Raw genomic sequence first — 72,089 nt, forward strand, 5'->3', positions numbered from 1 at the left:
TCTATCTTCTTAATAATGAATGTGTCTTTCAGCTAGCAGAGCACCCCAGAGCTGACCACATTCTGGCAAGAGATATAGGATTCTTTTACTTACTGGGGGTTCTTTATACCTGGTATTTGAACTGCACTTAAACATGAACAACTCTTGTGTATACTGTATTAATGGATTTGATGGATGAAGTTTAGAAAGTAATATGCAGGAATTGAGCTGCCTTACTCTCAAGAAATATAATTCGATAGTGGTGGCTAAAACGATAAACAGTGTTTGGACAGGGAGTCCATATTGCATGTGAACTTCCTTTACTCCCATTCATCTATTAAGAATAAATAGAATCCCTTCAAAATGTGTTTTGAAGGGCAGTTATTTCTTTCTGCCTCATTTAAGTTACCTGCAAGAAAAAGACAATCTCCTGAATCCTTGTTTAATAGGCTTTTAATATAAAGCAGATAATTGTTTGCAACATTTCCCAAACTTTTCATTATCCAATTGGCTGAGGCTTCTCAGCGATTATCATTTCACAATATCTCCATCTTCAGCTTCTTTCAATGAGTTGGCCTAATAGATGTGCCATTAAAACAGAGCTTCACTCTCAACGTATTTTTAATTTTGTATTCAAACAGTATGAAGTATTCAGCCATAACAGTGAGTGGATTTCTGATACATGCTACATGATGGATGCAACTAATTGAAAGAAGTCAGGCATGAAAGGCTACATATTGCATGGTTCCATTTATATGAAATGTCCAGCAGTGGCACATCCATACACACAGAAAAGATTATACATTAGTGGTTGCCAGGGGTTTGGAAGAGAGGGAAATAGGGAATGACTCCTTAAAATGGGAGTAGGTTTCCTCTTGGTTGGTGAAAATGTTTTGCAGCTAGGGAGTGGTGATAGTTGCACAACATTGTGACAGTAGTAAATTCCACTGAATGGTACAGTGAATTGTAAAATGATTCAAATGGTGGATTTTGTGTTATGTTCATTTTACTACAATAAAAAGGGGAAAGAATTAGAGAAAGACTGAGAGTTTGGGAAACTAAGGTGATCTGGTCAAGAAAAAGATAGGTCTATTGTTCAGTTTTCTCTCAGCTCTCCCAGTGCATTAATCCTCAGCAATATGGAGCCTGAACTTGTAGATGATACTCATTCAACACAGTCCAGGGAAGAGTAAATAATAAAATAAAACCCAACTCTTCTTGTTTAGCACATGTATGAAAGGTTAACTTGCTGCTCAGCCACGTGAACATACATGTAGACGTTTCACTTTAGGTGTCCTCTACTTCAGTACTTTACTCACTTTAGCTCATTCACACATGTAGGCAACAGCATTCCTTAATTCGATGGAGTCTGCAGCACTGGTTGTGATCGGTTTCATGAAAAGAAAAGGAAAGGTGGCACAGAAGCCAAAGGAAGAGATTTTCAAGGCAGAGACGTTGTTTTAGATCTTCTCGGCTTGGCGGTCACAAAGATAAGGATTGAGAAGTAGTCCCCTGGATTTGTCAACGGAGAGATCAGTTTCAAGGGAGTAGTGGGGCAGAAACCAGATCGCAGTGTAGATGGGAGGGGAGAAATGGGGGGCAAGTCAAGAAATTGATGGCAAAGGGAAAGAAGGGAGGGGTGGATAGGAGGACAACAAAATGGAATGGAGGAGAGCATTTCCTTGTGGCTCTTTAACATGGCTGGGAGGGGGCAACAGAGAAGCGGAGCGTGAAGATGTAGGAAGGGGGGTGGCACCCCAAGCCCAAGGAGGATTGGCCCCTGTCTTCAGCTCCCACCAGCTGGATGTTCCCTTCCTCTAGCTTTCCACGTAGGCTGTGGAAGTTGCCCCTTGCCTCCTTGGATCAGCTGCCTTTGATTCGTTCGTCCTTTTCTTATTTCTCAGCACATCTGGGTCATACGTTACGTGAAGATGAACAAGTCACCACTGATGCTTAATTTTATTGAAAAATCCCCCAGGCAGGTACCCTTTTGGAGAACTACATATTGTGCCTCAGAAAGCCAAAGTAGCCCATTTTTCCTCTCACATTGGGAGAGATTGCTGTTTCTAGGAGAACCTGATGAAGAGGGTGACTCGCACTTAGGAATAACGTTGCTTGAAAAGTGCAAAAGGTGAGGTAGTTTGGTTATGAGAGGCCTCTGAGACCTGAGACTTCCTGAGAGATGGCAGACTCACAGCTCCCGTTTCCCTCTGACCCTGGGCTATGCGCTCATCAAATGAGATGGTAAATAAAGTCACTGACATGGTTTAAAGGATAATTTTGTTCTCTCTTTTTCACTCAGAGCAAATTGAATGGAATTTGCATACAATATATGGATGAAATATCTATATGAAGGGGCTTGACCATATCCTCATGGTTCCACTTCCCTTTTCTACATCTGGCCCCTTTAGCTCTGCAGACTTAACGCCACACCATCAGTCCACACAGTCGGTCCGCTGAATGTCTCTTCCTCCTTCGCATCTGGTCGTTGTCGTCACCTTGTTCTCCTCTACCGCCTCTTGCAGTAGCTGTTAGGTCCAGAGCGGTTGATTCACTGTGAGCAAGTAACTGTCAGCTCCATGGACGGGTGGAAGTGACTTGGCAGCCGGGATGTGCACACCCTGACTTCATTATACCAATGAGGGTCAAGGAGAATGGGGATGCAGCTGGTCTGCATAGCCCCAGCAGTTCTGAGACACATGCTCCTGGATCCACACGTTGCTCCATACCTATCCTTGCCTTTCTCTTTGCTCTCTCTTGACTCCATCCAGGTTTCTGCTCTCCTTGTCCCTTTGGGGGGGAGGCCAGTACCAGCCCAGGTGTAGTCCCCCAAAGCTTCCTACTTACAAGCATTACGTACGCCTGTATACCCACATGCTTGGGTTGCCCTGTCATTCGTGCCAACAAGTTGCGTGGTTTATGCCCTAGGCTCTCTTTTCTGGCAAGAATGTGCCTAAAATCTCCACCTCTGGTTTGGTGGCCCCTAAACATTCCCAGTCAGTTTTGCTGAGGGGACACTTGGTGACAGTGTTGTCTTTAGAAATGAGTAGGACCATTACCGACAATGCTTTGCTCCCCGTACATTATTTATAAGGTTTCCCTATTTGTATGTGACAACTATTTGTGTGTATATTGTGAGAAATACATTGTACAGGCCTCTGTTTTATTTCTACCACACATCCTAGAGATGTCCTAGAGGCAGTAAGTGTGTCCAACTTTTTGAGAAATTGGAACAATCAAGACTTACCTGTATGGAATGCTGTTAATGATGTCAATTCCCGCGACAGTACTTTTCATCTGACACACTTAGGGACTGTTAAGAGGTTAAAGTAGTAAAAGACGCAGATAGAGAGAATTTTCATTATCTTGTGCTCTGAAATCTTGGATTTTCTTTGGTTTGAATGGGCCTGAAAATGTATTTTTGTTAGTAGGGACATTGAAGCCTCTAGCGGTATCCTTAATAAAGCAAGGTGAGTTGTAAGCAATCATCTGATGGAGGGTAAATGTACCACACTCCAGTTTAAGAGAAATACAATATAAAAAGTCTTACCATGGAAGAAAATCTTTATAAGATCTTTTGTAAAAAAAAAAAAAAAAGCTTCAAGAAACATAAAGGCATGACACCATATTCAGTTTAAAGTCAGTGACTTGTAAGCAAGGCAAAGCATAGACAGTCTGATTAAGGCCGTTGCATTGTTCTGGCATTTTTTAGGTCTCACCCATTTCTGTGGCCTTTTTAGAACCTAAGCTTCTAGGGCACAGAGAACTTCATCTTGACGTAGGGCTGAGCAAATGCACGGAGCATTTCTCAATAAGTAGGCATTAAATTCTAAGTCCAGAAGGGGCCTTGAAATGCCCTCTCTTTACCCCTTGGTAGAACTGTTTTAACCATCCCCCGAAAACAGATTTTTTTTCTTTAAATCTCAAAATTCAGAGATTCCACAATCAGAACTTACTTATCATATTGCCTTGTGGTCTGCTGTGGGCATCTGTCAAATGGTGTGAACTCTGCGTGGGGAGCCTGGCCTACCCTCCAGGCCCACGGTTTGGGCTGCTGTGGTGCCATGCTGTGCTCAGGGGCCTTCTTTTGTGGAAGTCTGGGCTCCAGTGAGCCTTCGTCATGTTTTTTTATGGAACTTTGGGTGCTAGACCACTCTGACCCTCAGTCTCATTTGCAGGTTCTGGGGAGGATTAAATGAGCTCATGTGATATCCAGGTGACTGAGGCAGAGTCGGCTCGGGATGAATCTTTGCTTTGTTTTCATTAGCTGTGGAGAAGACGATGACAGCTTGGTGCCTCTCCAACTTTAATACAGGTATGCCTCTCTTGTGGATCTTGTTCAATGCAGGCTGGTATTCAGTAGTTCTGGGTGGGGCCTGGATTCTGTGCTTCTAACAAGCTCCTAGGTGACGGTGACACTGAGGGCAAGGGTTTGGCACCTGTGTTTCTCCCTTTCCGGAAGAGCAGGATGTCTGCCCCGCCCCCACCCCAAGAGGAGAAAATATCCGCAACGTGACTACTAGGAACCAGCATCCCTCACAGGCAAGGGACCTGTACCACTGCTCCCAACCATTCTGTCTCAGGCACAGCAAGCCAAGACACTGAAATGCTGAGGTTTGCAGCAAAGAGGAGCTTTATTCACAGGGCAGCCAAGCGAGGACGTGACCTGACAATAGGTCTCAAATCCGCCTCCCCAAAGGCAAGGGGCTTTGGGTATCTGTGGGATAAAGAATAAAGAAGCAGGGCAGTATGAGGCATGGGGAACATGAGGAAAGGTATTTGGGAAAAGGTGTGCTCATCATTGTTCTGAGCTGGCGTAACTAGGCTACAGGGCTCAGCACATTCTCAGGCTGGAGATTTCGGGCCTTTGATGGCAGGAGGTCAAAAGGCACTTGCCCAGGTGGAAGATCGGTGGTCCTCTCCACTCTAAACCAGCTCAGCCTAACGAGGCACAGCTGATTCCAAGTTCCTGGACGATCACGGGACAAACATCCTATTGCTTATGCTACATGCTACATGGAGGACGTGCAGGTGTTCAACCTACCTTGATGAGTGAAGATGGGATTTGACTAATCATGACACATTGTTTCACCTCCAGGCGAGCAGAAGAGAGCTGTAGGCTGAGTCTGGCTCCTGGCACCTGGTATTGGAGGCAGGTGGTTTAAAAACGGACTCTCCCACCCTCTGTGTGATATTAGGTAGATAGACTATTGAACCTTCCTGTGCCTGTTTCTCCACAAGCAGCATGGGGACACCCAGAGTCCCTCTCTTGGGGGCTGTTATGAGGGTTCAGTGAGATATAGATGCACACACAGGCACATGGGAGACACCCACTGTGTGTTCCCTTCGTGCTTATTTTTATTAGGACACCAGTATTGTTAGAAGATTTCTGGTTTGGACAACGAATTACATAGGTGGTCATTGCTATAGTTTATGCAACAGCAATTCACATTGCCATTTGCAAAAAAGTAGTTGGTTGTCCAATGGGGATTATAAACATCCGTTTAACATTAGCTACTGAACAGATAGTTTACACAGTACCTACTTTATTTAAAATCAATTCTCTTTGTTTTCTTAAGCAATTGTCAACCCCCAATTTCATGAGTACTCCCAAGTAAGTCACTTGAAAATCATCTAGAGCAATCTATTTCACTTAGCAAGCCTAAAGCTGTAGTTCAACCATTTTATTTACTGTTCTATGACAAAATTACTCTAAACAGCTATCCCCTGGGTAAGTAATCAGCTAAAGCTAGTTTGACTGACTAAATCGATTTACTGAGTTAAAAAGCGAGTTGATTTAGAAAAGGTCTAATGCATATTTCTCATCCATTCTGCATTAAACTATTTCCCATGCCTCAAATGTCTTTTTTGCCATTCGTACATACCCAGATTCCTACTTCTGTGCTGTACGGCTTGGCTGAACTACACCTGCCTTCAGTGAAACTTTTCTCCCCTGCACAATTGGAGATAATTTTAGTCTGCTAATGACTCCCACGGGGTTATTTCTATTGTGACAATTGACTATTTGGTGGCATATTTTATTTTATTTTATTTTACTTTATTTTATTTGAAAAAGCCTTCCATTCCTCCGTGCACCTTCGTAAACCTGCGCAACAATTTTCTGAACGCTTCTGCTCTGGACAAGATTCATCAGTACAACAGGCAAACATAGTGAAAGAGGAGACAGTACTTGTGTTGTATCCAATTGGGTCTTGATAGCTATGTGTTACTCTTAACCAAGGATTATGCAGTAGTTAAGGACAGAGATTACAGTTGTTTAGGGTGTGTCCTAAAGTGTCAGTGGCAGAATTTAAGTCTCTACTCTGGAAATTGTAGACCTGAGACAGACTACTTCCCTAAACGTCATTTCCTACATCTGAGAAAGATAATAGTATCTACCTTGTAGGAGACTGAATGATACCATTGCCCCCAAATGTCCACATTCTACTCTCCAGAACCTGTGAATGTCACCATAAATTGCAGAAGGCACTTTGCCAGTGGGATGAAAGTAATGGTTCTCAGATGGGAAGATTCTCCTGGACTACCTGGATGGGCCCAAATATAACCACTGGTGTTCTCATAAGAGAGAGGCAGAGGGAATTTTTACTCCAAAGAGAATGTGATGATGAAGTTGGGGTTGCATTGATGTGGCCAGAAGTGAAGGAATGCTGGCGAGGAAACAGATTCTCGCTTAGAGCCTCTAGAATGAGGATGGATGGCCTTGTTGACTCCTGGTTCCAGCCCAGGGAAACTGGTTTTGAACCTCTGTCTTCCAGAACCATAAGAAAATAAGTGTGTTTTGTTAGAAGCAAGCACATTTGTAGTAATTTGTTACAGCAGCCATAGGGAACTAATGCCTACCTCATAGGAAGTATTCCTCCAATTAAAATGTGTGACTGGAAACACACCAAGTGGCCTGTGTGACACACACTAGTTATGCTATCGTAGCTCGTTCTTGGAAACCGAAGCCTTGGTTTTGAGGAATCATCAAAACCAGTACAATGGTTGCCATGTTTCTCCTTGTTCAGCCTGGTGACCAACCCGGTAGAGAGAGCTCCATCCTTTCCCACAGGACACAACCTGTGGGTACATAGAGGGGAGCGGTTATGTCTCACTTAAGGCACCTTTTTCTTTTCCTTTCTTCTTTTGTCTTCGTTAATCTTCATCCAACTGACCTTTCTAAATTTTACAGGAAACAAAACCATTTCTCAATGGATTCAGATACTACCCCAAGTTAATATTCCAACTAAGTTCTTGTTCTTCTGGGTCTCAGCACCAGAAATTTCTGAGCCTAAATCTTCTCTAGTTTCTAGGATCACTCATTTTCTCATTTCTCCCTTCTCCTTTTTGTTCAGAGTCTTGTCAATTTAGTCCCTTCCCTAACCACAACGTATAATAAGGTGACACAGCAAAGTGATGAAAGTCTAGATGGTCTGGTTTTAATCCCGGGTTTTGCCACCTACTAACTGTGTGGCATTAGGCAAGCTGTTCATCGTCTCTGGGCCTCAGTTTCCCCCCAAAGAGTGAACATTATGAATATTCCCTACCACGAGGATTGTCATTATGAGGAATAAGTGAGTTAATATTTGGTAAGCCCTTAGAATAGTACTTGTTCTAGTCTAAGCACTACAGTTGTGTTTGTTAATAATAATAAATGAAATTCCAAGCGTATAACTTACTCAATTTTCTGTCATAACTTTGAAGTGTTGGTCTATCTGTTGGCTCACGTTGCAGGTAAATGAGTCGAGGCATGGGCTGAGGCATTGCTACCACTAGGTAGTGTGTTCCCAGAACTTGGAACAGCAGTGTGAAATCGGTAGTGGTTCTACTTGGAGACAGGGCAGACTGCAAAATGACAGCCTGGGAAGGAGGTGTAGTGTCCATAGCTTTGGTGTTAGAGGTGCTGCCTGCTGAAGCACCAGTGCCAGCCTAAGCGGTAAATGGGGCGCTGGGGTAAAGAGGAGCAGGATGGAAGATGACAGCCTGGGAAGGAGGTGTAGTGTCCATAGGTTCGGGGTCAGACGTGCTGACTGCGGAAGCACCGATGCCCGCCAGGGCCGTAAATGAGGCGCTGGGGAACACAGGAGCAGAATGGAAGATGACAGCGTGTGAAGGAAGTGTGTTGTCCATAGGTTCGGGGTCAGACGTGCTGACTGTGGAAGCACCGATTCCCTCCAGGGCCGTAAATGGGGTGCTGGGGAAAACAGGAGCAGAATGGAAGATGACAGCGTGTGAAGGAGGTGTAGTGTCCATAAGTTCGGGTCAGACGTGCTGACTGTGGAAGCACCGATGCCTGCCACAGCCGTCAATGGGGTGTTGGGGAAAACAGGAGCAGAATGGAAGATGACAGCGTGTGAAGGAAGTGTGGTGTTCATAGGTTCAGGGTCTGAGGTGCTGCCTGCTGAAGCACCGATGCCTGCCAAAGCCATAAATTGGGTGCTGGGGAAAACAGGAGCAGAATGGAAGATGGCAGCGTGAGAAGGAGGTGTTGTTTCCATAGGTTCGGGGTCAGACGTGCTGCCTGCTGAAGCCCCGATACCCGCCAAAGCCGTCAGTGGGGTGCTTGGGAAAACATGAGCAGAATGGAAGAGGACAGCCTGGGAAGGAGGTGTGGTGTCCATAGCTTCCATATTAGAGGTACTGACTGCCTGGTCTGAGAGCAGAGAGTGAAAGTGGGAGAGCTTCTCCCTAGATTCTAACTCCTCTGAATTTATAGCACTGGTTCAGCCTGGCTTTATTACATATCCATTGTACGTGTCACAGAGGAAGGGCGGGCGGGGCAGAGGGTGTGGCAGGGGTCACATGCAAGCCCAGCTGGTGGCTTAACCCCGGTCCAAAGGCAAAGGGCGGGGCCCCCTTCTGGACTTTCTAGTGGCTGGGTCTTCTCGCTGTGGGTGGCAGGTGGTTGGCACCAGATGGGCCACCATGCGGAGATGGTTGGGGACTGTGGAAGCCTCCTCCAGAGCTCACCCTGCCTGGGGACTGGCTCTGCAAGCCCCTCAGCCTTGCATATGTATCGGCCAGGCCTTCCCCACCACGGGGCCAGAGGCCAGAGCCTGCTCAGACCTGAGGGCAGGAGGCAACCAGAGCTTACCAGGGTGTTGGCCACCTCGTCCGGAGACCTCCCCAGCTTCTCTTTGAGACCTGGAGACAGGATCGCCTTCTCCAGGGCTGCTCAGCTGCCAGCATCACCACGAGCCAGGTGGCCAAGGTTTCTGAGCAGGAGATGCATGGCCCTGATCCGACTGGATGCTGCACCCAAACCCATACCCTAAACTTAACCTGTACTCTAACACTAAACCTTACACCAGCCCTAACATGTTGTCGCACCCTAACCTGTATCCTACACCATCCCCGTTCCCTGTCCCTAACCCAAACCTTACCCGAACCTGTTCCCTGATCCTGAATCATACACTAAACCGTACCCTAACACGTACGTAACCGTTGTCATACCCTAACCTCTACCCTAAGCCATACCCGTTCTCTAACCCTAAACTTAACCCTAAGCCTTACCCTTGCCCAAAGCCTTACCCTTACCTGTAACCTAATCCTAACCAGTACAATAACACTAACCCGTACCTTAACACGTAGGCTAAACCTAAACCGTTGTCATACCCTAACCTGTACCCTAAACCGTCCCCATTCCCTAATGCTAAACTTAACCCTAAATCTCACCTGAAGCCTTACACTAACCGGTACCCTAATCCTGACCCATAAGCTAACCCTGACACGTACCCTACCACGTACGCTCACCCTAAACCTTTGTCGTACCCTAACCCGGACCCTAAGCCGTCCGTTAATCCTAACACCTACACTAACGACACTAACCCGTACTGGTTTTCTCAGGCTCCTGATCCTACTTGCCAAATTGCAAAGCAACCATTTCTCACCACTATTCTAATATCCATTTAGGCAGGTAGTAGAAGTAGAGTTTGTTTGTGTGCGTGTGTTTCAATGCATTAAAATTAGACCAAGAAGTCCCTTCGTGGGATTCAGCTTGACTCCATTGAAGTCTGGTGTCCTGCTCTGGCTGAATTCATTGTGTCCAGGAGCCAAGGTCCCATTGTACCCAACGGCTGCTTCAGTGTGTGAGTTCAGGCCTGTGGTTCTTAGAAAAGGGATACTGGGCCTGGAGTCCCTCAGCTGGCTCTAGTATGCTTGAATTCTCCTGTAAGTAAGTTACTAATGTGGACCAATTTATCAAGTCAATGCTTCATTCCTGCAGAGAATTCTGTAGTTCTCTTAGTTGACGACCAGAAAATCAAAAAAAACCCTTTATGTTTCCAACCAGATTGTGTGTTCAAAGTGCTCTGGGATCCAACCTAGGACCTACCTGTACATAGAGATTCACCTCTGCACTTCTGCACAGGTAAGGTGAGCCCTCCGGGCATTAGGATACAGTTTGTACATTTCTTCATTAGCTTCAGTTGAAAGTGCACTCTGGTCAAACACCTTTCACAGAACGTGAGGCCCAAACTGTTATTTCAATGTGCTCTTTGCATGTTCAGCAAAGGGCCGCCCCCCCGCCCAGACCTTACGCTAACCCCTACTCTCATCCTAACCCGTACACTGACACTAGGCCCTACCCTAAACTTATCCTAACCCATACACGAACACTAACCTTACCCTAATCCGTCGTCATTCCCTGACCTGTACCGTAAACCCTACCTGTTCCCGAACCCTTACCCCAGCCCGTAGCCTAACGCATTCCCTAACCCTACACTGTCGTCATACCCTGACCTGTACCCTAAACCCTACCCAATCCCTAACCCGTCCCCTAATCCTCACCCGTATGCTAACACTAACCCGTTGTCGTACCCTAAACCCTACCCTACACCATACCCGTTCCCTCAGCCTAATCCTAACCCTTACCCCAACCCGTACCCGAATCCGTACCCTAACCCTAAACAGTTGTTGTAACCTAACCCGTACCCTAGACCGTACCCTTACCCTAATCCTTACCACAACCTGTACCCTAATACTCATTCGTACACGAACACTAGCATGTACCCTGACAGTACCCTAAACTGAGCCTGATCCCTAACCTGTAACCTAATACTAACCTGTGCACTAACCTTAACCTGTACCCTAACGAGAACGCTTACCCTTACCCGAACCATACCCTAATCCTAACCCGTACACTAACACTAATCTGTACCCTAATGAGTACCCTAAGCCTAACCCGTACCTAACCTGTACCCGATTCCTAACCCTTGCCCGTGCACTCATCCTAATCTGTACACCAAAAGTAACCCGTACACTAACCTGTATCCTAAACTCTGCCCATTCCCTAATCCTAACCTTAACCCTTACCCTTACCCAAACTCTCCCCTAATCCGTACCCTAACACGTACCCTAACCCGTACCCTAATGCCAACCCTTAAAAGAAAAATAACCCTAACCTGTACCCTAAACGATAGCCATTCCCTAACACTAAACCTAACCCTTACCCTAACTTGTATCCTAGTCGTAACCGGTACACTAACCCATACCCTAATCTGTACCTTAAACCGTACCCATTCCCTAACCGTTACCCTAACCCACACACTAACACTAACCCGTAGCCTAACAGTACCCTAATCCTAACACATCCTAACCCGTACCCTAACTCATACCCTAACCGTAATCCGTTTTCGTACCCTAAGCCATACTCGTTCCCTCATCTTATACTTAATCCTAACCCGTACCCTCATCCTGATCCGTACACTGACACGTAAGTTAACACGTAACCTAAGCAGTACTCTAAATAAACCTGACAAGTTCCCTAAGCTGTACAATAACACTAAGCCATACACTAATATGTACCCTAACCCTTACTCGTACCCTACGTCTAACCCATACCCTAACCCGTCCCCTAATCCTAACCGGTACACTAAAATTAACATGTACCTAACACATACGCTCACCCTAAACCGTCGTCGTACCCTAACCGGTACCCTGAACCATCCCCGTTCCCTAACCCTAAGCCTAAGCCTTACCCAAACCCGTCCCCTAATCCGAATCTGTCCGCTAACACTAACCCATACCCTAACACGTCCGCTAACAGTAAACCTTTATGCTACCCTAACCTGTACCCTACACCTTCCCCGTTCCCTAACACGAACCCTAACAGTTACCCGAAGCCTTACCCTAAGCAGTACCCTAATCCTAACCAGTACACTAGCACTAACCCATACCCTAACATGCACGCTAACCCTAAACCATCCCTGTTCCCCGACCCTGACCCAAATCTTACCCTAACCCGTAGCCTGACACCTACGCTAACCGTAAACCATTGTCGTGCCCTACCCTGTAACCTAAATCATCCCCGCTCCCTAAGCCTTAACCGTAACCTGACACGTACGCTAACCCTAACCTGTAGCCTAAACCTTCCCCATTCCCTAACCGGTACCATAATCCTAACACGTACGCTAACACTAACCCGTACCCTAGCCCTAAACCGTCGTCGTACCCTACGCCATCCACATCCCCTGACCCTAACACTTACCCGAAGCCTTACCCTAACCCGTCCCCTAATCCTAACCCGTACTCTAACACTAACCCATACCCTGACACGTACGCTCACCCTAAACTGTTGTCGTACCCTAAACCATCCCCGTCCCCTAACCCTACCCCTTACCCGAAGCCTTACCCTAACCTGTAACCTAATCCTAACATGTACACTAACACTAAACCGTACCCTAACACGTACGCTAACACTAAACCGTTGTCGTACCCTAACCTGTACCCTAAACCATACCCGTTCCCTAACCCTAACCCTTACCCGAAGCCTTACCCTAACCCGTACCCTATTCCGAACCCATACACTAACACTAACTTGTAGCCTAACACGTACGCTAAACCTAAACCGTTGTCGTACTCTAACCTGTACCCTGAAACATCCACGTTCCCTAACCCTAACCCAGACACTAATACTAAACACATACCCTAACACATACGCTCACCCTAAACCATTGTCGTACCCTAACCTGTACCCTAAACCATCCCCATTCCCTAATCCTAAACCTAACCCTAACCCTAAACCTTACCCAAAGCCTTATCCTAACCGGTACCCTAATCCTAACCCGTACACTAACATGTACGCTAACCCTAAACCATTGTCATACCCTAACCTGTACCCTAAACTGTCCCCGTTCCCTGACTCTAACCCTAACCCTTATGCGAAGCCTTAACCTAATGCGTACCCTAATCCTAACCTGTACACTAACACTAACACGTATGCTCACCCTAAACCGTTGTCGTACCCTAACCTGTACCCTAAACCGTCCCCATCCCCTAACGCTAACCCCTACCCAAAGCCTTATCCTAACCCGTACCCTAACACGCATGCTAACCCTAAACCATCCCCGTTCCCTGACCCTAACCCTAACCCAAACCTTACCCGAACCCGTACCCTGATCCTGAATCATTCACTAACACTAACCTGTACCCTAACACCTACGCTAACCGTAAACCATTGTCGTGCCCTAACCTGTAACCTAAATCATCCCCACTCCCTAAGCCTTACCCGAAGACTAACCCTAACCCATACCCTGACACGTACCCTGAACCGTCCCCGTTCCCTAACCCTAAACCTTACCCGAAGCCTTAACCTAACCCGTCCCCTAACTCAAAACCATTGCCGTACCCTAACCTGTACCCTAAACCGTCCCTGTTCCCTAACCCTAACACTAAACCTATCCCTTACCCGAAGCCTTACCCTAACCCATACCCTAATCCTAACCCATACACTAACACATACCACAGCACGTACGCTAACTGTAAACCGTTGTCATACCCTAACCTCTACCCTAAGCCATACCCATTCTCTAACCCTAAGCCTAACCCATGCCCGAAGCCTTACCCTTACCTGTAACCTAATCCTAACCAGTACAATAACACTAACCCGTACCTTAACACGTAGGCTAAACCTAAAGCGTCCCCATTGCCTACACCTAAACCTAAGCCTAAACCTCACCCGAAGCCTTATCCTAACCGGTACCCTAATCCTAACACGTACACTAACACGTACGCTAACCCTAAACCATTGTTGTACCCTAACCTGTTCGCTGAACCGTACCCTGAAAAGTACGCTAGCCCTAAAACGTTGTCGTACACTAAACTGTACCCTATATCATCCCCGTTCCCTAACACTAACCCAGACCTACACTGACACTAACCAATACCCTAACCCTAAAACTTGTTGCACCCTAACCTCTACCCTAACCCATCCCTGTTCCCTAACCCTAACACTTACCCGAAGCCTTATCCTAACCCGTACCCTAAGCGCAATTAACAAGATCCACAAGAGAGGCATACCCGTATTAAAGTTGGAGAGGCACCAAGCTGTCATCGTCTTCTCCACAGCTAATGAAAACGAAGCAAAGATTCATCCCGAGCCGACTCTGCCTCAGTCACCTGGATATCACAGGAGCTCATTTAATCCTCCCCAGAACCTGCAAATGAAACTGAGGGTCAGAGTGGTCTAGCACCCAAAGTTCCATAAAAAAACATGACGAAGGCTCACTGGAGCCCAGACTTCCACAAAAGAAGGCCCCTGAGCACAGCATGGCACCACCACAGCCCAAACCGTGGGCCTGGAGGGTAGGCCAGGCTCCCCACGCAGAGTTCACACGATTAGACAGATGCCCACAGCAGACCGCAAGGCAATATGAGAAGTAAGTTCTGATTGTGGAATCTCTGAATTTTGAGATTTAAAGAAAAAAATCTGTTTTCGGGGGATGGTTAAAACAGTTCTACCAAGGAGTAAAGAGAGGGCATCTCAAGGCCCCTTCTGGACTTAGAATTTAATGCCTACTTATTGAGAAATGCTCCATGCATTTGCTCAGCCCTACGTCAAGATGAAGTTCTCTGTGCCCTAGAAGCTTAGGTTCTAAAAAGGCCACAGAAATGGGGGAGACCTAAAAAATGCCAGAACAATGCAACGGCCTTAATCAGACTGTCTATGCTTTGCCTTGCTTACAAGTCACTGACTTTAAACTGAATATGGTGTCATGTCTTTATGTTTCTTGAAGATTTTTTTTTTTTACAAAAGATCATATAAAGATTTTCTTCCATGGTAAGACTTTTTATATTGTATTTCTCTTAAACTGGAGTGTGGTACATTTACCCTCCATCAGATGATTGCTTACAACTCACCTTGCTTTATTAAGAATACCGCTAGAGGCTTCTTTGTCCCTACTAAAAAAAATACATTTTCAGGCCCATTCAAACCAATGAAAATCCAACATTTCAGAGCACAAGATAATGAAAATTCTCTCTATCCGTGTCTTTTACTACGTTTAACCTGTTAACAGTCCCTAAGTGTGTCAGATGAAAAGTACTGTCGCGGGAATTGACATCATTAACAGCATTCCATACAGGTAAGTCTTGATTGTTCCAATTTCTCAAAAAGTTGGACACACTTACTGCCTCTAGGACATCTCTAGGATGTGTGGAAGAAATAAAAAAGAGGCCTGTACAATGTATTTCTCACAATATACACACAAATAGTTGTCACATACAAACAGGGAAACCTTATAAATAATGTACGGGGAGCAAAGCATTGTCAGTAACGGTCCTACTCATTTCGAAAGACAACACTGTCACCAAGTGTCCCCTCAGCAAAACTGACTGGGAATGTTTAGGGACCACCAAACCAGAGGTGGAGATTTTAGGCACATTCTTGCCAGAAAAGAGAGCCTAGGGCATAAACCACTCAACTTGTTGGCACGAATGCCAGGGCAACCCAAGAATGTGGGTATACAGGCCTACGTAATGCTTGGAAGTAGGAAGCTTTGGGGGACTACACCTGGGCTGGTACTGGCCTCCCTCCCAAATGGGACAAGGAGAGCAGAAACCTGGATAGAGTCAAGAGAGAGCAAAGAGAAAGGCAAGGCTGGGTATGGAGCAACATATGGATCCAGGAGCATGTGTCTCAGAACTGCCGGGGCTCTGCAGACCAGCTGCATCCCCATTCTCCTTGACCCTCATTGGTATAATGAACTCAGGGTGGGCGCATCCCGGCTGCCAAGTCACTTCCACCCGTCCGTGGAGCTGACAGTTACTTGCTCACAGTGAACCAACCGCTCTGGACCTAACAGCTACTGCAGGAGGCGGTAGAGGAGAACAAAGTGACAACAATGACCAGATGCGAAGGAGGAAGAGACATTCAGCGGACCGACTGGGCGGACTGATGGTGTGGTGTTAAGTCTGCAGAGCTAAAGGGGCCAGATGTAGAAAAGGGAAGTGGAACCATGAGGATATGGTCAAGCCCATTCGTATAGATATTTCATCGATATGCTGTAGGCAAATTCCATTCAATTTGCTCTGAGTGAAAAAGAGAACAAAATTTTCTTCTAAACCATGTCAGTGACTTTATTCACCATCTCATTTGATGAGCGCATAGCCCAGCGTCAGAGGGAAAAGGGAGCTGTGAGTCTGCCATCTCTCAGGAAGTCTCAGGCCTCAGAGGCACCTCACAGCCAAACTACCTCACCTTTTGCACTTTTCAAGCAATGTTATTCCTAAGTGCGAGTCACCCTCTTCCTCAGGTTCTCCAAGAAACAGCAATCTCTCCCAATGAGGGAGGAAAAATGGGCTACTTTGGCTTTCTGAGGCACAATATGTAGTTCTCCAAAAGGGTACCTGCCTGGGGGATTTTTCAAGAAAAGTAAGCATCAGTGCTGACTTGTTTGTCTTCACATAACGTATGACCCAGATGTGCTGAGAAATAAGAAAAGGACGAACGAATCAAGGGCAGCTGATCCAAGGAGGCAAGGGGCAACTTCCACAGCCTACGTGGAAAGCTAGAGGAAGGGAACATCCAGCTGGTCGGAGCTGAAGACAGGGGCCAGTCCTCCTTGGGCACGGGATGCCACCCCCTCTTCCTACATCTTCACGCTCCCCTTCTCTGTTGGCCCCTCCCAGCCATGTTAAAGAGCCACAAGGAAATGCTCTCCTCCATTCCATTTTGTTGTCCTCCTATCCACCCCTCCCTTCTTTCCCTTTGCCATCAATTTCTTGACTTGCCCCCCATTTCTCCCCTCCCATCTACACTGCGATCTGGTTTCTGCCCCACTACTCCCGTGAAACTGATCTCTCCGTTGACAAGTCCAGGGGACTACTTCTCAATCCTTATCTTTGTGACCGCCAAGCCGAGTTAGATCTTAAACAACGTCTCTGCCTTGAAAATCTCTTTCCTTGGATTCTGTGTCACATTTCCTTTTCTTTTCATGAGACCGAGCACAACCAGTGCTGCAGATTCCATTGAATTAAGGAATGCTGTTGCCTACATGTGTGAATGAGCTAAAGTGACTAAAGTACTGAAGTAGAGGACACCTAAAGTGAAACGTCTTCATGTATGTCCACGTGGCTGAGCTGCAAGATAACCTTTCATACATGTGCTAAACAGAAAGAGTTAGGTTTTATTTTATTATTTACGTTTCCCTGGACTGTGTTGAATGAGTATCATCTAAAGTTCAGGCTACATATTGCTGAGGATTAAAGCACTGGGAGAGCTGAGAGGAAACTGAACAATAGAGCTATCGTTTTCTAGACCAGGTCACCTTAGTTTCCCAAACTCTCAGTCTTTCTCTAATTCTTTCCCCTTTTTATTGTAGTAAATTGAACATAACACAAAATCCACCATTTGAATCATTTTACAATTCACTGTACCATTCAGTGGAACTTACTACTGTCACATTGTTGTGCAACTATCACCACTGCCTAGCTGCAAAACATTTTCACCAACCAAGAGGAAACCTACACCCATTTTAAGGAGTCATTCCCTATTTCCCTCTCTTCCAAACCCCTGGCAACCACTAATGTATAATCTTTTCTCTGTGTATGGATGTGCCACTGCTGGACATTTCATATAAATGGAACCATGCAATATGTAGCCTTTCATGCCTGACTTCTTTCACTTAGTTGCATCCATCATGGAGCATGTATCAGAAATCCACTCACTCTTATGGCTGAATCCTTCATACTGTTTGAATACAAAATTAAAAATACGTTGAGAGTGAAGCTCTGTTTTAATGGCACATCTATTAGGCCAACTCATTGAAAGAAGCTGAAGATGGAGATATTGTGAAATGATAATCATTGAGAAGCCTCAGCCAATTGGATAATGAAAAGTTTGGGAAAGGTGGCAAACAATTATCTGCTTTATATTAAAAGCCTATTAAACAAGGATTCAGGAGATTGTCTTTTTCTTGCAGGTAACTTAAATGAGGCAGAAAGAAATAACTGCCCTTCAAAACACATTTTGAAGGGATTCTATTTATTCTTTTTTTTTTTTTTTAATTTTTCTTTTTAATTTTATTTATTTATGGCTGTGTTGGGTCTTCGTTTCTGTGCGAGGGCTTTCTCTAGTTGTGCCAAGTGCAGGCCACTCTTCATCATGGTGCACGGGCCTCTCACTATCGCGGCCTCTCTTGTTGCGGAGCACAGGCTCCAGATGGGCAGGCTCAGTAATTGTGGCTCAAGGGCCTAGTTGCTCTGCAGCATGTGGGATCTTCCCAGACCAGGGCTCGAACCCGTGTCCCCTGCATTGGTAGGCAGATTCTCAACCACTGCGCCACCAGGGAAGCCCATCTATTTATTCTTAATAGATGAATGGGAGTACAGGAAGTTCACATTCAATATGGACTCCCTGTCCAAACACTGTTTATCGTTCTAGCCACCACTATCGAATTATATTTCTTGAGAGTAAGGCAGCTCAATTCCTGCATATTACTTTCTAAAATTCATCCATCAAATCCATTAATACAGTATAAACAAGAGTTGTTCATGTTTAAGTGCAGTTCAAATACCAGGTATAAAGAACCCCCAGGAAGAAAAAGAATCCTATATCTCTTGCCAGAATGTGGTCAGCTCTGGGGTGCTCTGCTAGCTGAAAGACACATTCATTATTAAGAGGATAGAGGCTGTTTAAGAGGGATGAGAGCCAAAAAATTTTAACTACATATATGTGTCAAGAACAGTGCTAGGTTATCTCATGTTCTATATCAGTCAAGCCTCACCATTTTACATACGCGTGAAAAGCAAAGTTAAAAGTGTAGCAGTAGGGCTTCCCTGTTGGCGCAGTGGTTAAGGATCCACCTGCCAGTGCACGGGACACGCGTTTGAGCCCTGGTCCGGGAAGATCCCACATTCCACGGAGAAACTAAGACCATGTGCCACAACTACTGAGCCTGCGTGCTAGAGCCCGTGAACCACAACTACTGAAGCCCACGTACCTAGACGCCATGCTCAGCAACAACGAGAAGCCACCACAATGAGAAGACCGCGTACTGCAACAAAGAGTAGCCCCCGCACACCGCCAACTAGATAAAGCCCGCGCACAGCAACAAAGAGCTTAGGCAGCCAAAGATAAATAAATAAATACGTCTATGTCAAAAAAAAGTGTTTTAGTAACTTACTAAAAGGCACGCAATCCGTAAACGTGAGCAAGGATTCAATCCCAAACCTGTCACACTGAAGTTTAAGCTAATACTCGAGATTAATAAAAACAGCACGAAATTAAAAGTTCAGACGTATTTTTTATTTCATACTTTCACTAATGCTCTTTGGAGATAAATCATTTCATTTATATGGGCCTTAGTTTTCACAACTATAATAGTTGGAAGCTTGACTAGATGATCTGTATGTAGTCTTCCAATTCTAAAATGGTCCACTAATTTGGATTCCTACAATAATTGCCCTTGCAATACATGCATACTGCCACCAAGTAGCAGTAGAGATTAGTATCTCCTATTTTATCCCTAGTGGGGGTGCATTTTGACAGCAGACTTATCCGTCAATAGTACAAACTGTTAGTATAACTATAAGATAACCAAATAATCTGGTATTCTTTCCTGTAAAAGAGAATCTTTACATTGTGTCTGTGAATCGTACCAGAATCACCTGTAGGTTTATAAATATAGAGGAAATCCTGAACCCATTGAAAGAGAATCTTCAGAGACAGGACTTGGGCATCTGGAATTTTGGGCTCCCATCATTTGTATATTTTATTTCATTTTATTTTAGCCTATGTACAATATTTGTCACATCTTTTTGAATCTTTAAAAGTTTCTTTGTTTTAAATTTTAGAATATTCCATAATCTTCACCTACTTTTCGTAAGGTGTTATGTGTTATGTTTATTCGATCTCGTGCTTCTCCTGGTTAAGACTTCTTTCTTTCCTTTTTTTTCTTTTCGGGGCCCTGCCTCATGTCTTGCAGGATCTTAGTTCCCTGACCTGGGATTGGACCCCAGGTCCCCAGCAGTGAAAGCGCCATGTTCTAAACACTGGACCACCAGGGAAGTCCCAAGATTTCAGTTTTAAATGACTTTTTTCCCACTCTACTTCATTTCTGGGATCAGTTTCATGTTTGGACATTAAAGCAACCTTGCACTGCCAGAATAAAGCTACTTTGATTCTGATATATGATTGTTTTACATACCATGGATATAGTTTGTGCTTCTCTTTACACATTTTGCATGCATGTTCAAAGGAGAAACTGGCCTGTGATTCTATTCTTGTAATATTCTTTATAGATTTCCTTTAAGATTCTATACTTTCTTTTTTATTTATTTATATTTGGCTGCATTGTGTCTTCATTGCTGCATGCGAGCTTTCTCTAGTTTCGGCGAGCAGGGGTCTATTCTTTCTTGCGGTGAGTAGGCTTCTCATTGCCGCCTTTTGACCCCATGGGCTTCTAAACCCATTCGTCGGTGCTACTTCAGTTCCTTGCACCCCTTCCCTTCTGACCCTGGGCGGTGAAATCCTCTTTCTGCAGCTGGCCTGCGGCAGAAAGTCAATGAGGCAAGAGTAGGCTTGGAGTATCCAAGGAGCAGAAAGGATGTCACTGTGTGGAAAACAGAGTGAGCAAATTGGAGAGGAGAAGGAAACAGTCAGAGAGGAAACAGAGGCCCAGATTTCTAGGTCTGTGGAGGCACTCTGAAGACTTTGCATTTTCTGTGAAGAAGCCACTGAAGAAATTTGACTGACATGATCTGACTTATGTTTTAACAAGGTCTCTCTGGAGGCCACGTTGATTAGAGACTGTAGGAGAGCAAGGACGAGCCGCAGAAGACCAACACTTGATTCAAAGAAGTGATGACTCAAACATGGTCCCCTTCCTCAGTGAAGACGCAGAGCAGGAAATGGCAAATAATGGCCACAAATCACATCAGGCTCTCAGCCTGGATCTGTGGGACTGTGAGCTAATAATGGTTCTCATGTGCATAAAGCTTGTTGAAGAAGAAAGAGGAGGAGAAGCTACAGAATCTGTATATGGCCCACAAAGCCTAAGATATTTAAAATCCAGAAAATGCTTTGCAACACCTGATGTAAAGCATGTGGCTGGTAGGAGGTCCTCAACAAAATTTGGAAGAGGAATACATGAGTCACTTAGTTCCTGAAAACACTGGAAAGTGATAGGTGTCAAGAAACCTATACCCCTTCACCCTTAACCTTCACAAATGATGCCAGTTCCATTGGGCTATTGAAAAATACATTCTGGCTTTCAAAAAAGTAACCCAGAGGGCATTTTCTCACATAGGCAAGGTCATAAACAACTGTCAAGTGAAGTTGAAGTAGCAACACATCAAATAATAGCAGAAAATATTTTTAAAGATTTTTAAATCTTACAAAGCATTTTCATGCTCATTATCTAATTTAATCCTCAAATCAACGTCATGAGATAGTTATTATTTCCCCATTAGAAAGACCACATATTAAATCCTTAGTGATTGCTCAAGAAAATGTGAAACCTTGAGTATTCCTTCTATTAATGCCATGGTTGGGTGTTTTCCCATGGGAACATTGGATGCTAAAATCTACAGGGATTTTCAGTTCAAGATGGCAGACTAGGAAATATATTTACTTTCTGTTCCTCCTGAAACCATATCTAAATAAAACTGTAGAAATACCAAAATTAATCAACCAATAAAAGCCAAGATATTTTGGAAGACATCAACCACAGAACGATTTCAACACATTTCGAGAAGGCAGACAGTGAAATGGAGGAGCCATGAATAAAAGAATGAAGAAAAAATGCTGACCCTAAGTAAGGTCTGCACAAAGCCACTCAGCTTTTGCTGAGCTCTGGTTACAGTAAAGGGCACAGGAAAGAAGAGGGGCTGAAAAAGAGAAGGCAAACGTCATTTAAGGAAAAACAGTTCATTTAATGAACTCCAGGAAACACTCAGCCTGCTGCCTTAATAACTCATGAAGTACAATGGATAGTTGGTAAGCAAGACAAGAAAACAGGGAAGAAACAAAAGAAACAAAAATCAAGACACTGTTTCTAACTGAACTCTTCTCAAATGAGACCGAGGAATTATGGCTCAATGCCACAGCTGTAAATCATTTCTGCTCTTGGAGAGGTTACAAAGGGCTTATAATATTTCCCTTATTTTCAGACAGAATTTAGGTCTGAGCAAAAGCTTTTGTGTCCTCCAACCCCCAAATTTTTGGGGGATGGAAGCCCAGATTTGCTGGGACATACCATAAAAAGAATCTCATGAGCAGAGGGTCAAACTGATTTTCGAATATAGGAATTATGTCCTGTGTCAGTTCCAATACGTTTTAAAATATATACGTATATATACATATACATATAAATATATATATATATATACATATAAATATAAATATATATATATATATATATATATATATATATATATATATATATATATATATATATATATATATATATATATATATATACATTTCTACTGATCTATATGATTTTGGCTTCTGAAACTTCTACATGTCATATGCGTGATACATAACAGAAAATGTCAGCCCCAGGAGGGAGAACACACTCCAATGAAGCAAGCCAAAGAAACAAGTTTTGAGCAAGGTCAAGTGATGAGTAGACCAGGATTGTTCAATTCCTACCTGTCATGCTGAAGCTTCCAGCCCCTGAATAACAACACATGCTTCCCTTGTCCTAGACAGCCAAGAGTACGTCTCCTCTCTTGGGCATAAGAATCTCTAGGGTTACATATCTGTAGTAAGAGTGGACCCAGGGGGCATACTCACAATGACCAAATTGTGTTGATCGTACTTTATACCAATACATCGCTCCATGCTGAAGTGGCAATAAATGATATATTAGCTTTCTAGACATGAATGAGACGCCTTACTGGTTATACTCCAAGAAGGCCAAAGAAGCTGGCTTCTAATCCATACGGAACAATTCACTGCTGAATTTCTTTCACGATAGCCCATGATTTATCTAGAATATCATCTTTACATATCTGGATCCTTCAAATTAGACAAAGGGAAAATACGGGCTTAGCCTCCATTAGAAATATGGAATGGTGCCATGCTGACAACTGGTGGTCGCTGACCAGTTTCTTCTGAGATTAGAACACAGTGTGGTGGATGACCAATTCATGTGTTGAACAAAAGAAGACCTCCGACAGGACAGTGTAGCTGTTCTTTACAAGTATGGCACTTAGGGCTAAGTACCATAAGGACTACAAGAAAAAAAGAAAAACAAGTAACACATGAAGCATATAAGATAAGGAGGCACCACAGTCCAGAACATGAGCTCTGGAATCACAGAGGCTTGGATCGAATTCTGGCTAAGGCACTACCATCTCTATACCCTGAAGGACAGGCCAAGGTTTAAATGTTGTTTTACCAAATTTCAAAAAAGAAGTGAAGAAAGAACCTCTCTGCCAGGAAGGGACATCGTGGGGTGCAGCATCCAGTCAGAACAGGGCCCTGCATCTCCTGCTCAGAAACCTTGGCCACCTGGCTCGTGGTGATGCTGGCAGCTGAGCAGCCCTGGAGAAGGTGATCCTGTCTCCAGGTCTCGCAGAGAAACTGGGGAGGTCTCCGGATGAGATGGCCCACACCCTGGTAAGCTCTGGCTGCCTCCTGCCCTCAGGTCTGAGCAGGCTCTGGCCTCTGGGCCCCGTGGTGGGGAAGGCCTGGCTGATACATACGCAGGGCTGAGGGTCCTGCAGAGCCAGTCCCCAGGCAGGGTGAGCTCTGGAGGAGGCTTCCACAGTCCCCAACCGTCTCCGCATGGTGGCCCATCTGGTGCCAAACACCTGCTACCCACAGCGAGAAGTCTCAGCCACTAGAAAGTCCAGAAGGGGCCCCGCCCTTTGCCTTTGGGCCGGGGTTAAGCCACCAGCTGGGCTTGCATGTGACCCCTGCCACACCCCCTGCCCTGCCCGCCCTTCCTCTGTGACACGTACAATGGTTATGTCATAAAGCCGGGCTGAGCCAGTGCTATAATTTCAGAGGAGTTACAATCTAGGAAGAAGCTCTCCCACTTTCACTCTCTGCTCTCAGAACAGGCAGGCAGTACCTCTAATATGGAACCTATGGACACCACACCTCCTTCACACGCTGTCCTCTTCCATTCTGCTCCTCTTTTCCCCAGCACCCCATTTACGGCTTTTGCGGGCTTCGGTGCTACAGCAGGAAGCACGTCAGACCCCGAACCTATGGACACCACACCTCCTTCATACGCTGCCACCTTCCATTCTGCTCCTGTTTTCCCCAGCACGCAATTTACGGCTTTGGCGGGCTTCGGTGCTTCAGCAGGAAGCACGTCAGACCCCGAACCTATGGACACCACACCTCCTTCACACGCTGTCATCTTCCATTCTGCTCCTCTTTTCCCCAACTCCAGTCTCAGAATGTCGTGAGGCCTGTAGCCTAGTTACGCCAGCTCAGAACAACGATGAGCACACCTTTTTCCAATCACCTTTCCTCATGCTCCCCATGCCTCATACTGCCCTGCTTCTTTATTCTTTATGCCACAGATATCCAACGCCCCTGGCATTTCGGGAGGCAGATTTGAGACCTATTGTCACGTCACGTCCTCGCTTGGCTGCCCTGTGAATAAAGCTCCTCTTTGTTGCAAACCTCAGCATTTCAGTGTTTTGGCTTGCTGCGCCTCAGACAGAATGGTTGGGAGCAGTGGTACAGGTCCCTTGCCTGTGAGGGAAGCTGGTTCCTAGTAGTCACGTTGCGGATGTGTTCTCCTCTCAGGGTGGGGGTGGGGCAGACATCCTGCTCTTCAGGAAAGGGAGAAACGCAGGTGCCAAACCCTTGCCCTCAGCATCACCGTCACCTAGGAGCTTGTTAGAAGCACAGAATCCAGGCCCCACCCAGAACTACTGAATACCAGCCTGCATTTAACAAGATCCACAAGAGAGGCATACCCATATTAAAGTTGGAGAGGCACCAAGTTGTCATCGTTCTCTGCGCAGCTAATGAAAACGCAGCTAAGATTCATCCTGAGCCGACTCTGCCTCAGTCACCTGGATATCACAGGAGCTCATTTAATCCTCCCCAGAACCTGCAAATGAGACTGAGGGTCAGAGATTTCTAGCACCCAAGGTTCCATAAAAGAACATGACTAAGGCGCACTGGAGCCCAAACTTCCAAAAAAGAAGGCCACTGAGCACAGCATGGCACCACTGTAGCCCAAACCGCAGGCCTGGATGGTAGGCCAGGCACCCCACGCAGAGATCACACTATTTGACAGATGCCCACAGCAGACCGCAAGGCAATATGAGAAGTAAGTTCTGATAGTGGAATCTCTGAATTTTGAGATTTAAAGAAAAAAATCTGTTTTCGGGGGATGGTTAAAACAGTTCTACCAAGGAGTAAAGAGAGGGCATCTCAAGGCCCCTTGTGGACTTACAATTTAATGCCTACTTATTGAGAAATGCTCCGTGCATTTGCTCAGCCCTACGTCAAGATGAAGTTCTCTGTGCCCTAGAAGCTTAGGTTCTAAAAAGGCCACAGAAATGGGTGAGACCTAAAAAATGCCAGAACAATGCAACGGCCTTAATCAGACTGTCTTTGCTTTGCCTTGCTTACAAGTCACTGACTTTAAACTGAATATGGTGTCATGTCTTTATGTTCCTTGAAGCTTTTTTTACAAAAGATCATATAAAGATTTTCTTCCATGGTAAGACTTTTTATACTGTATTTTCCTTAAACTGTAGTGTGGTACATTTACCCTGCATTAGATGATTGCTTATAACTCACCTTGCTTTATTAAGGATACCGCTAGAGGCTTCTATGTCCCTACTAAAAAAAATACATTTTCAAGCCCTTTCAAACCAAAGAAAATCCAAGATTTCAGAGCACAAGATAATGAAAATTCTCTCTATCCGCGTCTTTTACTACTTTTAATCTGGTAACAGTCCCTAAGTGTGTCAGATGAAACGTACTGTCATGGGAATCGACATCGTTAACAGCATTCCATACAGGTAAGTCTTGATTGTTCCAATTTCTCAAAAAGTTGGACACATTGACTGCCTCTATGACATCTCTAGGGTGTGTGGAAGAAATAACAAAGAGGCCTGTACAATGTATTTCTCAAAATATACAAACAAAGAATTTGCACATACAAACAGGGAAACCTTATAAATAATGTATGGGGAGCAAAGCATTGTCGGTAACGGAACTACTCATTTCGAAAGACTACACTGTCACCAAGTGTCCCCTCAGCAAAACTGACTCGGAATTTTCACGGCCCACCAAACCAGAGGTGGAGATTTTTAGGCACATTCTTGGCAGAAAAGAGAGCCTAGGGCATAAACCACTCAACTGGTTGGCACGAATGCCAGGGCAACCCAAGCAAGTGGATATACAAGCCTACATAACGCCTGGAAGTAGGAAGCTTTGGGGGACTACACCTGGGCTGGTACTGGCCTCCCTCCCCAAAGGGAAAAGGAGAGCAGAAACCTGGATGGAGTCAAGAGAGAGAAAAAAGAAAGGCAAGGCTGGGTGTGGAGCAAAGTGTGGATCCAGGAGCATGTGTCTCACAACTGCCGGGGCGCTGCAGACCAGCTGCATCCCCATTCTCCTTGACCCTCATTGGTATAATGAACTCACAGTGGGCGCATCCCGGCTGCCAAGTCACTTCCACCCGTCCCTGGAGTTGACAGGTACTTGCTCACAGTGAACCAACCTCTCTGGACCTAACAGCTACTGCAGGAGGCGGTAGTGTGGATCAAGGTGAAGACAACGACCAGATGCGAAGGAGGAAGAGACATTCAGTGGACCGACTGGGTGGACTGATGGTGTAGGGTTAAGTCTGCAGAGCTAAAGGGGCCAGATGTAGAAAACGGAAGGGGAACCATGAGGATATGGTCAAGCCCCATCGTAAGGATATTTCATCCATATGTTGTACACAAATTCCATTCAGTTTGCTCTGAGTGAAAAAGAGAGAAAAAAATTATCCTTTAAACCATTTCAGTGACTTTATTTACCATCTCATTTGATGAGCTCATAGCGCAGGGTCAGAGGGAAATGGGAGCTGTGAGCCTGCCATCTCTCAGGAAGTCTCAGGCCTCAGAGGCCCCTCAGAGCCAAACTACCTCACCTTTTGCACTTTTCAAGCAACGCTCTTCCTAAGTGCGAGTCACCCTCTTCATCAGGTTCTCCAAGAAACAGCAATCTCTCCCAATGAGAGAGGAAAAAAGGGCTACTTTGGCTTTCTGAGGCACAATATGTAGTTCTCCAAAATGGTACCTGCCTGGGGGATTTTTCAAGAAAAGTAAGCATCAGTGCTGACTTGTTTGTCTTCACATAACGTATGACCCAGATGTGCTGAGAAATAAGAAAAGGACGAACGAATCAAGGGCAGCTGATCCAAGGAGGCAAGGGGCAACTTCCACAGCCTACGTGGAAAGCTAGAGGAAGGGAACATCCAGCTGGTGGGAGCTGAAGACAGGGGCCAGTCCTCCTTGGGCTCGGCATGCCACCCCCTCTTCCGACATCGTCACGCTCCCCTTCTCTGTTGGCCCCTACCAGCCATATTAAAGAGCCACAAGGAAATGCTCTCCTCCACACCATTCTCCTGTCCTCCTATCCGTCCCTCCCTTCTTTCCCTTTCCCATCAATTTCTTGACTTGCCCTCCATTTCTCCCCTCCCTCTACACTGCGATCTGATTTCTGCCCAACTATTCTCGTGAAACTGATCTCGAAGACCCCAGTGATTTCTCCGTTGACAAGTCCAGGGGACTTCTTCTCAATCCTTATCTTTGTGACCACCAAGCCGAGTTAGATCTTAAACAACATCTCTGTTTGAAAATCTCTTCCCTTCCCTTCTGCGCCACCTTTCCTTTTCTTTTCATGAGACCGATCACAACCAGTGCTGCAGATTCCATCGAATTAAGGAATGCTGTTGCCTACATGTGCGAATGAGCTGTGAGTAAAGTACTGAAGTAGAGGACACCTAAAGTGTAACGTCTTCATGAATGTCCACGTGGCTGAGCAGCAAGTTAACCTTTCATACGTGTGCTGAAGAAGAAGAGTTGGGTTTTATTTTATTTACTTTTGCCTGGACTGTGTTGAGTGACTATCATCTACAAGTTCAGGCTACTTTTTGCTGAGGGTTAATGCACTGGGAGAGCTGAGAGAAAACTGAACAATAGAGCTGTCTTTTTCTTGACCAGTTCACCTTAGTTTCCCAAAGTCTAAGCCTTTCCCTAATTCTTTCTCCTTTTTATTGTAGTAAAATGTACATAAAACAAAATTCACCATTTGGATCATTTTACAATTCACTGTACCATTCAGTAGAATTTACTACTGTCACAATGTTGTGCAACTATCACCACTGCCTAGCTGCAAAACATTTTCATCAACCAACAGGAAACCTACACCCATTTAAAGGAGTCATTCCCTATTTCCCTCTCTTCCAAACCCCTGGCAACCCACTAATGTATAAACTTTTCTGTGTGTATGGATTTGCCACTGCTGGACATTTCATATAAATGGAACCATACAATATGTAGCCTTTCATGCCTGACTTCTTTCACTTAGTTGCATCCATCATGTAGCATTTATCAGAAATCCACTCACTGTTATGGCTGAATCCTTCATACTGTTTGAATACAAAATTAAAAATACATTGAGAGTGAAGGTCTGTTTTAATGGTACATCTATTGGGCCAATTCATTGAAAGAAGCTGAAGATGGAGATATTGTGAAATGATAATCGTTGAGAAGCCTCAGCCAATTGGATAATGAAAAGTTTGGGAAAGGTGGCAAGCAATTATCTGCTTTATATTAAAAGCCTATTAAACAAGGATTCAGGAGATTGTCTTTTTCTTGCAGGTAACTTAAATGAGGCAGAAAGAAATAACTGCCCTTCAAAACACATTTTGAAAGGATTGTATTTATTCTTAATAGACGAATGGGAGTACTGGAAGTTCACATGCAATATGGACTCCCTGTCCAAACACTGTTTATCGTTCTAGCCACCACTATCGAATTATATTTCTTGAGAGTACGGCAGCTCAATTCCTGCATATTACTTTCTAAACTTCATCCATCAAATCCATTAATACAGTATAAACAAGAGTTGTTCATGTTTAAGTGCAGTTCAAATATCAGGTATAAAGAACCCCCAGTAAGAAAAAGAATCCTATATCTCTTGCCAGAATGTGGTCAGCTCTGGGGTGCTCTGCTAGCTGAAAGACACATTCATTATTAAGAGGATAGAGGCTGTTTAAGAGGGATGAGAGCCAAAAAAGTTTAACTACATATATGTGTTAAGAACAGTGCTATGTTATCTCATGTTCTATATCAGTCAAGCCTCACCATTTTACATACACGTGAAAAGCAAAGTAAAAAGTGTAGTAGTAGGGCTTCCCTGTTTGTGCAGTGGTTAAGGATCCACCTGCCAGTGCACGGGACACGCGTTTGAGCCCTGGTCCGGGAAGATCCCACATGCCACGGAGCAACTAAGACCATGAGCCACAACTACTCAGCCTGTGTGCTAGAGCCCGTGAACCACAAATACTGAAACTCACACACGTAGACCCTGTGCTCAGCAACAACGAGAAGCCACCACAATGAGAAGCCCGCATACTCAGCAACGTGCTCAGCAACAAAGAGTAACCCCCTCTCACCGCAACTAGAGAAAGCCCGCGCACAGCAACGAAGTGCCTAGGCAGCCAAAGATAAATAAATAAATACGTCTATGTCAAAAAAAAAGTGTTTTAGTAACTTACTAAAAGGCACGCAATCAGTAAACGTGAGCAAGTATTCAATCCCAAACCTGTCACACTGAAGTTTAAGCTAATACTCGAGATTAATAAAAACAGCACTAAATTAAAAGTTCAGAGGTATTTTTTATTTCATACTTTCACTAATGCTCTTTGGAGATAAATCATTTCATTTATATGGGCCTTAGTTTTCACAACTATAATAGTTGGAAGCTTGACTAGATGTTCTGTTTGTAGTCTTCCAATTCTAAAATGTTCCACTAATATGGATTCCTACAATATTTGCCCTTGCAATACATGCATGCTGCCACCAAGTAGCAGTAGAGACTACTAGTTCCTTTTTGATCCCTAGTGGGGGTGCATTTTGACAGCAGACTTATCCGTCAATAGTACAACCTGTTAGTATAACTATAAGATAACAAAATAATCTGGTATTCTTTCCTGTAAAAGAGAAGCTTTACATTGTGTCTGTGAATCGTACCAGAATCACCTGTAGGTTTATAAATATAGAGGAAATCCTGAACACACTGAATGAGAATCTTCAGAGACAGGACTTGGGCATCTGGAATTTTGGGCTCCCATCATTTGTATATCTTATTTCATTTTATTTTTTGCCTATGTACAATATTTGTCACACCCTTTTGAATCTTTAAAAGTTTCTTTGTATTAAATTTTAGAATATTCCATAATCTTCACCTAATTTTCATAAGGTGTTATCTGTTATATTTATTCGATCTTGTGCTTCTCCTGGTTAAGACTTCTTTCTTTCCTTTTTTTTTTTTTTTTTCGGGGCCCTGCCTCATGTCTTGCAGGATCTTAGTTCCCTGATTGGGATTGGACCCCAGGGCCCCAGCAGTGAAAGCACCATGTTCTAAAAACTGGACCACCAGGCAAGTCCCAAGATTTCAGTTTTAAATGACTTTTTCCCACTATAATTCATTCCTGGGATCGGTTTCATGTTTGGACATTAAAGCAACCTTGCATTGCCAGAATAAAGCTACTTTGATTCTGATATATGATTGTTTTACATAAAATGGATATAGTTTGTGCTTCTCTTTAAACATTTTGCATGCATGTTCAAAGGAGAAACTGGCTGTGATTCTATTCTTGTAATATTCTTTATAGATTTGCTTTAAGATTCTATAATTTATTTTTTATTTATTTATTTTTGGCTGCATTGGGTCTTCATTGCTGCATGCGACCTTTCTCTAGTTTCGGCGAGCGGGGGTCTATACTTTCTTGCGGTGAGTAGGCTTCTCATTGCAGCCTTCTGACCCCATGGGCTTCTGACCCCATTCGTCGGTGCTACTTCAGTTCCTTGCACCCCTTCCTTTCTGACCCTGGGCAGTGAAATCCTCTTTCTGCAGCTGGCCTGCGGCAGAAAGTCAATGAGGCAAGAGTAGGCTTGGAGTATCCAAGGAGCAGAAAGGATGTCACCGTGTGGAAAACAGAGCAAGCAAATTGGAGAGGAGAAGGAAACAGTCAGAGAGGAAACAGAGGCCCAGATTTCTAGGTCTGGAAAGGCACTCTGAGGACTTTGCATTTTCTGTGAAGAAGCCACTGAAGAAATTTGACTGACATGATCTGACTTATGTTTTAACAAGATCTCTCTGGATGCCACATTGAGTAGAGACTGTAGGAGAGCAAGGACAAGCCGCAGAAGACCAACAGTTGATTCAAAGAAGTGATGACTCAAACATGGTCCCCCTCCTCAGTGAAGACGCAGAGCAGGAATTGGCAAATAATGGCCACAAATCATATCAGGCTCTCAGCCTGGATTGTGGGACTGTGAGCTAATAATGGTTCTCATGTGCATAAAGCTTGTTGAAGAAGAAAGAGGAGGAGAAGCTACAGAAACTGTATATGGCCCACAAAGCCTAAGATATTTAAAATCCAGAAAATGCTTTGCAACACCTGATGTAAAGCTTGTGGCTGGTAGGAGGTCCTCAACAAAATTTGGAAGAGGAATACATGAGTCAGTTAGTTCCTGAAAACACTGGAAAGTGATAGGTGTCAAGAAACCTTTACCCCTTCACCCTTAACCTTCACAAATGATGCCAGTTCCATTGGGCTATTGAAAAATACATTCTGGCTTTCAAAAAAGTAACCCAGAGGGCATTTTCTCACATAGGCAAGGTCATAAACAACTGTCAAGTGAAGCTGAAATAGCAACAAATCAAATAATAACAGAAAACATTTTTACAGATTTTTAAATCTTACAACACATTTTCATGCTCATTATCTAATTTAATCCTCAAATCAACGTCATGAGATAGTTATTATTTCCCCATTAGAAACGACCACATATTAAATCCTTAGTGATTGCTCAAGAAAAGCTGAAACCTTGAGTATTACATCTATTAATGCCATGGTTGGGTGTTTTCCCATGGGAACATTGGATGCTAAAATCCACAGGGATTTTCAGTTCATGATGGCAGACTAGGAAATATATTTAATTTCTGTTCCTCCTGAAAACATATCTAAATAAAACTGTAGAAATACCAAAATTAATCAACCAATAAAAGCCAAGATATTTTGGAAGACATCAACCAAAGAACGATTTCAACACATTTCGAGAAGGCAAACAATGAAATGGAGGAGCCATGAATAAAAGAATGAAGAATAAAAGGCTGACCCTAAGTAAGGTCTGCACAAAGCCACTCAGCTTTTGCTGAGCTCTGGTTACAGTAAAGGGCACAGGAGAGAAGAGGGCCTGAAAACGAGGAGGCAAACGTCCTTTAAGGAAAAACAGTTCATTTAATGAGCTCCAGGGAACACTCAGCCTGCTGCCATACTAACTCATTAAGTACAATGCATAGTTGGTAAGCAAGACAAGAAAACAGGGAAGAAACAAAAGAAACAAAAATCAAGACACTGTTTCTAACTGAACTCTTCTCAAATGAGACCGAGGAATTATGGCTCAATGCCACAGCTGTAAATCATTTCTACTCTTGGAGAGGTTACAAAGGGCTTATAATATTTCCCTTATTTTCAGACAGAATTTAGGTCTGAGCAAAAGCTTTTGTGTCCTCCAACCCCAAAATTTATTGGGGATGGAAGCCCAGATTTGCTGGGACATACCATAAAAAGAATCTCATGTGCAGAGGGTCAAACTTATTTTGGAATATAGGAGTTACGTCCTGTGTGAGTTCCAATACGTTTTAAAATATATACATATATATACATATAAATATATATATATATATATATATATATATATATATATATATATATATATATATATATACATTGTTACTGAGCTATATGATTTTGGGTTCTGAAACTTCTACATGTCACATGCGTGATACATAACAGACAATATCAGTCCCAGGAGGCAGAACACACTCCAATGAAGCAAGCCAAAGAAACAAGTTTTGAGCAAGGTCAAGTGATGAGTAGACCAGGATTGTTCAATTCCTACCTGTCATGCTGAAGCTTCCAGCTCCTGAATAACAACACATGCTTCCCTTGTCCTAGACAGCCAAGAGTACGTCTCCTCTCTTGGGCATAAGAATCTCTAGGGTTACATATCTGTAGTAAGAGTGGACCCAGCTGGCATACTCACAATGACCAAATTGTGTTGATCGTACTTTATACCAATACATCGCTCCATGCTGAAGTGGCAATAAATGATATATTTGCTTTCTAGACATGAATGAGATGCCTTACTGGTTATACTCCAGGAAGGCCAGAGAAGATGGCTTCTAAACCATACGGAACAATTCACTGCTGAATTTCTTTCACGATAGCCCATGATTTATCCAGAATATCATCTTTACATATCTGGATCCTTCAAACTAGACAAAGGGAAAATACGGGCTTAAGCCTCCATTAGAAATATGGAATGGTGCCATGCTGACAACCGGTGGTCCCTGACCAGTATCTTCTGAGATTAGAACACAGTGTGGTGGATGACCAATTCATGCGTTGAACAAAAGAAGACCTCCGACAGGGCAGTGTAGCTGTTCGTTACAAGTATGGCACTTAGGGCTAAGTACCATAAGGACTACAAGAAAAAAAGAATAACAAGTAACACATGAAGCATATACGATAAGGAGGCACCACAGTCCAGAACACGAGCTCTGGAATCACACAGGCTTGGATCGAATCCCGGCTAAGGCACTACCATCTCTATACCCTGAAGGACAGGCCAAGGTTTAAATGTTGTTTTACCAAATTTCAAAAAAGAAGTGAAGAAAGAACCTCTCTGCCAGGAAGGGACATCGTGGGGTGCAGCATCCAGTCGGATCAGGGCCCTGCATCTCCTGCTCAGAAACCTTGGCCACCTGGCTCGTGGTGATGCTGGCAGCTGAGCAGCCCTGGAGAAGGCGATCCTGTCTCCAGTTCTCACAGAGAAGCTGGGGAGGTCTCGGGACGAGGTGGCCCACACCCTGGTAAGCTCTGGCTGCCTCCTGCCCTCAGGTCTGAGCAGGCTCTGGCCTCTGGACCCCGTGGTGGGGAAGGCCTGGCTGATACATACGCAGGGCTGAGGGGCCTGCAGAGCCAGTCCCCAGGCAGGGTGAGCTCTGGAGGAGGCTTCCACAGTCCCCAACCGTCTCCGCATGGTGGCCCATCTGGTGCCAAACACCTGCCACCCACAGCGAGAAGTCCCAGCCACTAGAAAGTCCAAAAGTGGCCCCACCCTTTGCCTTTGGGCCAGGGTGAAGCCACCAGATGGGCTTGCATGTGACCCCTGCCACATCCCCTGCCCCGTCCGCCCTTCCTCTGTGACACGTACAATGGATATGTCATAAAGCCTGGCGGAGCCAATGCTATAAATCCAGAGGAGTTAGAATCTAGGAAGAAGCTCTCCCACTTTCACTCTCTGCTCTCAGATCAGGCAGTCAGTACGTCTAATATGGAAGCTATGGACACCACACCCCCTTCCCAGGCTGTCCTCTTCCATTCTCCTCATGTTTTCCCAAGCACCCCACTGACGGCTTTGGCGGGTATCGGGGCTTCAGCAGGCAGCACGTCTGACCCCGAACCTATGGATACCACACCTCCTTCACACGCTATCATCTTCCATTCTGCTCCTGTTTTCCCCAGCACCCAATTTATGGCTTTGGCAGGCATTGGTGCTTCAGCAGGCAGCATCTCAGACCCCGAACCTATGGACACCACACCTCCTTCACACGCTATCATCTTCCATTCTGCTCCTGTTTTCCCCAGCACCCAATTGACGGCTTTGGCGGGCATCGGTGCTTCAGCAGGCAGCACCTCAGACCCCGAACCTATGGACACCACACCTCCTTCACACGCTGTCAGCTTCCATTCTGCTCCCGTTTTCCCCAGCACCCCATTTACGGCCCTGGCGGGTATTGGTGTTTCCACAGTCAGCACGTCTGACCATGAAACTATGGACACCACACCTCCTTCACACGCTGTCATCTTCCATCCTGCTCCTGTTTTCCCCAGCACCCCATTTATGGCCTTGGCAGGCATCGGTGCTTCCGCAGTCAGCACGTCTGATCCCAAACCTATGGACACTACACCTCCTTCCCAGGCTGTCATCTTCCATCCTGCTCCTCTTTACCCCAGCACCCCATTTACCACTTAGGCTGGCACTGGTGCCTCATCAGGCAGCACCTCTAACACCAAAGCTATGGACACTACACCTCCTTCCCAGGCTGTCATTTTGCAGTCTGCCCTGTCTCCAAGTAGAACCACTACCCATTTCACACTGCTGTTCCAAGTTCTGGGAACACACCACCTATTGGTAGCAATGCCTCTGCCCATGCCTCGACTCATTTACCTGCAACGTGAGTCAACAGATAGACCAACACTTCAAAGTTATGACAGAAAATTGAGTAAGTTATACGCTTGGAATTTCATTTATTATTATTAACAAGCACAACTGTAGTGCTTAGACTAGAACAAGTACTATTCTAAGGGCTTACCAAATATTTACTCACTTATTCCTCATAATGGCAAACCTAGTGGTAGGGAATATTCATAATGTTCACTCTTTGGGGGGAAACTGAGGCCCAGAGACGTTGAATAGCTTGCCTAATGCCACACAGTTAGTAGGTGGCAAAACCCGGGATTAAAACCAGACCATCTAGACTTTCATCACTTTGCTGTGTCACCTTATTATACATTGTGGTTAGGGAAGGGACTAAAGTGACAAGACTCTGAACTAAAAGGAGAAGGGAGAAATGAGAAAATGAGTGATCCTAGAAACTAGAGAAGATTTAGGCTCAGAAATATCTGGTGCTGAGACCCGGAAGAACAAGAACTTGGTTGGAATATTAACTTGGGGTAGTATCTGAATCCATTGAGAAATGGTTTTGTTTCCTGTAAAATTTAGAAAGGTCAGTTGGATGAAGATTAACGAAGACAAAAGTAGAAAGGAGAAGAAAAAGGTGCCTTAAGTGAGACATAACCGCTCCCCTCTATGTACCCACAGGTTGTGTCCTGTGGGAAAGGATGGAGCTCTCTCTACCGGGTTGGTCACCAGGCTGAACAAGGAGAAACATGGCAACCATTGTACTGGTTTTGATGATCCCTCAAAACCAAGGCTTCGGTTTCCAAGAACGACCTACGGTAGCATAACTAGTGTGTGTCACACAGGCCACTAGGTGTGTTTCCAGTCACACATTTTAATTGGAGGAATACTTCCTATGAGGTAGGCATTAGTTCCCTATGGCTGCTATAACAAATTACTATAAATGTGCTTGCTTCTAACAAAACACACTTATTTTCTTATGGTTCTGGAAGACAGAGGTCCAAAACCAGTTTCCCTGGTCTGGAACCAGGAGTCAACAGGGCCATCCATCCTCCTTATAGAGGCTCTAAGCGAGAATCTGTTTCCTCGCCAGTATTCCTTCACTTCTGGCCACATCAATCCAACCCCAACTTCATCATCACATTCTCTTTGGTGTAAAAATTCCCTCTGCCTCTCTCTTACGAGAACACCAGTGGTTATATTTGGGCCCGTCCAGGTAGTCCAGGAGAATCTTCCCATCTGAGAACCATTACTTTCATCCCACTGGCAAAGTGCCTTCTGCCATCTACGGTGACATTCACAGGTTCTGGAGAGTAAATGTGGACATTTGGGGGCAATGGTATCATTCAGTCTCCTACAAGGTAGATACTATTATCTTTCTCAGATGTAGGAAATGACGTTTAGGGAAGTAGTCTGTCTCAGGTCTACAATTTCCAGAGTAGAGACTTAAATTCTGCCACTGACACTTTAGGACACACCCTAAACAACTGTAATCTGTGTCCTTAACTACTGAATAATCCTTGGTTAAGAGTCACACTTAGGTATCAATACCCAACTGGATACAACACAAGTACTGTCTCCTCTTTCACTAAGTTTGCCTGGTGTACTGATGAATCTTGCCCAGAGCAGAAGAGTTCAGAAAATTGTTACGCAGGTTTACGAAGAGAAAGCATTTACTGTTTGATGTGCACAGAGGAATGGAAGGCTTTTTCAAATAAAATATAAAATAAAATAAAATAAAATAAGCCACCAAATAGTCAATTGTCACAATAGAGGTAACCCCGTGGGAGTCATGAGGAGACTAAAATTATCTCCAATTGTGCAGGGGAGAAAAGTTTCACTGAAGGCAGGTGTAGTTCAGCCAAGCCCTACAGCACAGAAATAGGAATCTGGGTATGTATGAATGGCAAAAAAGACATTTGAGGCATGGGAAATAGTTTAATGCAGAATGGATGAGAAATATGCATTAGACCTTTTCTAAAACAACTCACTTATTAACTCAGTAAATCGATTTAGTCAGTCAAACTAGCTTTAGCTGATTACTTACCCAGGGGATAGCTGTTTAGAGTAATATTTGCCATAGAACAGGAAATAAAATGGTTGAACTATAGCTTTAGGCTTGCTAAGTGAAATAGATTGCTCTAGATGATTTTCAAGTGACTTACTTGGGAGTACTCACGAAATTGGGGGTTAACAATTGCTTAAGAAAACAAAGAGAATTGATTTTAAATAAAGTAGTTACTGTGTAAACTATCTGTTCAGTAGCTCATGATAAACGGATGTTTATAATCCCCATTGGACAACCAACTACTTTTTTGCAAATGGCAATGTGAATTGCTGTTGCATAAACTATAGCAATGACCACCTATGTAATTCGTTGTCCAAACCAGAAATCTTCTAACAATACTGGTGTCCTAATAAAAATAAGCACGAAGGGAACACACAGTGGGTGTCTCCCATGTGCCTGTGTGTGCATCTATATCTCACTGAATCCTCATAACAGCCCCCAAGAGAGGGACTCTGGGTGTCCCCATGCTGCTTGTGGAGAAACAGGCACAGGAAGGTTCAATAGTCTATCTACCTAATATCACACAGAGGGTGGGAGAGCCCGTTTTTTAACCACCTGCCTCCAATACCAGGTGCCAGGAGCCAGACTCAGCCTACAGCTCTCTACTGCTCGCCTGGAGGTGAAACAATGTGTCATGATTAGTCAAATCCCGTCTTCACTCATCAAGGTAGGTTGAACACCTGCACGTCCTCCAAGTAGCATGTAGCATAAGCAATAAGATGTTTGTCCCGTGATCGTCCAGGAACTTGGAATCAGCTGTGCCTGGTTAGGCTGAGCTGGTTTAGAGTGGAGAGGACCACCGATCTTCCACCTGGGCAAGTGCCTTTTGACCTCCTGCCATCAGAGGGCCGAAATCTCCAGCCTGAGAATGTGCTGAGCCCTGTAGCCTAGTTACGCCAGCTCAGAACAATGATGAGCACACCTTTTCCCAATCACCTTTCCTCATGTTCCCCATGCCTCATACTGCCCTGCTTCTTTATTCTTTATCCCACAGATACCGAAAGCCCCTTGCCTTTGGGGAGGCGGATTTGAGACCTATTGTCAGGTCACGTCCTCGCTTGGCTGCCCTGTGAATAAAGCTCCTCTTTGCTGCAAACCTCAGCATTTCAGTGTTTTGGCTTGCTGCGCCTCAGACAGAATGGTTGGGAGCAGTGGTACAGGTCACTTGACTGTGAGGGAAGCTGGTTCCTAGTAGTCACGTTGCGGATGTTTTCTCCTCTCGGGTTGGGGGCGGGGCAGACATCCTGCTCTTCAGGAAAGGGAGAAACACAGGTGCCAAACCCTTGCCCTCAGCGTCACCATCACCTAGGAGCTTGTTAGAAGCACAGAATCCAGGCCCCACCCAGAATAACTGAATACCAGCCTGCATTTAACAAGATCCACAAGAGAGGCATACCCGTATTAAAGTTGGAGAGGCACGAAGCTGTCATCGTCTTCTCCACAGCTAATGAAAACGAAGCAAAGATTCATCCCGAGCTGACTGTGCCTCAGTCACCTGGATATCACAGGAGCTCATTTAATCCTCCCCAGAACCTGCAAATGAGACTGAGGGTCAGAGTGGTCTAGCACCCAAAGTTCCATAAAGAAACATGACGAAGGCTCACAGGAGCCCAGACTTCCACAAAAGAAGGCCCCTGAGCACAGCATGGCACCACTGCAGCCCAAACCGTGGGCCTGGAGGGTAGGCCAGGCTCTCCACGCAGAGTTCACACCATTTGACAGAGGCCCACAGCAGACCGCAAGGCAATATGAGAAGTAAGTTCTGATTGTGGAATCTCTGAATTTTGAGATTTAAAGAAAAAAATCTGTTTTCAGGGGATGTTTAAAACAGTTCTACCAAGGAGTAAAGAGAGGGCATCTCAAGGCCCCTTCTGGACTTAGAATTTAATGCCTACTTATTGAGAAATGCTCCGTGCATTTGCTCAGCCCTACGTCAAGATGAAGTTCTCTGTGCCCTAGAAGCGTAGGTTCTAAAAAGGCCACAGAAATGGGTGAGACCTAAAAAATGCCAGAACAATGCAACGGCCTTAATCAGACTGTCTTTGCTTTGCCTTGCTTACAAGTCACTGACTTTAAACTGAATATGGTGTCATGTCTTTATGTTTCTTGAAGCTTTTTTTTTTTTTTACAAAAGATCATATAAAGATTTTCTTCCATGGTAAGACTTTTTATATTGTATTTCTCTTAAACTGGAGTGTGGTACATTTACCCTCCATCAGATGATTGCTTACAACTCACCTTGCTTTATTAAGGATACCCCTAGAGGCTTCTATGTCCCTACTAACAAAAATACATTTTCAGGCCCATTCAAACCAATGAAAATCCAAGATTTCAGAGCACAAGATAATGAAAATTCTCTCTATCTGCGTCTTTTACTACTTTTACCCTGTTAACAGTCCCTAAGTGTGTCAGATGAAAGGTACTGTCACGGGAATCGACATCGTTAACAGCATTCCATACAGGTAAGTCTTGATTGTTCCAATTTCTCAAAAAGTTGGACACACTTACTGCCTCTAGGACATCTCTAGGGTGTGTGGAAGAAATAAAAAAGAGGCCTGTACAATGTATTTCTCACAATATACACACAAATAGTTGGCACATACAAACAGGGAAACCTTATAAATAATGTATGGGGAGCAAAGCATTGTCGGTAACGGACCTACTCGTTTCGAAAGACAACACTGTCACCAAGTGTCCCCTCAGCAAAACTGACTGGGAATGTTTAGGGACACCAAACCAGAGGTGGAGATTTTTAGGCACATTCTTGCCAAAAAAGAGAGCCTAGGGCATAAACCACTCAACTTGTTGGCACGAATGCCAGGGCAACACAAGCATGTGGGTATACAGGCCTACGTAATGCTTGGAAGTAGGAAGCTTTGGGGGACTACACCTGGGCTGGTACTGGCCTCCCTCCCCAAAGGGACAAGGAGAGCAGAAACCTGGATGGAGTCAAGAGAGCGCAAAGAGAAAGGCAAGGCTGGGTATGGAGCAACGTGTGGATCCAGGAGCATGTGTCTCAGAACTGCCGGGGCTCTGCAGACCAGCTGCATCCCCATTCTCCTTGACCCTCATTGGTATAATGAACCCAGGGTGGGCGCATCCCGGCTGCCAAGTCACTTCCACCCGTCGGTGGAGCTGACAGTTACTTGCTCACAGTGAACCAACCGCCCTGGACCTAACAGCTCCTGCAGGAGGCGGTAGAGGAGAACAAGGTGACGACAACGACCAGATGCGAAGGAGGAAGAGACACTCAGCGGACCGACTGGGTGGACTGATGGTGTGGCGTTAAGTCTGCAGAGCTAAAGGGGCCAGATGTAGAAAAGGGAAGTGGAACCATGAGGATATGGTCAAGCCCTTTCGTATAGATATTTCATCCATATGTTGTATGCAAATTCTATTCAATTTGCTCTGAGTGAAAAAGAGAGAACAAAATTATCCTTTAAACCATGTCACTGACTTTATTTACCATCTCATTTGATGAGCGCATAGCCCAGGGTCAGAGGGAAATGGGAGCTGTGAGTCTGCCATCTCTCAGGAAGTCCCAGGCCTCAGAGGCCCCTCATAGCCAAACTACCTCACCTTTTGCACTTTTCAAGCAACGTTATTCCTAAGTGCGAGTCACCCTCTTCATCAGGTTCTCCAAGAAACAGCAATCTCTCCCAATGAGAGAGGAAAAATGGGCTACTTTGGCTTTCTGAGGCACAATATGTAGTTCTCCAAAAGGGTACCTGCCTGGGGGATTTTTCAAGAAAAGTAAGCATCAGTGCTGACTTGTTTGTCTTCACATAACGTATGACCCAGATGTGCTGAGAAATAAGAAAAGGATGAACGAATCAAGGGCAGCTGATCCAAGGAGGCAAGGGGCAACTTCCACAGCCTACGTGGAAAGCTAGAGGAAGGGAACATCCAGCTGGTGGGAGCTGAAGACAGGGGCCAGTCCTCCTTGGGCTCGGGATGCCTCCCACTCTTCCTACATCTTCACGCTCCCCTTCTCTGTTGGCCCCTCCCAGCCATGTTAAAGAGCCACAAGGAAATGCTCTCCTCCATTCCATTTTGTTGTCCTCCTATCCACCCCTCCCTTCTTTCCCTTTGCCATCAATTTCTTGACTTGCCCCCCATTTCTCCCCTCCCATCTACACTGCGATCTGGTTTCTGCCCCACTACTCCCGTGAAACTGATCTCTCCGTTGACAAGTCCAGGGGACTACTTCTCAATCCTTATCTTTGTGACCGCCAAGCCGAGTTAGATCTTAAACAACGTCTCTGCCTTGAAAATCTCTTCCCTTGGCTTCTGTGCCACCTTTCCTTTTCTTTTCATGAGACCGATCACAACCAGTGCTGCAGATTCCATCGAATTAAGGAATGCTATTGCCTACATGTGTGAATGAGCTAAAGTGACTAAAGTACTGAAGTAGAGGACACCTAAAGTGAAACGTCTTCATGTATGTCCATGTGGCTGAGCAGCAAATTAACTTCTCATACATGTGCTAAACAAGAAGAGTTGGGTTTTATTTTATTATTTACGTTTCCCTGGACTGTGTTGAATGAGTATCATCTAAAGTTCAGGCTCCATATTGCTGAGGATTAATGCACTGGGAGAGCTGAGAGAAAACTGAACAATAGAGCTATCTTTTTCTTGACCAGTTCACCTTAGTTTCCCAAGCTCTCAGTCTTTCTCTAATTCTTTCCCCTTTTTATTGTAGTAAAATGAACATAACACAAAATCCACCATTTGAATCATTTTACAATTCACTGTACCATTCAGTGGAATTTACTACTGTCACAATGTTGTGCAACTATCACCACTGCCTAGCTGCAAAACATTTTCACCAACCAAGAGGAAACCTACTCCCATTTTAAGGAGTCATTCCCTATTTCCCTCTCTTCCAAACCCCTGGCAACCACTAATGTATAATCTTTTCTGTGTGTATGGATGTGCCAACTGCTGGACATTTCATATAAATGGAACCATGCAATATGTAGCCTTTCATGCCTGACTTCTTTCACTTAGTTGCATCCATCATGTAGCATGTATCAGAAATCCACTCACTGTTATGGCTGAATCCTTCATACTGTTTGAATACAAAATTAAAAATACGTTGAGAGTGAAGCTCTGTTTTAATGGCACATCTATTAGGCCAACTCATTGAAAGAAGCTGAAGATGGAGATATTGTGAAATGATAATCGTTGAGAAGCCTCAGCCAATTGGATAATGAAAAGTTTGGGAAAGGTGGCAAACAATTATCTGCTTTATATTAAAAGCCTATTAAACAAGGATTCAGGAGATCGTCTTTTTCTTGCAGGTAACTTAAATGAGGCAGAAAGAAATAACTGCCCTTCAAAACACATTTTGAAGGGATTCTATTTATTCTTAATAGACGAATGGGAGTACTGGAAGTTCACATGCAATATGGACTCCCTGTCCAAACACTGTTTATCGTTCTAGCCACCACTATCGAATTATATTTCTTGAGAGTAAGGCAGCTCAATTCCTGCATATTACTTTCTAAACTTCACCCATCAAATCCATTAATACAGTATAAACAAGAGTTGTTCATGTTTAAGTGCAGTTCAAATATCAGGTATAAAGAACCCCCAGTAAGAAAAAGAATCCTATATCTCTTGCCAGAATGTGGTCAGCTCTGGGGTGCTCTGCTAGCTGAAAGACACATTCATTATTAAGAGGATAGAGGCTGTTTAAGAGGGATGAGAGCCAAAAAATTTTAACTACATATATGTGATAAGAACAGTGCTAGGTTATCTCATGTTCTATATCACTCAAGGCTCACCATTTTACATACGTGTGAAAAGCAAAGTAAAAAGTGTAGTAGTAGGGCTTCCCTGTTGGCCCAGTGGTTAAGGATCCACCTGTCAGTACACGGGACATGCGTTTGAGCCCTGGTCCGGAAGATCCCACATGCCACAGAGCAACTAAGACCATGTGCCACAACTACTGAGCCTGTGTGCTAGAGCCCGTGAACCACAACTACTGAAACTCACACACGTAGACCCTGTGCTCAGCAACAACGCGAAGCCACCACAATGAGAAGCCCGCATACTCATCAACGTGCTCAGCAACAAAGAGTAACCCCCACTCACCGCAACTAGAGAAAGCCCGCGCACAGCAACGAAGTGCCTAGGCAGCCAAAGATAAATAAATAAATACGTCTATGTCAAAAAAAAAAGTGTTTTAGTAACTTACTAAAAGGCACGCAATCAGTAAACGTGAGCAAGGATTCAATCCCAAACCGGTCACACTGAAGTTTAAGCTAATACTCGAGATTAATAAAAACAGCACTAAATTAAAAGTTCAGAGGTATTTTTTATTTCATACTTTCACTAATGCTCTTTGGAGATAAATCATTTCATTTATATGGGCCTTAGTTTTCACAACTATAATAGTTGGAAGCTTGACTAGATGTTCTGTATGTAGTCTTCCAATTCTAATATGTTCCACTAAATTGGATTCCTACAATATTTGCCCTTGCAATACATGCATGCTGCCACCAAGTAGCAGTAGAGACTACTAGTTCCTTTTTGATCACTAGTGGGGGTGCATTTTGACAGCAGACTTATCTGTCAATAGTACAACCTGTTAGTATAACTATAAGATAACAAAAGAATCTGGTATTCTTTCCTGTAAAAGAGAAGGTTTACATTGTGTCTGTGAATCGTACCAGAATCACCTGTAGGTTTATAAATATAGAGGAAATCCTGAACCCACTGAATGAGAATCTTCAGAGACAGGACTTGGGCATCTGGAATTTTGGGCTCCCATCATTTGTATATCTTATTTCATTTTATTTTTGCCTATGTACAATATTTGTCACACCCTTTTGAATCTTCAAAAGTTTCTTTGTTTTAAATTTTAGAATATTCCATAATCTTCACCTACTTTTCATAAGGTGTTATCTGTTATGATTATTCGATCTTGTGCTTCTCCTGGTTAAGACTTCTTTCTTTCCTTTTTTTTTTTCTTTGGGGCCCTGCCTCATGTCTTGCAGGATCTTAGTTCCCTGACCTGGGATTGGACCCCAGGGCCCCAGCAGTGAAAGCACCATGTTCTAAACACTGGACCACCAGGGAAGTCCCAAGTTTTCAGTTTTAAATGACTTTTTTCCCACTCTAATTCATTCCTGGGATCGGTTTCATGTTTGGACATTAAAGCAACCTTGCATTGCCAGAATAAAGCTACTTTGATTCTGATATATGATTGTTTTACATAACATGGATATAGTTTGTGCTTCTCTTTACACATTTTGCATGCATGTTCAAAGAAGAAACTGGCTGTGATTCTATTCTTGTAATATTCTTTATAGATTTGCTTTAAGATTCTATACTTTATTTTTTATTTATTTATTTTTGGCTGCATTGGGTCTTCATTGCTGCATGCGACCTTTCTCTAGTTTCGGCGAGCGGGGGTCTATTCTTTCTTGCGGTGAGTAGGCTTCTCATTGCAGCCTTCTGACCCCATGGGCTTCTGACCCCATTCGTCGGTGCTACTTCAGTTCCTTGCACCCCTTCCTTTCTGACCCTGGGCAGTGAAATCCTCTTTCTGCAGCTGGCCTGCGGCAGGAAGTCAATGAGGCAAGAGTAGGCTTGGAGTATCCAAGGAGCAGAAAGGATATCAGCGTGTGGAAAACAGAGCGAGCAAATTGGAGAGGAGAAGGAAACAGTCAGAGAGGAAACAGAGGCCCAGATTTCTAGGTCTGGGAAGGCACTCTGAGGACTTTGCATTTTCTATGAAGAAGCCACTGAAGAAATTGGACTGACATGATCTGACTTATGTTTTAACAAGATCTCTCTGGATGCCACGTTGAGTAGAGACTGTAGGAGAGCAAGGACAAGCCCAAGAAGACCAACAGTTGATTCAAAGAAGTGATGACTCAAACATGGCCCCCCTCCTCAGTGAAGACGCAGAGCAGGAATTGGCAAATAATGGCCACAAATCATATCAGGCTCTCAGCCTGGATTGTGGGACTGTGAGCTAATAATGGTTCTCATGTGCATAAAGCTTGTTGAAGAAGAAAGAGGAGGAGAAGCTACAGAAACTGTATATGGCCCACAAAGCCTAAGATATTTAAAATCCAGAAAATGCTTTGCAACACCTGATGTAAAGCTTGTGGCTGGTAGGAGGTCCTCAACAAAATTTGGAAGAGGAATACATGAGTCACTTAGTTCCTGAAAACACTGTAAAGTGATAGGTGTCAAGAAACCTTTACCCCTTCACTCTTAACCTTCACAAATGATGCCAGTTCCATTGGGCTATTGAAAAATACATTCTGGCTTTCAAAAAAGTAACCCAGAGGGCATTTTCTCACATAGGCAAGGTCATAAACAACTGTCAAGTGAAGCTGAAATAGCAACAAATCAAATAATAACAGAAAACATTTTTACAGATTTTTAAAGCTTACAAAGCATTTTCATGCTCATTATCTAATTTAATCCTCAAATCAACGTCATGAGATAGTTATTATTTCCCCATTAGAAAAGACCACATATTAAATCCTTAGTGATTGCTCAAGAAAAGCTGAAACCTTGAGTATTACATCTATTAATGCCATGGTTGGGTGTTTTCCCATGGGAACATTGGATGCTAAAATCCACAGGGATTTTCAGTTCATGATGGCAGACTAGGAAATATATTTAATTTCTTTTCCTCCTGAAACCATATCTAAATAAAACTGTAGAAATACCAAAATTAATCAACCAATAAAAGCCAAGATATTTTGGAAGACATCAACCAAAGAACGGTTTCAACACATTTCGAGAAGGCAAACAATGAAATGGAGGAGTCATGAATAAAAGAATGAAGAAATAAAGGCTGACCCTAAGTAAGGTCTGCACAAAGCCACTCAGCTTTTGCTGAGCTCTGGTTACAGTAAAGGGCACAGGAAAGAAGAGGGGCTGAAAACGAGGAGGCAAAAGTCCTTTAAGAAAAAACAGTTCATTTAATGAGCTGCAGGGAACACTCAGTCTGCTGCCATACTAACTCATGAAGCACAATGGATAGTTGGTAAGCAAGACAAGAAAACAGGGAAGAAACAAAAGAAACAAAAATCAAGACACTGTTTCTAACTGAACTCTTCTCAAATGAGACCAAGGAATTATGGCTCAATGCCACAGCTGTAAATCACTTCTGCTCTTGGAGAGGTTACAAAGGGCTTATAATATTTCCCTTATTTTCAGACAGAATTTAGGTCTGAGCAAAAGCTTTTGTGTCCTCCAACCCCAAAATTTATTGGGGATGGAAGCCCAGATTTCCTGGGACATACCATAAAAAGAATCTCATGTGCAGAGGGTCAAACTGATTTTAGAATATAGGAATTACGTCCTGTGTGAGTCCCAATACGTTTTAAAATATATACATATATATACATATAAATATAAATATATATATATATATACATTGTTACTGACCTATATGATTTTGGGTTCTGAAACTTCTACATGTCACATGCGTGATACATAACAGACAATATCAGTCCCAGGAGGCAGAACACACTCCAATGAAGCAAGCCAAAGAAACAAGTTTTGAGCAAGGTCAAGTGATGAGTAGATCAGGATTGTTCAATTCCTACCTGTCATGCTGAAGCTTCCAGCTCCTGAATAACAACACATGCTTCCCTTGTCCTAGACAGCCAAGAGTACGTCTCCTCTCTTGGGCATAAGAATCTCTAGGGTTACATATCTGTAGTAAGAGTGGACCCAGCTGGCATACTCACAATGACCAAATTGTGTTGATCGTACTTTATACCAATACATCGCTCCATGCTGAAGTGGCAATAAATGATATATTTGCTTTCTAGACATGAATGAGACGCCTTACTGGTTATACTCCAGGAAGGACAGAGAAGCTGGCTTCTAATCCATACGGAACTATTCACTGCTGAATTTCTTTCACGATAGCCCATGATTTATCCAGAATATCATCTTTACATATCTGGATCCTTCAAACTAGACAAAGGGAAAATACGGGCTTAAGCCTCCATTAGAAATATGAAATGGTGCCATGCTGACAACCGGTGGTCCCTGACCAGTATCTTCTGAGATTAGAACACAGTGTGGTGGATGACCAATTCATGCGTTGAACAATAGAAGACCACCGACAGGGCAGTGTAGCTGTTCGTTACAAGTATGGCACTTAGGGCTAAGTACCATAAGGACTACAAGAAAAAAAGAAAAACAAGTAACACATGAAGCATATACGATAAGGAGGCACCACAGTCCAGAACACGAGCTCTGGAATCACACAGGTTTGGATCGAATCCCGGCTAAGGCACTACCATCTCTATACCCTGAAGGACAGGCCAAGGTTTAAATGTTGTTTTACCAAATTTCAAAAAAGAAGTGAAGAATGAACCTCTCTGCCAGGAAGGGACATCGTGGGGTGCAGCATCCAGTCAGATCAGGGCCCTGCATCTCCTGCTCAGAAACCTTGGCCACCTGGCTCGTGGTGATGCTGGCAGCTGAGCAGCCCTGGAGAAGGCGATCCTGTCTCCAGTTCTCGCAGAGAAGCTTGGGAGGTATCCGGACGAGGTGGCCCACACCCTGGTAAGCTCTGGCTGCCTCCTGCCCTCAGGTCTGAGCAGGCTCTGGCCTCAGGGCCCCGTGGTGGGGAAGGCCTGGCTGATACATACGCAGGGCTGAGGGTCCTGCAGAGCCAGTCCCCAGGCAGGGTGAGCTCTGGAGGAGGCTTCCACAGTCCCCAACCGTCTCCGCATGGTGGCACATCTGGTGCCAAACACCTGCCACCCACAGCGAGAAGTCCCAGCCACTAGAAAGTCCAGATGGGGCCCCGCCCTTTGCCTTTGGGACGGGGTTAAGCCACCAGCCGGGCTTGCATGTGACCCCTGCCACACCCCATGCCCCACCCGCCCTTCCTCTGTGACACGTACAATGGATATGTCATAAAGCCAGGCTGAGCCAGTGCTATAAATTCAGAGGAGTTACAATCTAGGAAGAAGCTCTCCCACTTTCACTCTCTGCTCTCAGATCAGGCAGGCAGTACCTTTAATATGGAAGCTATGGACACCACACCTCCTTCACACGCTGTCCTCTTCAATTCTGCTCATGTTTTCCCAAGCACCCCACTGACGGCTTTGGCGGGTATCGGGGCTTCAGCAGGCAGCACATCTGACCATGAACCTATGGACACCACACCTCCTTCTCACGCTGCCATCTTCCATTCTGCTCCTGTTTTCCCCAGCACCCAATTTATGGCTTTGGCGGGCATTGGTGCTTCAGCAGGCAGCACCTCAGACCCCGAACCTATGGACACCACACCTCCTTCACACGCTATCATCTTCCATTCTGCTCCTGTTTTCCCCAGCACCCCATTGACGGCTGTGGCGGGCATCGGTGCTTCAGCAGGCAGCACCTCAGACCCCGAACCTATGGACACCACACCTCCTTCACACGCTGTCATCTTCCATTCTGTTCCTGTTTTCCCCAGCACCCCATTTATGGCCCTGGCAGGCATCCGTTCTTTCGCAGTCAGCACGTCTGATCCCGAACCAATGGACACTACACCTGCTTCCCAGGCTGTCATCTTCCATCCTGCTCCTCTTTACCCCAGCGCCCCATTTACCGCTTAGGCTGGCACTGGTGCCTCATCAGGCAGCACCTCTAACACCAAAGCTATGGACACTACACCTCCTTCCCAGGCTGTCGTTTTGCAGTCTGCCCTGTCTCCAAGTAGAACCACTACCCATTTCACACTGCTGTTCCAAGTTCTGGGAACACACCACCTAGAGGTAGCAAAGCCTCAGCCCATGCCTCGACTCATTTACCTGCAACGTTAGCCAACAGATAGACCAACACTTCAAAGTTATGACAGAAAATTGAGTAAGTTATATGCTTGGAATTTCATTTATTATTATTAACAAGCACAACTGTAGTGCTTAGACTAGAACAAGTACTATTCTAAGGGCTTACCAAATATTAACTCACTTATTCCTCATAATGGCAAACCTAGTGGTAGGGATTATTCATAATGTTCACTCTTTGGGGGGAAACTGAGGCCCAGAGACGTTGAATAGCTTGCCTAATGCCACACAGTTAGTAGGTGGCAAAACCCGGGATTAAAACCAGACCATTTAGACTTTCATCACTTTGCTGTGTCACCTTATTATACATTGTGGTTAGGGAAGGGACTAAAGTGACAAGACTCTGAACTAAAAGGAGAAGGGAGAAATGAGAAAATGAGTGATCCTAGAAACTAGAGAAGATTTAGGCTCAGAAATTTCTGGTGCTGAGACCCGGAAGAACAAGAACTTGGTTGGAATATTAACTTGGGGTAGTATCTGAATCCATTGAGAAATGGTTTTGTTTCCTGTAAAATTTAGAAAGGTCAGTTGGATGAAGATTAACGAAGACAAAAGTAGAAAGGAGAAGAAAAAGGTTCCTTAAGTGAGACATAACCGCTCCCCTCTATTTACCCACAGGTTGTGTCCTGTGGGAAAGGATGGAGCTCTCTCTACCGGGTTGGTCACCAGGCTGAACAAGGAGAAACATGGCAACCATTGTACGGGTTTTGATGATCCCTCAAAACCAAGGCTTCGGTTTCCAAGAACGACCTACGGTAGCATAACTAGTGTGTGTCACACAGGCCACTAGGTGTGTTTCCAGTCACACATTTTAATTGGAGGAATACTTCCTATGAGGTAGGCATTAGTTCCCTATGGCTGCTGTAACAAATTACTACAAATGTGCTTGCTTCTAACAAAACACACTTATTTTCTTATGGTTCTGGAAGACAGAGGTCCAAAACGAGTTTCCCTGGGCTGGAACCAGGAGTCAACAGGGCCATCCATCCTCCTTCTAGAGGCTCTAAGCGAGAATCTGTTTCCTCGCCAGTATTCCTTCACTTCTGGCCACATCAATCCAACCCCAACTTCATCATCACATTCTCTTTGGAGTAAAAATTCCCTCTGCCTCTCTCTTACGAGAACACCAGTGGTTATATTTGGGCCCATCCAGGTAGTCCAGGAGAATCTTCCCATCTGAGAACCATTACTTTCATCCCACTGGCAAAGTGCCTTCTGCCATTTACGGTGACATTCACAGGTTCTGGAGAGTAGAATGTGGACATTTGGGGGCAATGGTATCATTCAGTCTCCTACAAAGTAGATACTATTATCTTTCTCAGATGTAGGAAATGACGTTTAGGGAAGTAGTCTGTCTCAGGTCTACAATTTCCAGAGTAGAGACTTAAATTCTGCCACTGATACTTTAGGAGACACCCTAAACAACTGTAATCTGTGTCCTTAACTACTGAATAATCCTTGGTTAAGAGTCACACTTAGGTATCAATACCCAACTGGATACAACACAAGTACTGTCTCCTCTTTCACTAAGTTTGCCTGGTGTACTGATGAATCTTGCCCAGAGCAGAAGAGTTCAGAAAATTGTTATGCAGGTTTACGAAGAGAAAGCATTTACTGTTTGATGTGCACGGAGGAATGGAAGGCTTTTTCAAATAACATATAAAATAAAATAAAATAAAATGAGCCACCAAATAGTCAATTGTCACAATAGAGGTAACCCCGTGGGAGTCATGAGGAGACTAAAATTATCTCCAATTGTGCAGGGGAGAAAAGTTTCACTGAAGGCAGGTGTAGTTCAGCCAAGCCCTACAGCACAGAAATAGGAATCTGGGTATGTATGAATGGCAAAAAAGACATTTGAGGCATGGGAAATAGTTTAATGCAGAATGGATGAGAAATATGCATTAGACCTTTTCTAAAACAACTCACTTATTAACTCAGTAAATCGATTTAGTCAGTCAAACTAGCTTTAGCTGATTACTTACCCAGGGGATAGCTGTTTAGAGTAATTTTTGTCATAGAACAGGAAATAAAATGGTTGAACTATAGCTTTAGGCTTGCTAAGTGAAATAGATTGCTCTAGATGATTTTCAAGTGACTTACTTGGGAGTACTCACGAAATTGGGGGTTAACAATTGCTTAAGAAAACAAAGAGAATTGATTTTAAATAAAGTAGTTACTGTGTAAACTATCTGTTCAGTAGCTCATGATAAACGGATGTTTATAATCCCCATTGGACAACCAACTACTTTTTTGCAAATGGCAATGTGAATTGCTGTGCATAAACTATAGCAATGACCACCTATGTAATTCGTTGTCCAAACCAGAAATCTTTAACAATACTGGTGTTCTAATAAAAATAAGCACGAAGGGAACACACAGTGGGTGTCTCCCATGTGCCTGTGTGTGCATCTATATCTCACTGAATCCTCATAACAGCCCCCAAGAGAGGGACTCTGGGTGTCCCCATGCTGCTTGTGGAGAAACAGACACAGGAAGGTTCAATAGTCTATCTACCTAATATCACACAGAGGGTGGGAGAGTCCGTTTTTTAACCACCTGCCTCCAATACCAGGTGCCAGGAGCCAGACTCAGCCTACAGCTCTCTTCTGCTCGCCTGGAGGTGAAACAATGTGTCATGATTAGTCAAATCCCGTCTTCACTCATCAAGGTAGGTTGAACACCTGCACGTCCTCCAAATAGCATGTAGTATAAGCAATAAGATGTTTGTCCCGTGATCGTCCAGGAACTTGGAATCAGCTGTGCCTGGTTAGGCTGAGCTGGTTTAGAGTGGAGAGGACCACCGATCTTCCACCTGGGCAAGTGCCTTTTGACCTCCTGCCATCAGAGGGCCGAAATCTCCAGCCTGAGAATGTGCTGAGCCCTGTAGCCTAGTTACGCCAGCTCAGAACAATGATGAGCACACCTTTTCCCAATCACCTTTCCTCATGTTCCCCATGCCTCATACTGCCCTGCTTCTTTATTCTTTATCCCACAGATACCCAAAGCCCCTTGCCTTTGGGGAGGCGGATTTGAGACCTATTGTCAGGTCACGTCCTCGCTTGGCTGCCCTGTGAATAAAGCTCCTCTTTGCTGCAAACCTCAGCATTTCAGTGTTTTGGCTTGCTGCGCCTCAGACAGAATGGTTGGGAGCAGTGGTACAGGTCCCTTGCCTGTGAGGGATGCTAGTTCCTAGTAGTCACGTTGCGGACAGCGTCACCGTCACCTAGGAGCTTGTTAGAAGCACAGAATCCAGACCCCACCCAGAACTACTGAATACCAGCCTGCATTGAACAAGATCCACAAGAGAGGCATACCCGTATTAAAGTTGGAGAGGCACCAAGCTGTCATCGTCTTCTCCACAGCTAATGAAAACGAAGCAAAGATTCATCCCGAGCCGACTCTGCCTCCGTCACCTGGATATCACAGGAGCTCATTTAATCCTCCCCAGAACCTGCAAATGAAACTGAGGGTCAGAGTGGTCTAGCACCCAAAGTCCCATAAAAAAACATGACGAAGGCTCACTGGAGCCCAGACTTCCACAAAAGAAGGACCCTGAGCACAGCATGGCACCACCACAGCCCAAACCGTGGGCCTGGAGGGTAGGCCAGGCTCCCCACGCAGAGTTCACACCATTTGACAGATGCCCACAGCAGACCACAAGGCAATATGAGAAGTAAGTTCTGATTGTGGAATCTCTGAATTTTGAGATTTAAAGAAAAAAATCTGTTTTCGGGGGATGGTTAAAACAGTTCTACCAAGGAGTAAAGAGAGGGCATCTCAAGGCCCCTTCTGGACTTAGAATTTAATGCCTAATTATTGAGAAATGATCCGTGCATTTGCTCAGCCCTACGTCAAGATGAAGTTCTCTGTGCCCTAGAAGCGTAGGTTCTAAAAAGGCCACAGAAATGGGTGAGACCTAAAAAATGCCAGAACAATGCAACGGCCATAATCAGACTGTCTTTGCTTTGCCTTGCTTACAAGTCACTGACTTTAAACTGAATATGGTGTCATGTCTTTATGTTTCTTGAAGCTTTTTTTTTTTTTTTTACAAAAGATCATATAAAGATTTTCTTCCATGGTAAGACTTTTTATATTGTATTTCTCTTAAACTGGAGTGTGGTACATTTACCCTCCATCAGATGATTGCTTACAACTCACCTTGCTTTATTAAGGATACCCCTAGAGGCTTCAATGTCCCTACTAACAAAAATACATTTTCAGGCCCATTCAAACCAATGAAAATCCAAGATTTCAGAGCACAAGATAATGAAAATTCTCTCTATCCGCGTCTTTTACTACTTTTAACCTGTTAACAGTCCCTAAGTGTGTCAGATGAAAAGCACTGTCGTGGGAATTGACATCATTAACAGCATTCCATACAGGTAGGTCTTGATTGTTCCAATTTCTCAAAAAGTTGGACACACTTACTGCCTCTAGGACATCTCTAGGGTGTGTGGAAGAAATAAAAAAGAGGCCTGTACAATGTATTTCTCACAATATACACACAAATAGTTGGCACATACAAACAGGGAAACCTTATAAATAATGTATGGGGAGCAAAGCATTGTCGGTAACGGACCTACTCGTTTCGAAAGACAACACTGTCACCAAGTGTCCCCTCAGCAAAACTGACTGGGAATGTTTAGGGGCCACCAAACCAGAGGTGGAGATTTTTAGGCACATACTTGCCAGAAAAGACAGCCTAGGGCATAAACCACTCAACTTGTTGGCACGAATGCCAGGGCAACACAAGCATGTGGGTATACAGGCCTACGTAATGCTTGGAAGTAGGAAGCTTTGGGGGACTACCCCTGGGCTGGTACTGGCCTCCCTCCCCAAAGGGACAAGGAGAGCAGAAACCTGGATGGAGTCAAGAGAGCGCAAAGAGAATGGCAAGGCTGGGTATGGAGCAACGTGTGGATCCAGGAGCATGTGTCTCAGAACTGCCGGGGCTCTGCAAACCAGCTGCATCCCCATTCTCCTTGACCCTCATTGGTATAATGAACTCAGGGTGGGCGCATCCCGGCTGCCAAGTCACTTCCACCCGTCCGTGGAGCTGACAGTTGCTTGCTCACAGTGAACCAACCGCTCTGGACCTAACAGCTACTGCAGGAGGCGGTAGTGGAGAACAAGGTGACGACAACGACCAGATGCGAAGGAGGAAGAGACACTCAGCGGACCGACTGGGTGGACTGATGGTGTGGCGTTAAGTCTGCAGAGCTAAAGGGTCCAGATGTAGAAAAGGGAAGTGGAACCATGAGGATATGGTCAAGCCCCTTCGTATAGATATTTCATCCATATGTTGTATGCAAATTTCATTCAATTTGTTCTGAGTGAAAAATAGAAAACAAAATTATCCTTTAAACCATGTCAGTGACTTTATTTACCATCTCATTTGATGAGCGCATAGCCCAGGGTCAGAGGGAAACGGGAGCTGTGAGTCTGCCATCTCTCAGGAACTCTCAGGCCTCAGAGGCCCCTCATAGCCAAACTACCTCACCTTTTGCACTTTTCAAGCAACGTTATTCCTAAGTGCGAGTCACCCTCTTCTTCAGGTTCTCCAAGAAACAGCAATCTCTCCCAATGAGAGAGGAAAAATGGGCTACTTTGGCTTTCTGAGGCACAATATGTAGTTCTCCAAAAGGGTACCTGCCTGGGGGATTTTCCAAGAAAAGTAAGCATCAGTGCTGACTTGTTTGTCTTCACATAACGTATGACCCAGATGTGCTGAGAAATAAGAAAAGGATGAACGAATCAAGGGCAGCTGATCCAAGGAGGCAAGGGGCAACTTCCACAGCCTACGTGGAAAGCTAGAGGAAGGGAACATCCAGCTGGTGGGAGCTGAAGACAGGGACCAGTCCTCCTTGGGCTCGGGATGCCTCCCACTCTTCCTACATCTTCACGCTCCCCTTCTCTGTTGGCCCCTCCCAGCCATGTTAAAGAGCCACAAGGAAATGCTCTCCTCCATTCCATTTTGTTGTCCTCCTATCCACCCCTCCCTTCTTTCCCTTTGCCATCAATTTCTTAACTTGCCCCCCATTTCTCCCCTCCCATCTACACTGCGATCTGGTTTCTGCCCCACTACTCCCGTGAAACTGATCTCTCCATTGACAAGTCCAGGGGACTACTTCTCAATCCTTATCTTTGTGACCGCCAAGCCGAGTTAGATCTTAAACAACGTCTCTGCCTTGAAAATCTCTTCCCTTGGCTTCTGTGCCACCTTTCCTTTTCTTTTCATGAGACCGATCACAACCAGTGCTGCAGATTCCATCGAATTAAGGAATGCTGTTGCCTACATGTGTGAATGAGCTAAAGTGAGTAAAGTACTGAAGTAGAGGACACCTAAAGTGAAACGTCTTCATGTATGTCCACGTGGCTGAGCAGCAAATTAACCTCTCATACATGTGCTAAACAAGAAGAGTTGGGTTTTATTTTATTATTTACGTTTCCCTGGACTGTGTTGAATGAGTATCATCTAAAGTTCAGGCTCCATATTGCTGAGGATTAATGCACTGGGAGAGCTGAGAGAAAACTGAACAATAGAGCTATCTTTTTCTTGACCAGTTCACCTTAGTTTCCCAAACTCTCAGTCTTTCTCTAATTCTTTCCCCTTTATATTGTAGTAAAATGAACATAACACAAAATCCACCATTTGAATCATTTTACAATTCACTGTACCATTCAGTGGAATTTACTACTGTCACAATGTTGTGCAACTATCACCACTGCCTAGCTGCAAAACATTTTCACCAACCAAGAGGAAACCTACTCCCATTTTAAGGAGTCATTCCCTATTTCCCTCTCTTCCAAACCCTTGACAACCACTAATGTATAATCTTTTCTGTGTGTATGGATGTGCCAACTGCTGGACATTTCATATAAATGGAACCATGCAATATGTAGCCTTTCATGCCTGACTTCTTTCACTTAGTTGCATCCATCATGTAGCATGTATCAGAAATCCACTCACTGTTATGGCTGAATCCTTCATACTGTTTGAATACAAAATTAAAAATACGTTGAGAGTGAAGCTCTGTTTTAATGGCACATCTATTAGGCCAACTCATTGAAAGAAGCTGAAGATGGAGATATTGTGAAATGATAATCGTTGAGAAGCCTCAGCCAATTGGATAATGAAAAGTTTGGGAAAGGTGGCAAACAATTATCTGCTTTATATTAAAAGCCTATTAAACAAGGATTCAGGAGATTGTCTTTTTCTTGCAGGTAACTTAAATGAGGCAGAGAGAAATAACTGCCCTTCAAAACACATTTTGAAGGGATTCTATTTATTCTTAATAGACGAATGGGAGTACTGGAAGTTCACATGCAATATGGACTCCCTGTCCAAACACTGTTTATCGTTCTAGCCACCACTATCGAATTATATTTCTTGAGAGTAAGGCAGCTCAATTCCTGCATATTACTTTCTAAACTTCACCCATCAAATCCATTAATACAGTATAAACAAGAGTTATTCATGTTTAATTGCCGTTCAAATATCAGGTATAAAGAAACCCCAGTAAGAAAAAGAATCCTATATCTCTTGCCAGAATGTGGTCAGCTCTGGTGTGCTCTGCTAGCTGAAAGACACATTCATTATTAAGAGGATAGAGGCTGTTTAAGAGGGATGAGAGCCAAAAAATTTTAACTACATATATGTGTTAAGAACAGTGCTAGGTTATCTCATGTTCTATATCATTAAGGCTGACTATTTTACATACGCGTGAAAAGCAAAGTAAAAAGTATAGTAGTAGGGCTTCACTGTTGGCGCAGTGGTTAAGGATCCACCTGCCAGTACACGGGACATGCGTTTGAGCCCTGGTCCGGGAAGATCCCACATGCCACGGAGCAACTAAGACCATGTGCCACAACTACTGAGCCTGTGTGCTAGAGCCCGTGAACCACAACTACTGAAACTCACACACGTAGACCCTGTGCTCAGCAACAACGCGAAGCCACCACAATGAGAAGCCCGCGTACTCAGCAACGTGCTCAGCAACAAAGAGTAACCCCCACTCACCGCAACTAGAGAAAGCCCGCGCACAGCAACGAAGTGCCTAGGCAGCCAAAGATAAATAAACAAATACGTCTATGTCAAAAAAAAAGTGTTTTAGTAACTTACTAAAAGGCACGCAATCAGTAAACGTGAGCAAGGATTCAATCCCAAACCTGTCACACTGAAGTTTAAGCTAATACTCGAGATTAATAAAAACAGCACTAAATTAAAAGTTCAGAGGTATTTTTTATTTCATACTTTCACTAATGCTCTTTGGAGATAAATCATTTCATTTATATGGGCCTTAGTTTTCACAACTATAATAGTTGGAAGCTTGACTAGATGTTCTGTATGTAGTCTTCCAATTCTAAAATGTTCCACTAAATTGGATTCCTACAATATTTGCCCTTGCAATACATGCATGCTGCCACCAAGTAGCAGTAGAGACTACTAGTTCCTTTTTGATCACTAGTGGGGGTGCATTTTGACAGCAGACTTATCTGTCAATAGTACAACCTGTTAGTATAACTATAAGATAACAAAAGAATCTGGTATTCTTTCCTGTAAAAGAGAAGCTTTACATTGTGTCTGTGAATCGTACCAGAATCACCTGTAGGTTTATAAATATAGAGGAAATCCTGAACCCACTGAATGAGAATCTTCAGAGACAGGACTTGGGCATCTGGAATTTTGGGCTCCCATCATTTGTATATCTTATTTCATTTTATTTTTGCCTATGTACAATATTTGTCACACCCTTTTGAATCTTTAAAAGTTTCTTTGTTTTAAATTTTAGAATATTCCATAATCTTCACCTACTTTTCATAAGGTGTTATCTGTTATGTTTATTCGATCTTGTGCTTCTCCTGGTTAAGACTTCTTTCTTTCCTTTTTTTTTTTTTTTTCGGGGCCCTGCCTCATGTCTTGCAGGATCTTAGTTCCCTGACCTGGGATTGGACCCCAGGGCCCCAGCAGTGAAAGCACCATGTTCTAAACACTGGACCACCCCGGAAGTCTCAGGATTTCAGTTTTAAATGACTTTTTCCCACTCTAATTCATTCCTGGGATCGGTTTCATGTTTGGACATTAAAGCAACCTTGCATTGCCAGAATAAAGCTACTTTGATTCTGATATATGATTGTTTTACATAACATGGATATAGTTTATGCTTCTCTTTACACATTTTGCAAGCATGTTCAAAGAAGAAACTGGCTGTGATTCTATTCTTGTAATATTCTTTATAGATTTGCTTTAAGATTCTATACTTTATTTTTTATTTATTTATTTTTGGCTGCATTGGGTCTTCATTGCTGCATGCGACCTTTCTCTAGTTTCGGCGAGCGGGGGTCTATTCTTTCTTGCGGTGAGTAGGCTTCTCATTGCAGCCTTCTGACCCCATGGGCTTCTGACCCCATTCGTCGGTGCTACTTCAGTTCCTTGCACCCCTTCCTTTCTGACCCTGGGCAGTGAAATCCTCTTTCTGCAGCTGGCCTGTGGCAGAAAGTCAATGAGGCAAGAGTAGGCTTGGAGTATCCAAGGAGCAGAAAGGATGTCAGCGTGTGGAAAACAGAGCGAGCAAATTGGAGAGGAGAAGGAAACAGTCAGAGAGGAAACAGAGGCCCAGATTTCTAGGTCTGGGAAGGCACTCTGAGGATTTGCATTTTCTGTGAAGAAGCCACTGAAGAAATTTGACTGACATGATCTGACTTATGTTTTAACAAGATCTCTCTGGATGCCACGTTGAGTAGAGACTGTAGGAGAGCAAGGACAAGCCCCAGAACACCAACAGTTGATTCAAAGAAGTGATGACTCAAACATGGTCCCCCTCCTCAGTGAAGACGCAGAGCAGGAATTGGCAAATAATGGCCACAAATCATATCAGGCTCTCAGCCTGGATTGTGGGACTGTGAGCTAATAATGGTTCTCATGTGCATAAAGCTTGTTGAAGAAGAAAGAGGAGGAGAAGCTACAGAAACTGTATATGGCCCACAAAGCCTAAGATATTTAAAATCCAGAAAATGCTTTGCAACACCTGATGTAAAGCTTGTGGCTGGTAGGAGGTCCTCAACAAAATTTGGAAGAGGAATACATGAGTCAGTTAGTTCCTGAAAACACTGTAAAGTGATAGGTGTCAAGAAACCTTTACCCCTTCACCCTTAACCTTCACAAATGATGCCAGTTCCATTGGGCTATTGAAAAATACATTCTGGCTTTCAAAAAAGTAACCCAGAGGGCATTTTCTCACATAGGCAAGGTCATAAACAACTGTCAAGTGAAGCTGAAATAGCAACAAATCAAATAATAACAGAAAACATTTTTACAGATGTTTAAATCTTACAAAGCATTTTCATGCTCATTATCTAATTTAATCCTCAAATCAACGTCATGAGATAGTTATTATTTCCCCATTAGAAACGACCACATATTAAATCCTTAGTGATTGCTCAAGAAAAGCTGAAACCTTGAGTATTCCATCTATTAATGCCATGGTTGGGTGTTTTCCCATGGGAACATTGGATGCTAAAATCCACAGGGATTTTCAGTTCATGATGGCAGACTAGGAAATATATTAATTTCTGTTCCTCTTGAAACCATATCTAAATAAAACTGTAGAAATACCAAAATTAATCAACCAATAAAAGCCAAGATATTTTGGAAGACATCAACCAAAGAACGATTTCAACACATTTTGAGAAGGCAAACAATGAAATGGAGGAGCCATGAATAAAAGAATGAAGAAAAAAAGGCTGACCCTAATAAGGTCTGCACAAAGCCACTCAGCTTTTGCTGAGCTCTGGTTACAGTAAAGGGCACAGGAAAGAAGAGGGGCTGAAAACGAGAAGGCAAACGTCATTTAAGGAAAAACAGTTCATTTAATGAGCTCCAGGGAACACTCAGCCTGCTGCCATACTAACTCATGAAATACAACGGATAGTTGGTAAGCAAGACAAGAAAACAGGGAAGAAACAAAAGAAACAAAAATCAAGACACTGTTTCTAACTGAACTCTTCTCAAATGAGACCGAGGAATTATGGCTCAATGCCACAGCTGTAAATCACTTCTGCTCTTGGAGAGGTTACAAAGGGCTTATAATATTTCCCTTATTTTCAGACAGAATTTAGGTCTGAGCAAAAGCTTTTGTGTCCTCCAACCCCAAAATTTATTGGGGATGGAAGCCCAGATTTGCTGGGACATACCATAAAAAGAATCTCATGTGCAGCGGGTCAAACTGATTTTGGAATATAGGAATTACGTCCTGTGTGAGTTCCAATACGTTTTAAAATATATACATATATATACATATAAATATAAATATATATATATATATATAAATATATATATATATATATATATATATATATACATTGTTACTGACCTATATGATTTTGGGTTCTGAAACTTCTACATGTCACATGCGTGATACATAACAGACAATATCAGTCCCAGGAGGCAGAACACACTCCAATGAAGCAAGCCAAAGAAACAAGTTTTGAGCAAGGTCAAGTGATGAGTAGATCAGGATTGTTCAATTCCTACCTGTCATGCTGAAGCTTCCAGCTCCTGAATAACAACACATGCTTCCCTTGTCCTAGACAGCCAAGAGTACGTCTCCTCTCTTGGGCATAAGAATCTCTAGGGTTACATATCTGTAGGAAGAGTGGACCCAGCTGGCATACTCACAATGACCAAATTGTGTTGATCGTACTTTATACCAATACATCGCTCCATGCTGAAGTGGCAATAAATGATATATTTGCTTTCTAGACATGAATGAGACGCCTTACTGGTTATACTCCAGGAAGGCCAGAGAAGCTGGCTTCTAATCCATACCGAACAATTCACTGCTGAATTTCTTTCATGATAGCCCATGATTTATCCAGAATATCATCTTTACATATCTGGATCCTTCAAACTAGACAAAGGGAAAATACGGGCTTAAGCCTCCATTAGAAATATGGAATGGTGCCATGCTGACAACCGGTGGTCCCTAACCAGTATCTTCTGAGATTAGAACACAGTGTGGTGGATGACCAATTCATGCGTTGAACAATAAAAGACCTCCGACAGGGCAGTGTAGCTGTTCGTTACAAGTATGGCACTTAGGGCTTAGTACCATAAGGACTACAAGAAAAAAAGAAAAACAAGTAACACATGAAGCATATACGATAAGTAGGCACCACAGTCCAGAACACGAGCTCTGGAATCACACAGGCTTGGATCGAATCCCGGCTAAGGCACTACCATCTCTATACCCTGAAGGACAGGCCAAGGTTTAAATGTTGTTTTACCAAATTTCAAAAAGAAGTGAAGAAAGAACCTCTCTGCCAGGAAGGGACATCGTGGGGTGCAGCATCCAGTTGGATCAGGGCCCTGCATCTCCTACTCAGAAACCTTGGCCACCTGGCTCGTGGTGATGCTGGCAGCTGAGCAGCCCTGGAGAAGGCGATCCTGTCTCCAGTTCTCGCAGAGAAGCTGGGGAGGTCTCCGGACGAGGTGGCCCACACCCTGGTAAGCTCTGGCTGCCTCCTGCCCTCAGGTCTGAGCAGGCTCTGGCCTCTGGGCCCCGTGGTGGGGAAGGCCTGGCTGATACATACGCAGGGCTGAGGGGTCTGCAGAGCCAGTCCCCAGGCAGGGTGAGCTCTGGAGGAGGCTTCCACAGTCCCCAACCGTCTCCGCATGGTGGCACATCTGGTGCCAAACATCTACCACCCACAGCGAGAATTCCCAGCCACTAGAAAGTCCAGATGGGGCCCCGCCCTTTGCCTTTGGGACAGGGTTAAGCCACCAGCCGGGCTTGCATGTGGCCCCTGCCACACCCCATGCCCCACCCACCCTTCCTCTGTGACACGTACATTGGATATGTCATAAAGCCAGGCTGAGCAAGTGCTATAAATTCAGAGGAGTTACAATCTAGGAAGAAGCTCTCCCACTTTCACTCTCTGCTCTCAGATCAGGCAGGCAGTACCTTTAATATGGAAGCTATGGACACCACACCTCCTTCACACGCTGGCCTCTTCAATTCTGCTCATGTTTTCCCAAGCACCCCACTGACGGCTTTGGCGGGTATCGGGGCTTCAGCTGGCAGCACGTCTGACCCCAAACCTATGGACACCATACCTCCTTCTCATGCTGCCATCTTCCATTCTGCTCCTGTTTTCCCCAGCACCCAATTTATGGCTTTGGCGGGCATTGGTGCTTCAGCAGGCAGCACCTCAGACCCCGAACCTATGGACACCACACCTCCTTCACACGCTATCAACTTCCATTCTGCTCCTGTTTTCCCCAGCACCCCATTGACGGCTGTGGCGGGCATCGGTGCTTCAGCAGGCAGCACCTCAGACCCCGAACCTATGGACACCACACCTCCTTCACACGATATCATCTTCCATTCTGCTCCTGTTTTCCCCAGCACCCCATTGACGGCTGTGGCGGGCATCGGTGCTTCAGCAGGCAGCACCTCAGACCCCGAACCTATGGACACCACACCTCCTTCACACGCTGTCATCTTCCATTCTGGTCCTGTTTTCCCCAGCACCCCATTTATGGCCCTGGCAGGCATCGGTGCTTCCACAGTCAGCACGTCTGATCCCGAACCTATGGACACTACACCTCCTTCCCAGGCTGTCATCTTCCATCCTGCTCCTCTTTACCCCAGCGCCCCATTTACCGCTTAGGCTGGCACTGGTGCCTCATCAGGCAGCACCTCTAACACCAAAGCTATGGACACTACACCTCCTTCCCAGGCTGTCATTTTGCAGTCTGCCCTGTCTCCAAGTAGAACCACTACCCATTTCACACTGCTGTTCCAAGTTCTGGGAACACATCACCTAGTGGTAGCAAAGCCTCAGCCCATGCCTCGACTCATTTACCTGCAACGTGAGCCAACAGATAGACCAACACTTCAAAGTTATGACAGAAAATTGAGTAAGTTATACGCTTGGAATTTCATTTATTATTATTAACAAGCACAACTGTAGTGCTTAGACTAGAACAAGTACTATTCTAAGGGCTTACCAAATATTAACTCACTTATTCCTCATAATGGCAAACCTAGTGGTAGGGAATATTCATAATGTTCACTCTTTGGGGGGAAACTGAGGCCCAGAGACGTTGAATAGCTTGCCTAATGCCACACAGTTAGTAGGTGGCAAAACCCGGGATTAAAACCAGACCATCTAGACTTTCATCACTTTGCTGTGTCACCTTATTATACATTGTGGTTAGGGAAGGGACTAAAGTGACAAGACTCTGAACTAAAAGGAGAAGGGAGAAATGAGAAAATAGTGATCCTAGAAACTAGAGAAGATTTAGGCTCAGAAATTTCTGGTGCTGAGACCCGGAAGAACAAGAACTTGGTTGGAATATTAACTTGGGGTAGTATCTGAATCCATTGAGAAATGGTTTTGTTTCCTGTAAAATTTAGAAAGGTCAGTTGGATGAAGATTAACGAAGACAAAAGTAGAAAGGAGAAGAAAAAGGTGCCTTAAGTGAGACATAACCGCTCCCCTCTATGTACCCACAGGTTGTGTCCTGTGGGAAAGGATGGAGCTCTCTCTACCGGGTTGGTCACCAGGCTGAACAAGGAGAAACATGGCAACCATTGCACTGGTTTGGATGATCCCTCAAAACCAAGGCTTCGGTTTCCAAGAACGACCTACGGTAGCATAACTAGTGTGTGTCACACAGGCCACTTGGTGTGTTTCCAGTCACACATTTTAATTGGAGGAATACTTCCTATGAGGTAGGCATTAGTTCCCTATGGCTGCTGTAACAAATTACTACAAATGTGCTTGCTTCTAACAAAACACACTTATTTTCTTATGGTTCTGGAAGAGAGGTCCAAAACCAGTTTCCCTGGTCTGGAACCAGGAGTCAACAGGGCCATCCATCCTCCTTCTAGAGGCTCTAAGCGAGAATCTGTTTCCTCGCCAGTGTTCCTTCACTTCTGGCCACATCAATCCAACCCCAACTTCATCATCACATTCTCTTTGGAGTAAAAATTCCCTCTGCCTCTCTCTTACGAGAACACCTGTGGTTATATTTGGGCCCGTCCAGGTAGTCCAGGAGAATCTTCCCATCTGAGAACCATTACTTTCATCCCACTGGCAAAATGCCTTCTGCCATTTACGGTGACATTCACAGGTTCTGGAGAGTAGAATGTGGACATTTGGGGGCAATGGTATCATTCAGTCTCCTACAAGGTAGATACTATTATCTTTCTCAGATGTAGGAAATGACGTTTAGGGAAGTAGTCTGTCTCAGGTCTACAATTTCCAGAGTAGAGACTTAAATTCTGCCACTGACACTTTAGGACACACCCTAAACAACTGTAATCTGTGTCCTTAACTACTGAATAATCCTTGGTTAAGAGTCACACTTAGGTATCAATACCCAACTGGATACAACACAAGTACTGTCTCCTCTTTCACTAAGTTTGCCTGGTGTACTGATGAATCTTGCCCAGAGCAGAAGAGTTCAGAAAATTGTTATGCAGGTTTACGAAGAGAAAGCATTTACTGTTTGATGTGCACGGAGGAATGGAAGGCTTTTTCAAATAAAATATAAAATAAAATGAAATAAAATAAGCCACCAAATAGTCAATTGTCACAATAGAGGTAACCCCGTGGGAGTCATTAGGAGACTAAAATTATCTCCAGTTGTGCAGGGGAGAAAAGTTTCACTGAAGGCAGGTGTGGTTCAGCCAAGCCCTACATCACAGAAGTAGGAATCTGGGTATGTATGAATGGCAAAAAAGACATTTGAGGCATGGGAAATAGTTTAATGCAGAATGGATGAGAAATATGCATTAGACCTTTTCTAAAACAACTCGCTTATTAACTCAGTAAATCGATTTAGTCAGTCAAACTAGCTTTAGCTGATTACTTACCCAGGGGATAGCTGTTTAGAGTAATTTTTGTCATAGAACAGGAAATAAAATGGTTGAACTATAGCTTTAGGCTTGCTAAGTGAAATAGATTGCTCTAGATGATTTTCAAGTGACTTACTCGGGAGTACTCACGAAATTGGGGGTTAACAATTGCTTAAGAAAACACAGAGAATTGATTTTAAATAAAGTAGTTAGTGTGTAAACTATCTGTTCAGTAGCTCATGATAAACGGATGTTTATAATCCCCATTGGACAACCAACTACTTTTTTGCAAATGGCAATGTGAATTGCTGTTGCATAAACTATAGCAATGATCACCTATGTAATTCATTGTCCAAACCAGAAATCTTCTAACAATACTGGTGTCCTAATAAAAATAAGCACGAAGGGAACACACAGTGGGTGTCTCCCATGTGCCTGTGTGTGCATCTATATCTCACTGAATCCTCATAACAGCCCCCAAGAGAGGGACTCTGGGTGTCCCCATGCTGCTTGTGGAGAAACAGGCACAGGAAGGTTCAATAGTCTATCTACCTAATATCACACAGAGGGTGGGAGAGCCCGTTTTTTAACCACCTGCCTCCAATACCAGGTGCCAGGAGCCAGACTCAGCCTACAGCTCTCTTCTGCTCGCCTGGAGGTGAAACAATGTGTCATGATTAGTCAAATCCCGTCTTCACTCATCAAGGTAGGTTGAACACCTGCACGTCCTCCAAGTAGCATGTAGCATAAGCAATAAGATGTTTGTCCCGTGATCGTCCAGGAACTTGGAATCAGCTGTGCCTGGTTAGGCTGAGCTGGTTTAGAGTGGAGAGGACCACCGATCTTCCACCTGGGCAAGTGCCTTTTGACCTCCTGCCATCAGAGGGCCGAAATCTCCAACATGAGAATGTGCTGAGCCCTGTAGCCTAGTTACGCCAGCTAGAACAATGATGAGCACACCTTTCCCCAATCACCTTTCCTCATGTTCCCCATGCCTCATACTACCCTGCTTCTTTATTCTTTATCCCACAGATACCCAAAGCCCCTTGCCTTTGGGGAGGCGGATTTGAGACCTATTGTCAGGTCACGTCCTCGCTTGGCTGCCCTGTGAATAAAGCTCCTCTTTGCTGCAAACCTCAGCATTTCAGTGTTTTGGCTTGCTGCGCCTCAGACAGAATGGTTGGGAGCAGTGGTACAGGTCCCTTGCCTGTGAGGGATGCTGGGTCCTAGTAGTCACATTGCGGACAGCGTCACCATCACCTAGGAGCTTGTTAGAAGCACAGAATCCAGGCCCCATCCAGAACTACTGAATACCAGCCTGCATTTAACAAGATCCACAAGAGAGGCATACCCGTATTAAAGTTGGAGAGGCACCAAGCTGTCATTGTCTTCTCCACAGCTAATGAAAACGAAGCAAAGATTCATCCCGAGCCGACTCTGCCTCAGTCACCTGGATATCACAGGAGCTCATTTAATCCTCCCCAGAACCTGCAAATGAAACTGAGTGTCAGAGTGGTCTAGCACCCAAGGTTCCATAAAGGAACATGACTAAGGCTCACTGGAGCCCAAACTTCCAAAAAAGAAGGCCACTGAGCACACCATGGCACCACTGCAGCCCAAGCCGCGGGCCTGGATGGTAGGCCAGGCTCCCCTCGCAGAGGTCACACCATTTGACAGATGCCCACAGCAGACCGCAAGGCAATATGAGAAGTAAGTTCTGATTGTGGAATCTCTGAATTTTGAGATTTAAAGAAAAAAATCTGTTTTCGGGGGATGGTTAAAACAGTTCTACCAAGGAGTAAAGAGAGGGCATCTCAAGGCCCCTTCTGGACTTAGAATTTAATGCCTACTTATTGAGAAATGCTCCGTGCATTTGCTCAGCCCTACGTCAAGATGAAGTTCTCTGTGCCCTAGAAGCGTAGGTTCTAAAAAGGCCACAGAAATGGGTGAGACCTAAAAAATGCCAGAACAATGCAACAGCCGTAATCAGACTGTCTTTGCTTTGCCTTGCTTACAAGTCACTGACTTTAAACTGAATATGGTGTCATGTCTTTATGTTCCTTGAAGCTTTTTTTTTTTTTTACAAAAGATCATATAAAGATTTTCTTCCATGGTAAGACTTTTTATATTGTATTTCTCTTAAACTGGAGTGTGGTACATTTACCCTCCATCAGATGATTGCTTACAACTCACCTTGCTTTATTAAGGATACCGCTAGAGGCTTCAATGTCCCTACTAACAAAAATACATTTTCAGGCCCATTCAAACCAATGAAAATCCAAGATTTCAGAGCACAAGATAATGAAAATTCTCTCTATCCGCGTCTTTTACTACTTTTAACCTGTTAACAGTCCCTAAGTGTGTCACATGAAAAGTACTGTCATGGTAATTGACATCATTAACAGCATTCCATACAGGTAAGTCTTGATTGTTCCAATTTCTCAAAATGTTGGACACACTTACTGCCTCTAGGACATCTCTAGGGTGTGTGGAAGAAATAAAAAAGAGGCCTGTACAATGTATTTCTCACAATATACACACAAATAGTTGGCACATACAAACAGGGAAACCTTATAAATAATGTATGGGGAGCAAAGCATTGTCGGTAACGGACCTACTCGTTTCGAAAGACAACACTGTCATCAAGTGTCCCCTCAGCAAAACTTACTGGGAATGTTTAGGGGCTACCAAACCAGAGGACTAGATTTTTAAGCACATTCTTGCCAGAAAAGAGAGCCTAGGGCATAAACCACTCAACTTGTTGGCACGAATGCCAGGGCAACCCAAGCATGTGGGTATACAGGCCTACGTAATGCTTGGAAGTAGGAAGCTTTGGGGGACTACCCCTGGGCTGGTACTGGCCTCCCTCCCCAAAGGGACAAGGAGAGCAGAAACCTGGATGGATTAAAGAGAGCACAAAGAGAAAGGCAAGGCTGAGTATGGAGCAACGTGTGGATCCAGGAGCATGTGTCTCAGAACTGCCGGGGCTCTGCAGACCAGCTGCATCCCCATTCTCCTTGACCCTCATTGGTATAATGAACTCAGGGTGGGCGCATCCCGGCTGCCAAGTCACTTCCACCCGTCGGTGGAGCTGACAGTTACTTGCTCACAGTGAACCAACCGCTCTGGACCTAACAGCTACTGCAGGAGGCGGTAGTGGAGAACAAGGTGACGACAACGACCAGATGCGAAGGAGGAAGAGACACTCAGCGGACCGACTGGGTGGACTGATGGTGTGGCGTTAAGTCTGCAGAGCTAAAGGGGCCAGATGTAGAAAAGGGAAGTGGAACCATGAGGATATGGTCAAGCCCCTTCGTATAGATATTTCATCCATATGTTGTATGCAAATTCCATTCAATTTGCTCTGAGTGAAAAAGAGAGAACAAAATTATCCTTTGAACCATGTCAGTGACTTTATTTACTATCTCATTTGATGAGCGCATAGCCCAGGGTCAGAGGGAAACGGGAGCTGTGAGTCTGCCATCTCTCAGGAAGTCTCAGGCCTCAGAGGCCCCTCATAGCCAAACTACCTCACCTTTTGCACTTTTCAAGCAACGTTATTCCTAAGTGCGAGTCACCCTCTTCATCAGGTTCTCCAAGAAACAGCAATCTCTCCCAATGAGGGAGGAAAAATGGGCTACTTTGGCTTTCTGAGGCACAATATGTAGTTCTCCAAAAGGGTACCTGCCTGGGGGATTTTCCAAGAAAAGTAAGCATCAGTGCTGACTTGTTTGTCTTCACATAACGTATGACCCAGATGTGCTGAGAAATAAGAAAAGGATGAACGAATCAAGGGCAGCTGATCCAAGGAGGCAAGGGGCAACTTCCACAGCCTACGTGGAAAGCTAGAGGAAGGGAACATCCAGCTGGTGGGAGCTGAAGACAGGGGCCAGTCCTCCTTGGGCTTGGGATGCCTCCCAATCTTCCTATATCTTCACGCTCCCCTTCTCTGTTGGCCCCTCCCAGCCATGTTAAAGAGCCACAAGGAAATGCTCTCCTCCATTCCATTTTGTTGTCCTCCTATCCACCCCTCCCTTCTTTCCCTTTGCCATCAATTTCTTGACTTGCCCCCCATTTCTCCCCTCCCATCTACACTGCGATCTGGTTTCTGCCCCACTACTCCCGTGAAACTGATCTCTCCGTTGACAAGTCCAGGGGACTACTTCTCAATCCTTATCTTTGTGACCGCCAAGCCGAGTTAGATCTTAAACAACGTCTCTGCCTTGAAAATCTCTTCCCTTGGCTTCTGTGCCACCTTTCCTTTTCTTTTCATGAGACCGATCACAACCAGTGCTGCAGATTCCATCGAATTAAGGAATGCTGTTGCCTACATGTGTGAATGAGCTAAAGTGAGTAAAGTACTGAAGTAGAGGACACCTAAAGTGAAACGTCTTCATGTATGTCCATGTGGCTGAGCTGCAAGATAACCTCTCATACATGTGCTAAACAAGAAGAGTTGGGTTTTATTTTATTATTTACCTTTCCCTGGACTGTGTTGAATGAGTATCATCTAAAGTTCAGGCTCCATATTGCTGAGGATTAATGCACTGGGAGAGCTGAGAGAAAACTGAACAATAGAGCTATCTTTTTCTTGACCAGTTCACCTTAGTTTCCCAAACTCTCAGTCTTTCTCTAATTCTTTCCCCTTTTTATTGTAGTAAAATGAACATAACACAAAATCCACCATTTGAATCATTTTACAATTCACTGTACCATTCAGTGGAATTTACTACTGTCACAATGTTGTGCAACTATCACCACTGCCTAGCTGCAAAACATTTTCACCAACCAAGAGGAAACCTACTCCCATTTTAAGGAGTCATTCCCTATTTCCCTCTCTTCCAAACCCCTGGCAACCACTAATGTATAATCTTTTCTGTGTGTATGGATGTGCCAACTGCTGGACATTTCATATAAATGGAACCATGCAATATGTAGCCTTTCATGCCTGACTTCTTTCACTTAGTTGCATGCATCATGTAGCATGTATCAGAAATCCACTCACTGTTATGGCTGAATCCTTCATACTGTTTGAATACAAAATTAAAAATACGTTGAGAGTGAAGCTCTGTTTTAATGGCACATCTATTAGGCCAACTCATTGAAAGAAGCTGAAGATGGAGATATTGTGAAATGATAATCGTTGAGAAGCCTCAGCCAATTGGATAATGAAAAGTTTGGGAAAGGTGGCAAACAATTATCTGCTTTATATTAAAAGCCTATTAAACAAGGATTCAGGAGATTGTCTTTTTCTTGCAGGTAACTTAAATGAGGCAGAGAGAAATAACTGCCCTTCAAAACACATTTTGAAGGGATTCTATTTATTCTTAATAGACGAATGGGAGTACTGGAAGTTCGCATGGAATATGGACTCCCTGTCCAAACACTGTTTATCGTTCTAGCCACCACTATCGAATTATATTTCTTGAGAGTAAGGCAGCTCAATTCCTGCATATTACTTTCTAAACTTCACCCATCAAATCCATTAATACAGTATAAACAAGAGTTGTTCATGTTTAAGTGCAGTTCAAATATCAGGTATAAATAACCCCCAGTAAGAAAAAGAATCCTATATCTCTTGCCAGAATGTGGTCAGCTCTGGGGTGCTCTGCTAGCTGAAAGACACATTCATTATTAAGAGGATAGAGGCTGTTTAAGAGGGATGAGAGCCAAAAAATTTTAACTACATATATGTGTTAAGAACAGTGCTAGGTTATCTCATGTTCTATATCACTCAAGCCTCACCATTTTACATACGCGTGAAAAGCAAAGTAAAAAGTGTAGTAGTAGGGCTTCCCTGTTGGCGCAGTGGTTAAGGATCCACCTGTCAGTACACGGGACATGCGTTTGAGCCCTGGTCCGGGAAGACCCCACATGCCGCGGAGCAACTAAGACCATGTGCCACAACTACTGAGCCTGTGTGCTAGAGCCCGTGAACCACAACTACTGAAACTCACACACGTAGACCCTGTGCTCAGCAACAACGCGAAGCCACCACAATGAGAAGCACGCGTACTCAGCAACGTGCTCAGCAACAAAGAGTAACCCCCGCTCACCGCAACTAGTGAAAGCCCGCGCACAGCAACGAAGTGCCTAGGCAGCCAAAGATAAATAAATAAATACGACTATGTCAAAAAAAAAAGTGTTTTAGTAACTTACTAAAAGGCACGCAATCAGTAAACGTGAGCAAGGATTCAATCCCAAACCTGTCACACTGAAGTTTAAGCTAATACTCGAGATTAATAAAAACAGCACTAAATTAAAAGTTCAGAGGTATTTTTTATTTCATACTTTCACTAATGCTCTTTGGAGATAAATCATTTCATTTATATGGGCCTTAGTTTTCACAACTATAATAGTTGGAAGCTTGACTAGATGTTCTGTATGTAGTCTTCCAATTCTAAAATGTTCCACTAAATTGGATTCCTACAATATTTGCCCTTGCAATACATGCATGCTGCCACCAAGTAGCAGTAGAGACTACTAGTTCCTTTTTGATCACTAGTGGGGGTGCATTTTGACAGCAGACTTATCTGTCAGTAGTACAACCTGTTAGTATAACTATAAGATAACAAAAGAATCTGGTATTCTTTCCTGTAAAAGAGAAGGTTTACATTGTGTCTGTGAATCGTACCAGAATCACCTGTA

Source organism: Phocoena phocoena, unplaced genomic scaffold (genome assembly GCF_963924675.1).
Source record: "Phocoena phocoena unplaced genomic scaffold, mPhoPho1.1 SCAFFOLD_102, whole genome shotgun sequence".
Taxonomy (NCBI): Eukaryota; Metazoa; Chordata; class Mammalia; order Artiodactyla; family Phocoenidae; genus Phocoena; species Phocoena phocoena.